This window comes from Artibeus jamaicensis, unplaced genomic scaffold (assembly GCF_021234435.1).
Source record: "Artibeus jamaicensis isolate MK-2021 breed Jamaican fruit bat unplaced genomic scaffold, CSHL_Jam_final contig_497, whole genome shotgun sequence".
Lineage (NCBI taxonomy): Eukaryota > Metazoa > Chordata > Mammalia > Chiroptera > Phyllostomidae > Artibeus > Artibeus jamaicensis.
Window position 1 is genome coordinate 202,088 of NW_026521863.1, and position 68,977 is coordinate 271,064.

General features: G+C 56.9%; 3 protein-coding genes across 4 annotated transcripts; 2 read left to right on the forward strand and 1 right to left on the reverse strand.

Moving 5' to 3' along the window:
• Nucleotides 1-3,383: 3,383 nt before the first annotated feature.
• Nucleotides 3,384-43,692, reverse strand: FAM120B (family with sequence similarity 120B). 2 transcript variants are annotated; one of them, XM_053668747.1, is made up of 11 exons: nucleotides 43,237-43,692; nucleotides 34,734-35,842; nucleotides 28,787-28,967; nucleotides 21,131-21,232; nucleotides 20,471-20,643; nucleotides 17,362-17,454; nucleotides 13,647-13,853; nucleotides 12,807-12,915; nucleotides 10,982-11,074; nucleotides 8,348-8,399; nucleotides 3,384-4,173 (listed from the first exon to the last, which is right to left on the reverse strand). In XM_053668747.1, exons 2-11 carry the CDS (start codon nucleotides 35,820-35,822, stop codon nucleotides 4,161-4,163), a joined length of 2,112 nt encoding a protein of 703 aa, XP_053524722.1. In that variant the 5' UTR covers nucleotides 35,823-35,842; nucleotides 43,237-43,692; the 3' UTR covers nucleotides 3,384-4,160. The 2 variants fall into 2 exon arrangements, with proteins under 2 accessions (XP_053524722.1, XP_036981978.2); XM_037126083.2 differs by lacking the exon at nucleotides 3,384-4,173 and adding an exon at nucleotides 5,245-7,247.
• Nucleotides 29,628-30,269, forward strand: LOC119034909 (60S ribosomal protein L23a-like). The gene has a single exon (XM_053668748.1). It carries the CDS (start codon nucleotides 29,781-29,783, stop codon nucleotides 30,267-30,269), a length of 489 nt encoding a protein of 162 aa, XP_053524723.1. The 5' UTR covers nucleotides 29,628-29,780.
• Nucleotides 43,693-55,581: 11,889 nt separating the features above from the next.
• DLL1 (delta like canonical Notch ligand 1) lies at nucleotides 55,582-63,836 on the forward strand. Its single transcript, XM_037126165.2, has 11 exons — nucleotides 55,582-56,516; nucleotides 56,640-56,936; nucleotides 57,482-57,542; nucleotides 57,769-58,026; nucleotides 59,757-59,817; nucleotides 60,264-60,394; nucleotides 60,506-60,675; nucleotides 60,786-61,002; nucleotides 61,990-62,791; nucleotides 63,027-63,141; nucleotides 63,231-63,836. The coding sequence occupies exons 1-11, from the start codon at nucleotides 56,463-56,465 to the stop codon at nucleotides 63,234-63,236; spliced, it is 2,172 nt and encodes a 723-aa protein (XP_036982060.2). The 5' UTR covers nucleotides 55,582-56,462; the 3' UTR covers nucleotides 63,237-63,836.
• Nucleotides 63,837-68,977: the final 5,141 nt, after the last annotated feature.

Here is a 68,977-nt window from a genome sequence, read left to right on the forward strand (position 1 = left end):
CTCAGTCACCCCAGGGGTGACGGGTCGGCCTCTGCCCGACCCTGCCCAGCCGGGGTCCCGCTCACCCTGCTGACGGCGTGGGGCCTGGTGCACTGTGGGGACACAGGACCCTGGCGTCTGCTGCTCCACCAGGGTGGGGGGGGGAACGTTTCAGGCTCGTTAGGCAGTAACCCAGGAAGGCAGGAAACGCCCCCGCCGCCCGTAGATGCTCCTGGTGGGCGCAGCGCGTTGGCTGCTGCTCAGAACTTGGCACCTTTGTGTGAGGACCTTTCCTTCCTAGACTCCGGGGCTCCTGGTAACAGTGGAGGCAGACGCCGTCACAGATCCAGGGGTGAGAGGAGCGCACTGCCCGGTGGACACGAGGTGCTCAGTGATCATGGACCCGACAGACGCCCTTGAACGTGAGGCGCACAGTAAGACTGAGTGGAGGTGGTGGGCCTGCACCTGGCTGCAAAGCACTGGTCCCCAGGTGACTTCTGGCCTAAGAGACTCAGCTCTGTGGCGCATCCTGACTCGGGCCTGGGCCTCCGTGTGTCCTGGACGCACCGTGCAGTGGGGGGCCGGGCACTGTCACTTCTGGTCACCCCAGCACTGAGCACACACAAGCTGTTTGACAAATGTGAATGAGCCCAAAGAGGACTGAAGAGGTTCCGGAAACCATGTAGTGGCTGAAGTTGTTTTCGCTTTAAAAACTGAGCTTTAGGCTGAGTTAAAAAACCGGGATTCGACTTGTGTGGACACATTAACAAATGACATTAAAATGAAATCAGGTGTGGCCTCAGCGGCGTTCAGAGAGCGGGCACGGGCAGCAGGCAGGCAGGCTGGCTCTGCCGGGCGCTCCTGTCAGAGCCACAGAGGCGCGTGGGTGCAGAAAGCCCTCCCTCCAAGTCTGCCGGGGGTTGTGAGGGGTCCCCACCAGGGGTCGGCCCGGAGGCAGCCCCATCTGCGCACGACCCCAGCAGCTCAGTGGCCGGTGCCACCAGAGGGGAGGCCTGGACAGGGCTGGGTCCGGGAACACAGACACTCCAGGCCTGATGACCTGGGTTCCCACTGTCCCCTTGAAGCTGAGCCCTGAGTGTCACAGACTCACTGACTCGGGGCTCTTTCCAAATTTCCACGGCTGGGCCGGGGCCTGTCCCCCTCAGGTGGTGTCTGAGGAGGGGCCCTTCGAGGAGGGGTGGGGATAGAAGGGGGTGGCCTTGCCACGGTGCCCCCGTCTGCCTTTAGGACGTGTGATGTTATCTGGCAGATGCTGGAGCTCCCAGCTGTGGTTTTGCCAGGCCAGCCAGCATGAGTGGGTGCTGACCCGGAGGATGCTACTGTGGGGTCAGACTGCGAGGACTCGGGGTACAGGGGGCACCCCAGCAGCGAGCTCCACACGGGCGGACAGGGAGGACCCTGGGCCCGGGCAAGGGGCTGCCAAGGGCGGCTTGGCCCGAGTGCCTTGCAGCCCGCACGCTTCCGGCCATCGGGTGCGCTGCCGCGGCTGGGAGGCCCTCAGGCCCAGCTCCGTCCCACGGCCAGATGGTTCAAGGTGGGCCCGCCGGTGCCCTCACTGCCTTTGGTGGGCCTGTGGGCCACACCCGAGGAGCCACACAGACCACGCCCCTCACGTGGTGGCTGGGGCGCCAGGCCCCAGGGGGTGTGGATTGGACAGGGAGGCACCCTGCTCCCCATGCGGCTCTGTCCCCACAGAATCAGGCCACATCCGGCCCCTCCGGCCCCCTCCGCACACATACCATGAGGCCCTGGGCCCATCTTCCCGTCCACACTGACCCAGGACAAGCTGTGGGTGGACAAGACCCGGGGCAGCATGGTCTTGAACACTGATGTCGAGTCACTGCACCGTGGCCGACAGGAGTGGCCCTCGTTCCCCTGCCTCCTCCACAGGACTGTGGGGCTCCGGGGCACCTCCATCCTGCCTTCTTCCACTCCCAGGGTTCTCCTGTGTCCAGTACTTGGGCCCCACAACTGCCTGGGAGGGTGGGGACACGTCTGCTGTTTACAGGGCGGGCTTGGGGCTGCTGGCTCCCCAGGTCCGGTCACTGCGCTCCCACTTGCAGGTGAAGAAGCAGAAAGGCCGACGTCAGGGCACAGGACACAGACCACGTGGCCGCAGACGTCACCAGACTGAAGGGATTTGGGTGAACGATGTCCAATTGTCTAGGAACCGTGAGTGGTCTGGCTCAGTGCAGGCCGCCCCAGCTCCTTCTTCACAAAGGGCCGCCAGAGCACGTGGGGGACACACGCCGAGGCAGAAAGGGCGAGCATCAGCTTCTGCTGGCGTAACAGGCGAGCAGCTGGCTTGTGGCAGGCCAGGCCGCGCCGCTCAGCAGGCAGCAAACGGGATCGCACACCCCAGGGCGAGGGGCCCTGCCACGGGGCTGCAGCTCACCCCGGCACTAAGTGCCCCGGTCCTGCCGAGGGACGGCCACGTGTTGACCTGACAATGTCACATTCAGCAGGGCCCACAGACAAGGGGACGGGGCAGGTGGACTTGGGCCCAGCTGTTCCCAGGACAGTGGGAGGGACCGCACGTGAGCTGTGCGGCACAACTATTTCAGCACACACACGACACAGGCTCACACACACAGGTTCCCACGAAGTCAAGCTCACACACTCACACACTCACACGCTCTCTTCCTCTTGCGTCTCAACGCTTCCGTGGCCAGGAAATGTGGCTGATGACTTACTTTCCTTCCGAAGTGCCAGGTGCTGAGGGAACTTGGAATTTCAAATGAAACGCAGTTCAGAGGATGAAGTCCAGTCTCTCGGGCACTGAGACCCACACCCCGTGTGAGGCACTGAATCCTGGTGACCAGCGCTTCAGAAGCACTCAACTCACATGAGACTCCAGAGCCGCCACAGGCCTGCAATGTCCCCTCCTCCTTCCCTTTCTGTGACACAGACCTGAGGTCACTCCTGCTGCAAAGGTCCAGGAGGCACAGGCCAGGCAGGGCCCCTGCTGAGCCCAGTCCCCAAGGAAGATGCTGGCCTGCGGTGGCAGCCTGCAGGGAGCAGGTGCTCTGATGGCTCGGGGCAGGGGGAACCCTCCCCAAGGGGGACGGAGACGGGGGGGGCTGGAAGCTGGACGGAGAAAGGCCCGGGCACAAGGGCTCCCCTGGGTGCCCCAGTGACAGCGGCACGCTGACAGGCAGCACCACGCACGGCCCTTCCAGGGCACACGCGGGCCTGCAGTCGGGAAGCCCTGCCCTGAGCAAACCCTACCCACTGATGGTGACACCAGAGGCGCCACTTGGGGGACCAGGGCCCACAGGCAGCCCGGCCAGACCCCGCCTGGCACCTAGGACCCCCTGGTGCTCTCCAGGTTTGCAACTTGAACGACAGGTCCAGACGAAAAGCAGCAGGAAGACAGCCATGTGTTCTCATCACTAACAACAAAGTGTTTATATTCGGTGACATGTCACAAACAGGCACTCAGACCACCACCTCTACTCGGAGGGGGCACCACACCCAGTCCGTGCAGAACAGAGCAGGGCGCCTGCCCAGGCGCCTCGCCACCCGGAGGTGGTGGGCTGCGCACCCGCAGGCAGAGAGGCAACTGCAGGCCTGCCGTCCCCATGGACCAGCGGGAGGGAGACCCAGACCTCCAGACCCAGCGGCACTTCTGACAATTTAGAGGAGGAAGCCGGCCATCCAAAGCTGTGTCTGCACCAGAAACCTTGACAAGAGCGCCTGGGGCTGCAGCCTGGGCGGCCACTGGGAGGAAGCAGGGGCTGTGACAGTCCAGGTGGGACAGGTTCAAGGGCAGCTCTCAAGGGGGCACTCCCGTCATGTCGGACGCCCCCACCTGGTGCAGGAGGGTGACTTCCTGCCTCCCTGAGGCCCACCCTGTGGGGTCTCCACACTTACAACCCCCTAACCAAAGGTGGGCCCTCTGAGGGGTGCTGGGGCGACGGCCACAGGGATGCTGGGGCGACGGCAGCGCATTCTCACGAGGGCCCGCCCGCTCCGGCTGCTGCCGTGGGAAGGAGGGGACACAAGCTGTGCAGCTTCCGTCATGGCTGTGCTGTGCCGATGACGGGGACACGGTGCGTCATCACATCAGTGCCAGCACAGGAGCGAGACATGCCGACTTCACATCCGTGTTCCAGATCAAAGGAATGCTCTCCCAGCCGTGAGAGGGCGCGGCAGAGGCGTCAGTTGGACCACCTAGAACACAAGCAACGGGCGGTGAGTCGGCCCGATACCTCTGACCAGCCTGGACCCGTCAGGGCCTCCCGCTCCTGCTGCCTGTTAAGGACTCGAGGGGCCTGTCGGCCACGGCTCCGACCGATGGGGTCCCACCAGGGCTGGGAGTGTGCGTGAAGGCATGAGGTGGGTGTCAGTCACAAAATGCCCAAAGGCGGCGGCCCATCTCCACTTCCTCTTCTTCCCCGTGTTTCCCTCCCCAGCCGACGGGAACGCCCAGAGGCGGGAACCTCAGCGACGCCCGTTAGAAGCTGGGGCTCATCCCGGGCTCTTCTCCAGCCTCCCGTGGTCCCATGGGGCTGCACCCCTCCATGTGGACGCTTCTCTGGGACACCGGCCCCTGGGGTGGAGGACAGGGTTCAGTGCCACGACTCCCCAGGGACCTGGCTCCACGCCCACCGGGCCACATGCTCAGCCACCCTTTTGAGGCCTCTTTGAAATGAGAAGACACTCAGAGTCACCAGGCACTTGAGAAAGTAGAAACACAGACCAGAAGACACACACACACAGAGAAAGAGAAACCGGGAGGAACTGTCTACAAAGGCGGGAGCCCAGATGCTACCTGTGGAATTAGCCTCTGCACCTGGAGAAAGTGCACGACAGAACCAGACGACTGCGCTGTAAACACAAACCTCCCAGGTGCTCGGAACGTGAAACAGAACTAAAGGACGGACAGAGAAGATGGAGGACACTTCGCGCAAAGTGGAGCGGAACGCCAGAGGGCGGGAGTGTCTGACGCCCAGACACACAGCAGAGCAGAGGAGGGAGAAAGGGAACTGCTGCGGAAGCCTCCCAGGCCGGGATGCTGTGCGTGAGCTCCGAGCCACCTCCCTGGGCAGACGTGCGCCTTGCAGGGCGCCAGGCTCTCCCGCGGGGCCTCTCCTGAAACTCTGGCTTGGCAGCCCCCTGGGATGGCAGCGTCCACCCACACGGGCTCCCCCCCCCCCCGCATGTCAGAGCCCAGACTCAGTCTGCAGATGTCGCTGAACAAGGGTTTCTGACACATAAGCAGCTAAAAGGCCTCAAGGGGCTCTGCCTTTAAGGAGCCACTTCCCTTGAGCGTCCTGAAGACCCCATCTCAGTCTCCAGTCCCCGAGGACTGGGTTGCAGTGTGTCCTGTGGGCTGAGCTCATCGTAGCTGGAGCTGGTTGAGCTTCCTGGATCTGTAGGTTCATGTCTTTAATCAAATTTGGGAAACTTGTCAGCCATTATTTCTTAAAACACTCTTTACCCTCCCTTCCCCCTTTGGGACGTCAGTGAGGCTGTGCGTTCTGCTGCGATGGCAGGCCCATCCTGCTGGAGTGTTTTCTTCTGGAAGGGTCTGCAGGCCGAAGTTTCCTGACTCCTGAAAACGTGTGACCTTTTCCTCCTGCACTGGAATGCTACTCTGGCTGGGGACTCTGGCCCCGAAAGAGTTTTCTGTGATGAAAGCAAAGAAGTGTGAGTGCTGAAGATCCACGCAGGCCTCAGAGGGCTCCGCGAGGGGCAAGTGACAACTGTCCAAGCGACAGGGTGGACGCCTCAGAGGGGGCTGTGCTGCAGCCGTGTTGCCCAGCAGGTGGCAGGACACACATCTTCCCGAGCACACACGGTGCCCCAAGACAGGGCGCGTGTGGGGCAGCACAGGAGCCTGGAAGAGTTAATAAGGCTTAAGTCATGTCAAGCGTATTTTCTGGTGACAGAGCTATGAAACTAGAGGAGAACTGGAGACCTCACAAATCTGTGGGGATAAAACAACATGATCTTAAAGAACTAATGGGTCAAGGAAGAAATAAAAAGGAAATTAGAAAGTATGTCTAGACAAAGAGAAATGGACACACAACACACAAAACCCCACAGGAGGCAGTTCTAAGAGGGACGTCTGTAGCGGTAAGCACCTACATTCAAAGAAAAGGATGATCTCAAACGCACAACCTAACTCTGCCCCTCAAAGACCTAGAGAAAGAACAGGCGAAGCCCAAAGACAGCAGAACGAAGGAAATAATAAAGGTGAGAGCAGGAATTAGTAATACACAGACAAGGACAATAAAAAAAGATCAAGAAAACTAAGTTAGTCTTTTGAAAAGATATGCAAAATTGACAAACTAACCAAGAGAAGAAGAGAGATGACTCAAATAAATAAAATTACGAACAGAAAAGGGGGCATCACAGCGAGTAGCAGAAATACAAAGGATCCTGAGGGAACAGTCACACACCAGCCACCGGGCACCTGGAAGACACGGGCGTGTCCCTAGAAACATACAACCTTTCAAGACTGAGTCACAAAGAAACAAAGTCTGAACAGACCAGTCTGTGAGACAGGAGCTTGACCAGTGATCAAAAACCTCCCAGAAAACAAAAGCTCAGGACCAGATTCTACCAAACATTAAAAAAAATGTCACGCCAAACCTTGAAGTAGTCCAAAAAACTCAAGGAGAAGGACGCTTCCAAACTCCTGCCACAAGGCCAGCATCACCCCGATACCTGAGCCAGACAAGGACTCTGAAAGGAAAGGACGGTGCAGGCCAAGACCCCGACAAACAGCCCTCACACACAAACCCCACAGCCCAGGAGAGGGTCACACGCCACGGTCACTGGTGCTCACGCCCTGGATGCAGGAGAGCTCAGCAAACCCAGGGCACGAGCTGCCACCAGAACGGAGGAGTGACATCACGTGAGCATCGCAGCAGGTGTGGGCAACACAGGGGACCACACTCCACACGGTTTTCTTCACAAAGATCCCAGCATACTGGGGGGTGATGTGCTGTCTAAGTGATCAAAGAACTGTGAAGTTATGTTTAATTTTGAGTGGTAAAGACACTGTTTTATTTTCACTTAAAAACTGATTTTTACAGGGACCTTCCATCAGAAGACTCGACTGCAGAGATGATTCATAAAACACGATTCCAGACAGCGCACCCCACTGGTCTCTCCAACGTGGAAAAGTGGTGCCCACTGAGCAGCACAGGAGAGCGTCCTGAACACAAAGGTCCACCAACCAGCTGGAACCGGGATGTCACGACGGGAAATGGTTATCATGGGGGTCGCCGGGTAGTCTAAGGGAGGAGACTCTTACTTAAAAGTTGTGCAAAGCAGCAGCAAAGAAATGAAACTTTTAGATGTAGCGGTGATTTAAAATCAGCAGAAATGAAAGGAACAGAATTTCAGGGTTTTGAGAGAAAACAAGAACCCTAAGAGGAATGAAAAGTCTTTCCAGAGCTGGGAAGCGAGGCTGCAGGCCCTACAAGACGAGTGTGAACAGCAGCTGAGTCTGTGGCGCCCAGCAGGAGGAGCCTGGAGAGTGTGAGGCTGCGCACTCGGAGGACACGCGGGTGAGTGGGCATGTGGGGGACGTGTGGTACCGGCCCCTCTCTGGGCAGCACCGACTGGGCCAGCACACTCACCAAGCGCACTCGCGGACGGAGGATGCACTTAGGGCCGTTTTGTTTGAAGGAGGGCTGCCCTGCACGGGCACCTCTGAGAGCTGGGGGTGCAGGCAGGGCGTCTGACCCCGAGGACGCTGGGCAGTCCCCACCCGCCCCCCAGACTTGGGGGTGACGGCTTCGAGGAAAGGCCTGACTTTCAGCTTCTGATCCTTATCAATACTCCGAAGGTTACTGAGCTCACAATTTCAATTCTTGGGTTACCTGGAGATTCTTGGACAAAAAAACCACCCCAAACCTGCCTTTGTTGGAAGTGTTTTAAGTGTTGGGGGGGGACAAGGGACGGGGGGCGGTAAGGCTGGGAGGAAAATGCTAGTGGTTGACTGTTGGCAACCACAGGGTCAGGCACAACGTCCAAAAATAAGTCGACAAAAGCTTTTAAAATAGGGCATGAGGGAGAAGTCACTGGAAAGGATGCTCTTCCTTCTATGGAAAGCTGGTCCAAGTCCCAAGGCTGCCTCCCCTTCCAAGGAGCTGGCAGGTGCCTGTTGTGCCACTGACGGAGGGAGACACGGGGTCCCAAGGCCAGACTCATCTGTCTCCTCTACACTTTTTCTGTAGAAAGCAGAGTCTTCCCCAAACCAAGCGAACTTGGGTGCGTGTCAGTCGGACCTCACAGCGGAACCCCTGTCCGTTTTGGCACTGGATATGGAGTGTGTGTCGTGCAGGCGCCACTCCTGCTGCGGGTGAGCTGCCTCCCTCTGAAGACTTACCCAGAGGACGGTGTGTGTCTTCTCCAGGGGTCAGTCTCGTGGTGTCTGCTTCCTGCACCAGACAGACAGGAAAACCAAAGCTAAGGATGAAATCGGCCACAACTCTGCAGCAGACAGCGCACCTCTCTGGCTGCACAGACGACCTGCCAAGCTGTGTGCCGGGTCCAGCCTCCCCCACCCCACGGCCGCCTGGCACTGGACTCCGTCCCACAATTGTTCCAGTGCGGCAGGAAGCAATTAATCGGGAGTTGGACTGGGAGTGGAAGGAGCCGAGTGAGAACTGCTCCTGCCTCTAGCCCCGCTGTCTGCCAAGGACACTTGGGAACGGAGGCTCACAGGCAGATGGCCCACGGGGGACATTGTGCCAAGTATGGGAAAAGCAGCACAGGGCTCCTTCTGCAGCTGGGCCCGGGGTTCCCTGCAGCCCAGTGCAGCTGGCTGCCCTCTGCCTCCCCTGGACAGGGCTGCCTTGCAAGTGGAAGAAGTGGTCAGTCTCTGTGTCCAACCGTAACACTGTCCCCACAGAATAATCCGTCTGCTTCTGCCGGGGGGAGCCGCCCCCCCTCTGGGCTGTGGGTCCCTGTTGCTCACACCTCTCCCAGGCCCTACTTGTTATCACAGGTGATCAGGGGCAGTTTTACAACAGCCCCGCTGACCCCAGCATCGCCCCAGAAGCAAAACCTGAAGAAATCACAGGCCAATTGGTGGCTGCTGACTGTGGAATTTCCCACCTCATCTTCCCAGTGCCCTCACTCCAGCTGCAGGGCAACTCAGAGCTGGGGGAGCTTTGATGCCCGCCCCTCCCCTCCAGTCCCAGACCATTGCTTCCCAGGAAGGAGGGTGGGCCCTGGGTCGCACAGCCCGGGGGCAGGGGTGGAGCGAACATTCTGAGGCACTTCCAGTGGTTCACAAACAGGGAATTTTGCTCGCTACCTCTGTCCTGAAAATAGTGACTTTTTATTAGAATACTTTACTATCTCCCAAAATACTAAAATGGGCATTCAAAGGTAGACAAAACCCAGCAAAAAATACGTTGGCCCAATAAAGATGACATAATTCAACTGCAGTAATGGAAAAAGTGGCTAATTTGACCTGAAAAACCGTTCCATTTGTAATACAAGGCTGGTGTCCACACACAGAGCATCTGAAGTCGGAAAACCCGTGGGAGCTGCCGGCACTTCTGTGAGCCGCTCCGAGGAGGCCAGGACCCCTGCAGACCTGGCACCCACATCTCCCCGACCGGATGCGAGGGACACGTGAGGAACGTGGGGGTGGCGTGTCCCTGGTGTGCTCTGTACAGGAGTGTGCTGGGCCCTTGGATGTGCGCATGCCGCCCGGCGCAGGCTGCGTGGAGACTGGGGTGTGGAGGAAGTGGCAAGGGGCACTGGGACGGAATGTGGACAAGTCCAAGCCAAGGTCCCTGTTGCCACCACACGCAGCCAGGTTCTCCTTTCTCCCAGAAACACCTGCACCCTGGTTCACCTGGGGGAGGTGTGTCACCCTCAGAGTTAGAAATCCAGCACTGTCCCCAAGCAATTCCACCGACAGCTGCGTGGCCAGGCCTGCAGATACACCACTAGACCCCAGAGGGCAGGTGCTTCCAGGGCCGCACAGTGATGACGAACGACCCCCATGGGACAGACAGACGTCCGCTCCCCAATGCGCGCAGCAGTGATGGCACCGGGAGAGTGCACTGCTCACCTCCTCGCTGAGAGCGTGCAGGAAGCAGCGGAAGAGGGTGCAGGCTCTTATCGCCGCTCTGTGCTGGAGTGTGGGAGTACGATGACTCGGGGCAAGGTGGAAGCCACCTCCTGTTGGCCATGCATGGGGCTTTTGAGAGGGTGGGCGGCACTGGACACCATTAGCGAGACCCTCTGGGAGCTCCCTGTTGCACTGGGAACAGCCGGTAGGTATTTCAAAAATATTCATTGAACTCCGGTCTACACCAAGCCACATGGTGGACTCCCAACATCAGCTACATGGCTGATTCTGTGGCAAGAGGAAGTGGCCAGACCCACCCCTGGTACCTGTAAATGTCCCCTACACCTGGACTGGGGGAGCAGCTGGAGCTGCGATGCTGCTCAGACGCAAAACCAGAAGCGCCCGTGAGTCACTGTGACTTCTGTGAGACCCTCGGCTTGTAGGGTTTGCAAAAGTGAATGAAATGATGAATCACATCAAGTGTTTTCACACTTGGAAGGGTAAAACGAGAACTGTCAGATCTCTGAAAAGCCTACACAACTTGGCCCTCCAAGGTGCACGGACTGCACCTTCAAGGAGTGAGGCCAGGCGCCTGTGCACACAAGAGACGAGGGCCGGGCCGTGTCCCTTCCTGGAAGGCACTCTGCCCAGGACCAGGTCAAGGGAAGCTCCACCGCACTCCTTCCTACAAGGACACCGCTTCTCGGGCTGTGGTTCTGTGAGAGGGAGCAGGTGGCCCTTACGAGGGCCGTGGGCTTTGAACAGATGGGTGACTGTCAGTGCACAGCAGCGAGGAGCAGGGAGACAGCTGGGTTCTGCCTCGCTGGCCAGACCTCGGTGCGCTGGCGGGTCGTTCACATGCAGACACACCGCGTGCTGCAGAGGCCAGCAGAGCTGCCGCGGTGATGACACTCGTGGGCAGCGCCCTCTTACCTGAGCCCTGGTCTCTCCAGTGCTGTCCTTGGCTGGACCGGCTATGCCCGGAGCTCATCCTGTGGGAGCTGGGTCCCTGTCTTCCCCATCTCCCTGTGGAGACAACAAAATCAACATGTCAGCAAGCCACCGACGCCTAACCCCAAGTTACATGCCATGTGTGAGACTGTCACAAGGGCTGGCAGTTCCAGAGTCCTGGTGTCTTTGACACCAAAGGGAAAGCCCACAATGATGCACACATGGGAGCCTTAGGGCCAGCGCTGGGCGGTGGGGCACAGAGGCCTGTGTGTGAACATGTGTCCTGGTGCTGTAACGGGCAGACTGAGGACACGGGGCATCCTGGCAGGTCCCTTCAAAGCAGGGCCCTGTGGTCAGTCTTGGTGGGCTTGCCCCCTGGGACAGGCCTTCTGACCAGTACACCTGACAGCGGGCAGGACTCTGAGCGCCAGACCTGATTCTACACAAATGTGCCTCAACGTACTTTTCCCTTTGAAAACTTCCCCTCAGCACTTACACCCTGACATCCCCATGACGTGTCTCTGCTAGAATCTCACAGGGGAGGTCTGTGTCCTACCGATGCGTGTCTTTTCCAGGATCTTTATGTCTCACCGTGACCCGCAAAGAGAGGAGGTGCGCGCTGCAGAGCGCCAGGCTCGACACACACAGGGAGGTTTCCCCTGGCGGCTTGTGCACTAATACGGGGCCGTGGACAGGGAGCTGCCTGCGGTGCGTGGTAGACAGGCCATAGGCACGTGGGGCTCAGTTCCCATGAGGAGGAGAAGATGGCAAGGCCTGGCCTGCTGGGTGCAGCTGTGCAGGGTGCAGAGTGCAGGTGTGCAGGGTGAATGTATGCAGGTATGTGGGTGTACCGAGGGCAGGAGTGCAGGTGTGTGACACCTGGTAGGACCTGGATGTGTCCCAGGTGGTGTCGTGCCCTTGCCACACAAAGGCTCCCAGAGCCCTGTTTCCGGGCTGGCACCAAGCAGAACTCTGAGGACAGCCCGGCAGTAAGAGGGTGCGGTGAGCTCACTCCGCCAAGAAAGAAAACAGGGCTGCGCAGCTGCAGACGTGGGGCCTAAGCACTGAGGCCGTGAAACGGTAACTGAAACAAGCTCATCGACAAGAAAGCTGATTGCCCACAGTCCCACTGGTACACGCAGGAGCAGTCAAAGGAGCAAATGGACTCTCAGGCCCATCACATCCATCGAAAACCAACGTCTCGGTGCGGTCCCAGACTCTGCATCACAGCCGGGGGCACATGACGTGACCAGAGCTTGTCAGAAAGCAAGCTGGCAGCACGCACCCCACCCTGGGTCACGGTCTGTTTTAAGGAAAGGAGGCACGTGGAAGCTGTGTGTGCACTGAGAAGAGAGAGGGCCACCTGGAGCTCGCGGTGGGGACCCTGAAGTTTCTGGAGCCAGCACGTGGGAGCTTTGTTCTGTGGCCCCGAGTGGGCTGTCACTTAAGTGCAACCCAGAGCCACACAAGGAGCAGCAACAGTGGGACCAGAGACAGAAAACCCTGCAAAATGCCTTATCTGTCCACGGCTATCTCACGGTACAGAATTAAAGGCTATTTATGTTTCCTCTTTCGTTATTTTCTCTGCATCCATGCTGTGTGAACACACACTCACTATGAGGAAAAGTGAGCCCAAACGTGTGGCAAGCACGCGTTGCCCGGCAGTGTCTGTGCTTCAGAGACCGGAGGGGCTCTGCCCCCGAGCAGCTCGCGGTCATGAGTTACTACCGGGCAGTGGCGGGGCATCTCCACAGTGTCTCCCCTCTGCCCTGGCCTCCCGGCCCCACCCCCGTGCCCTGCTGCCCACCTGCGTGGTGGGGCCTCCAGAGCTGCTGGCTGACAATGTGCCGGCCCTCCCCCAGGCAGGCCTTGCACACGGCGGACTTCAGCTGGTGGAACCTGGTGAGCCGAGACCTCTGCAAACAGACCAGGTCAGACGCTGAGAAATGACAGTGGCCACAGACACCCATCATCCCCTCTGACCTGGGGAGCTCAGAGCACGTCTCCCCAGCTGGCTGCATGCCTGCTGCTCACGTCTGGGTGACACGACCGTGCGTGTGGCCGAGATCTCGCTTGGGTGCCTCCCGGGGACCCCACAGGCACTGTGCTGAGGAAGCTGGGTAGCCACCCACGTCCCTAACCAAATGGCCAGCCTTCAGGGGACATTTTCAACTAAGGAGCCATGGATGTTCCCACTGAAACAGGTCCGACGTCTACAGAGGCACCTGGGCAGGAAGCATCTGCAATCAGTGCTGAAGTGGGAGGGAGGGAGGGAGGGAGGGAGGGAGGGAGCTGGGACAGCAACGTGTCGGACTCCATGGGGCGCTGCCGTGCCCGTCCCCCCGCCCGGACAGAAGCCTGGGGTCTGGAGTCTGGGGAGGTGTTGTGGCCGAGGCCGGAAGACACGCTGACCCTGCAGCCTGGGGCCATGACCCTGGGCTTCAGGCTTCTCGAGTAACAGTCCTTTCGGAATGTGAACAGCAGGCTCAGCGCCGTCTGAACTGTTTTCTACAGCAAAGTGACCATGAGGACACAGCACTTCTGGCCCATCTGACTTTCTGCCAAAAACCCTGAGCCTCCACAGTGCCTCTGAGCCACTGCTGCAAGCCCGCCCCTCACTCGGGACTCGAAGCAGCTGAGAACTCACGTTCTGCTCCACCAGGGCCTCCACGGAGAAACCTTTTCCAGACTGCAGGTACTTCTCGTGAAACAGCTTCCCATCAAACACGTTCCAGGGCATGAGCTCGCTTGTCCTCCAGGGGAAGCCGCAGGCACTGTTGACCAGCACCAGTGTGGTCAGGCCGCGGACCAGCAGGGAGCCCAGCTGCACGGCTCGGGGGTCGACATAATCAAGCTGCGGAGACCAGACACACAGCGGTCAGGAGGAGCCCACACCACGGGGACCAGAGCCCTGTGCTCTGTGCCAGCCGCCTCCGCCTAGAGCGGACACACCGCAGCCGCTGCAGGGACAGAGGCGACGTGTGGTTCCATGCGGGGCCTCCCCGGGCACTGCACGCCAGGGTGGCCCGGCCCCCACCAGGCTGGGCCCTCTGGGTCTCTGCGGCGTGTGCTGTTCCCAAAGCTCCCGGTGAAAGGGCACTGAGAGAGCAGCAGTTGCAGCGCTGACTGGCTTGCTGTGCTGTAAGGAACCCCAGTGAGCTGTTCCAGTTACTAAAAATACAACCGAAATGGACGCTTGTCGTTTAAGAGTGCAATGGCTTACCTTATGGAGTTAAGAGGCTAATGATGTTCAGATATCAAGACAGCCATTCCAATGTACAACATTTCTGTATGTCGTCGGATTGACCCAACGTGAAAGTCCTCCTGCTCTGAGATGGAGAAGCTGCCCTAACGTGCAACATTGGCCCTGCCTGGCGACACCCTTTCCCTCCAGTCACTGTGGACTGCACACCGCCCCTCACGCCCTGTGGCGCCCGCCTGCCAGGTGTGGCCCATGGAGACTGTTACTCCCACTGGTCAGCAGCTACTCAAAGTGTCATGGAGTATCTCATACAGTTCATAAAACCAAAACACATCATGTGCAGCGACATCTCGTCTCCTTCGCACCACGGGCTGGGACTTAACAGGGGACCCAGCAAGCCTGCATCTCGGGACCTTCTTTCTCATGGCGGGGTGGGGTTGAGGGGCCCACCAGAGCCCTGAGGGGCAGCAGAGGCTGCTCGGGTGACGCCCGAAGGGCCATGCGGGCACAGCAGGTGGCCCATGGGCCTCCCTGCAGCAAACGAGCTTCGTCCTAGGACACTCGTACCTGCACCCCTGTATCCCCACCCCCAGTCCAGGAACGGCGGACTAAGTGGGGATGCCGCCCTACAGTCAAAGGGCTGCTCGCAGAGAACAAAAGAGGCCGAGAGTGAAACAAAATGAGAAACTGGCCAGGATGGCCCACAGCTCAGCAGGGCCCCGTGCACAGGACCTGGGCCACTCCAGGCCCTGGTGTCGCCCCCCAAGTACCCGCAGCACCCAGTGCAAAGAGGCACACCCACGTCGAGTGCCCCTGCAAACCAACATGGTCTCCACATGGCCAGAGTCACAATGCTGTCTCAGGGCCCCGTGTGGCAGGCCTCAGTGTCTCCAGTGGGCTGCCTGCCTGCTGCCATGGCCCCACGGGGCCCCGAGGAGGCACCCCGAACACCTGTCACTTCCAATCTGATCCTGACCTACAGCTGAGGTTCAGAACAGATGACCACAGATGACACCCAGAAAAAAGCCTTCTGCCCGTTCTCGGACAGTTCACGGGAAGACCCCCGGGCAGCGGAGAGAGTACAGCCTGGTGCAGAGGCACTAGGTCCAGCCGTCTTGTTCGCAGGGTGGGCCTGTGCCCACGGGTGTCACCGCTGTCACCCTGGCTCCTCTCCAGGTCAGAGTCTGCTAAGCATCGACATGTCCCTAGGATGTCCCGTCACTGGACTTCCCACGTGGACTCAGGGTGACTCCCTGGGCTCACGGCAGCAGCCCGGCAGACTGCTGAGGGCCTGCAAGGCTGGGCCGCTTGAAAAAGTGAGAGTCTGAGCATGAGCATCTGCCTCTCCCAGCGAATGGGAGACCAGAGATGGAGCACAGTCTCACGTCCGGGTGGTGTGTTTGTGCCCTGGAGCACAGGGGCGCATCCGCGCATGAACCAGGAACAACAGGCTGTGTCAGCACAGAAGCGGCGGAGAGACTAAACCCGAGTGGAGAAACGGCTGTGGGTTCTGACGCTCAGTAGCCGTACAGACTGACCGGCACCCACATTGCACCAGCGGCCTGGGACACATGTCCAGGATAGCAGGCTGCCCTCCTGGCTCCATGGGCTGCAGTCTCTACGCAGCCCCTCGTTTGCCGCCGTGACCCGAAGGCGTGCAGAGGACATGCCATGCGCGAGCCTGGCAGGCAGGCCTCAGCTGCCCTCGCCCTGAGCCTACTTGGTGCGTGTGGCTGTGCGTGGGTGTGCCCCTGCTCTCTGCAAACCCATCTGTCCGCCGCCCTTGCGGCACCTGCCTGGGGAAAGCCAATGGCTCTGGACTGCGGGGATGGGGAGGTGGGCAGCCTGTGATCTCTCCTGAGAACTTCCCACAAGGGGTCCCCTACTGCCCGAGACCAGCCAGTCCTCCCCGAACAGCTGAGGGCAGCCGTGGCACCTGCCTGCTCCCCACCTCCTGCGAGCATCTCCTCCTCCAGGGTCTCCAGGCCCGGACGCACTCCGCACCAAGATGGAGGCTGGAGGTGGGAAGCAGGTGAGGACTGCAGTGAGGCGGGCACCTGGCAGCAGGGAGGGAGCAGGCAGCGGGCCGGTCCCCATCCCCACCTCTGCTCACCCGAGGAGCTCACACGCCCACCCCCACAAGCCCATCCAGCACGCAGCCTGGGCGGTCTTGGGGACCGCAGGGCTCCTCGCTCAGGGCTCCTCGCTGGCTTCCTCCTGGTCCCACCCCTAGGCTCCACCCACGAATGCCTGAGCGCCAGTCAGTGCTCCTGGGCGAAGAGCTGGGAGGACTGGGGGAAGCAGGCTCCTCCCCTCTGCTCCGCCATCCGTCTCACTTTCTGCTGGGGGTCAGTCACCTCTGTGCTCATGTGTCCATTTAAAAAGTCAGGGGAAACTCCCACCAGATTCTGTTCCGGCTGTACATCCACTCGTCAACTTTCAGCCTAACGAGGAGCGGCTTCTCTTTGAATAGCTAGGTACTTATTAGCCCCGTGTTTCTGTGGCTACTTTAGTGACTCAGTAAGTACCATTCTGAGGGCTTCTGCTGTATGGAAAAACGTGACTCAGTATGTTCTCAAAGTGTTCTGAGTTTACCCACAGGCCTCAGCATGTCCGATGGGAGTGAGCATTTGCTGCAAGAGCAGCAGGGTGTGATGATGTGCAGACGGAAGGTCCCTAGGTTTGCCGTCACGCAGGGCGCTCATTCATGCGTCCTGTCAGCGGTGCCTGGCCACTTGGAGATGACACAAAGCGATGAGAACACGCAGTGGAACTCGGAGCCCTGGCTTCCTAGCATGGCTCCAATGCCCAGGGACCCTTGGCTGGGTTGTCCCCAGCCTCCTGTTCCACAGACACGCCGTCACCCCCAGTGAGGCCCACGCAGCAGCTGGGGTCTGTATGACCTTGACATGTGACCTAAGGACATGTAGTAAATAAGCCACCACCCTGGACCCTCCCACCCAAGTCCAGCTTCAGCATGGCTGCTGCACCGTGTGGGGCTCCTCCTCCACAGGGCTGCTGGCCCCGCAGGACCCGGCCCTACTGCCTGAGAGTGAAGCCCTCCCACCATGCCACGAAGAGAACAACCCGGGACAGAACCAGGGCCGGCAGAGCACGGGCTCGTGGTCCCTAGAACCAGGTCAATGGATTGCGTCCGTACCTGCAAGTCTGCGAGCTGCCCAGCCGACTTTCCTTGGAGGCACAAGGCCTGAGCAATGAAAGCGTGCAGGTCCTCCAGGCACAGCGTGTCTACCTGCAGGGAGAGGGAGAGCTGGCCTTAGCCTCGCGGCCACGGGTCGCAACCACTGAAGACAGGTGCGCAGGGTGCGTCTCCAGCAGCAGAGGAGATGACGCGGGAGGTCAGAGACTGCTTACTTTCCAGCAGGGCAGACAGTTCTAGAATGCTGGGAAGAACTACAGTCTTAGAGAACAGTGGTTATTTTCGGCACAAACCTCAGAAGCTGACAACCCAGAGGTGTGCAGGCAAAGCACCCACAGTGGAGACCTGGGGCTGCAAGCAGCACCCAGCCTCCACAGCCCCCGTGGGACTTGTACCTGCACATCCCAACACGAAGAAAACCAGGGTCCCCAAAATAGGGGTCCCCGCAAATCCTCGGTGGAAAAGGTCTAACCAGGGTGTGGCAGAGACGTGGAGACGGGACGGGAGATGAGGAGGGGACCCAGGAGCCAGGGCATCACAGCCAATAAGCAGGGTGGACACAGGCCTCAGGCCTCCTCCTTGCAGGGCCCCAGATGGCAACGTGGCCACGTGGCCACTGATCTTCCTGTCCTCAGGGGGACCTGCAGTGTCTCCTTGTAGGGAAACACATCCAGTGGTGGGGACAGGCTCGGGGACACAATGTGTCTCAGCTCTGACGGTTCTGACCTACCCCACCACCATCCTTGTCCCTTTTTATTCCCAGGTAGTTGCTCTCTCTGCAAGAACAACAGGTACAGTTGTTTCGGGGAAAACCGCCACCTGCAGCTGTTCAGCCTCAGGGCCACGACCCAGAGCCCACTCTGCAGAGGCGGGTTCAAGCAGAGAAGGTCTTTTGCTAAATGCACACACCCCACCTCTGCATTTCGACTGAGGGTTGCTGACCTGCTAGTCACTTCCTGCCACCGGTGGCTCTGAGGAAGACTGGCTTCAAAACATGGACCCGTGGGGCAGAGCCACCGTGTTTTGTCTGGGTTTGTTGCAGTTTGTGGGCTTCTGGCCACCAACTTTGCTGCTCACAAATCTCGAATGCCAGACTCTTTGCCACGCCAGTTTTTTAGAATTCCACACAATAGGCATTGCTTTTTAAATACCTGCTCTGCTGTGAATTAGGTGAAACGTGCCCTTTCAGTGATGGGGACCGGCCCTTCCAGTCCCTCACAGATGCGGGGCGAGTTTCTGGGCATGTCTGCGCCCAAATGGGACATGCTTTCGTCCCACGTCAAACACGGAACCACACCACAAGCGCAGCAGCACACGGGCCATCGCTCCCAAGTGCCCCCCACAGCTTCATGGACCCCAAGGCAGTGACCACCATGGACACAGCCAGAACCTTCCTGGTAAAAGACACCACTGCTGAGCTCCTTGTTGCTTTTAGGTTTAAAGTCCCCATGCACATGTCCTTTAAAGTCAAACTGACACCAGTTCTACCTCACACTGATGTTCACTGAAGAGACTTTTACTTCGAAGGTAATTATGTCAAGAAGAGAGGTCCAAGCAGCAATCTTCCTCGGGCGCCCATCTTGCTGCCCTGGAACCGCACATGTGAGTGGAATGCCACCTCTCTGCACCGGGCCCGGCACTGCTGGGAGTGGACTCGGACACCAGGCCCCGCACAGCGGGCAGTGCAGGCTGAGCCGGGCCGCGTGCCTGCCGCAGGCCTTGGCCAGCAACCTCTGCCGCTGGAAAGATAAGTCCAAGTGCACGCCCTGCAAGTGCTGCCACCGGTACCCGCGGCACTGGCAGGAAACCCTTGTGTTTCTGGGTGAGGGAGTTCAGCCCCCAGCCCCGCGGCAGGTCCCAGTCGCCACCACACTGGCCTGACCGAGCCACCGCAGGTTCACACACAGCACCGTTAGCTTACACAGAGTACACACATGATGCACAGCATCAAAAACAGGTATTTTCACACTTAAACATGACCAAATCCTTCCACCTTGTATTAATTTGCACTTGACTTTGCTAAGTGTGGTGCGAATAAAGAAGTGTTCTACTTGAAACAGAAATGCAAAGACTCAAGTTCACACTGGCCCCATGTAACCAGGGACAGAGTGACACAGCCCCAGAGTGACAGTCCACAGCCCAGAGGGCACTGAGGGAGAACCGCCAGGCCCCCGAAATGTAACCTCAGCTATTGGGAAAGGGGCTCAGGTCCGAGGGCAGATCCCCACAGCTTTCTCCTCCAGGCAGAAGACAGGGAAGGTCGCGCCCCCAGGTCCAGGGTCAGGGCAGAAGATGCACAGCCAGGGGTGGAGGAGGCGTGTGAGTCTGCACTGGCTTCATGCTACTGGGCACTGACCACAGTGAGAGGGACATCGTTTTAAAGTTGGTGGTCGGGGAAAAGGCTGGGGACGCCAGGGTTCTCAGCTCTTCTTCTACTGGGTGTCCCAACCTTGTTGCGTGTGGTGTGTGTGAGTGTGCGCGCAAACTTCTACAAAGGCAATCTTCTCGTTGGCTTCAATACTCTCCACATGTAAACTAAGTGTAAAACGAGTAAAAAAGAAACCACCTTGCCTGGGGCTGGTTGAGGCAGCAGCCTCGCCCCAGTGCAGGACGCTGAGGAGGACGTTCACCACGACGGCCACGTCCGCCCTGCAGACCACTCCCACTTCCCCTGGGGCTGCCCATCAACCCTGGGAGTGGCCGCTGCCCGTTCTCAGACTGGAGACACCTGTCAGAGGAACGGACGCACATCGCTCAGCAAAGGGGAGTCCTCTGCTCAAGGGCAGTGCCAGACCCCTCACCTGCTCCCCACATCCCAGGAAGCGAGACCACCACCTGGCAGTGACACGACAGCTGGGAGGGGAACCCGTTGTCCTACAGCTTTGGAAGCAGAGCCGCCAGGCCCGCTCCCCTCACGTGTACTGCACACCAAAGTCGGTGGCAGATGGCGCCTCCCTCACATGATACACAGAGCTGTCCTTCAATTCACAAGCTCTGCAGAGAGCTGGTGCTCACAGCCAGGTGCTGGACAGAGGCGGTACAGCACCTTGTGCACGACAAGGGCAGGAGGCAGGAGCCCCTGAGCAGCAGCAGCTGGGGTCGCGGTTACCTGCACGAACAGGTAGATGAGGAGGCAGCACAGCATCCGGAAGGGGCTCTCCAAGGCTTGCAGCTCTTCCCTGGAGGAGGAGAGGTCGAGGCAGGCGAGGAGCACGTCCACGCGCCGCGCTTGGGTCCCAGGCTCCTGGCTCAGCCACAGCTGCTTCAGACTAGGTGTGCCCCCTGAAGAGGAAAGCCCACAAGGCCCACTGGCATTACTGTTTGCACCAGCAAGTTGTCATGTTCTTCTTCCAGAACAAAAGACACGAACCTCTGCCCCTGCTGACCTTGCTGGGCTTTAATGCTTAGAGGGACAGGAGGAAAACACCAGTGGAGCTTCCGGTGTGAGGGCCAGCACCCTCAGACCCTTCACCAAAATACTCTGCTTCCTGTGTCCTGCAGGGAGCAAGGGCTTTCTTCCTGCCTGCACCGTGCCCTGTGTTGTTGAGAACACTTTTTGGAGTGTGACCCCAGGTGCTGTCCTGGGGTGTGAGCCAGGTCCGGCCACTGTGGGGAGCTGGGCTGAGTGGCTGGCTCCCACCCCTACCTGCAGTCTCCCAACTCCAGGAGCAACAGGCCGACACGGACACCAGTGCACGTGCAGGTCTGGGAAGCCTGCCTCCACGGTGCATCCGTGACTGCGCTCGGTGCGCACGAGGACTGTCAGTACCTGGGATGCTCATCTGCAGAGGCCTGACCAGGTCCGGGTGTCTCAGGGAGTTCCCCGCGTAGACAAACCACTCCCGGACAGGGGGGCAGCTGCCAGCACCACCTGCACGGAGATAGGCCAAGTCAGCAGGTACGAGTGAGGGCCACCTGTCCCCAGGCTGATGGCATGGACCCAGCACCGTTGGGACCCCTCCAGCTGGCAACCCCGGCATCTTGCCCTCCCCTCCAGGCCTCGGAGGCAGACAGGAACACCAGGGCTCTGAGCCCGGGCAGCAGGGACCGGTGACTCAGACCTGTAACACGCCTGTCACAAAAGGGAGGAAAGACGGCACAGAGCACAGGAGTGGTGGCGTGGGTCCTAGCCTCACCTTGGCGGACAGTTGGACAGCCCCATTTCCACTCTCAGTCCAGGTGCCCTCCTGTGGACAGTGACAGCCACACCCTGCGCCCCAATCTGAGCTCCCCTGAAATAGCAGTCAACCTGTTTTCCTGGAAAACCCTAGAGTTCGGCCTGTTCTCTGGGTGCTGCTTCAGTTCACAGGCTTTAGTCTGTCCTCTCTGAAATAGCGCAGAAATGCTTGCAATAATTTGGTTTGTCTGAATTAAGATTAAATAATCTGAACACCTATATATCCAAAAAAAAAGAAGAAGAAGAAGAAGAAGAGGAGGAGGAAGAGGAGGAAGAGGAAGAGGAAGAAGAAGAGGAAGAGGAAATGCAGTCAGGCAGTTCCCAAAAGAAAAGGTTGACTTTTCTTCCAGCAGCTTCAGATTGGTGGGGCTCTGCGTTCGAAGAGCAAAGTGGAAACCCAAGGAGCGCCCCTGCCAGTCCTGCTCCCACACGCTGGGGTGCTGCCCACGCAGGTGGGAGAAGGGCCCAAACCTGCTCCTGTGATTCCAGCTCAGGTGACCACCAGCTCTCGGGTGCCGACCCTGCTCACGACCTGGGTCTGTGGGCACGTGGGTGTGGGGTGGGGGGTTAGGGTTAGCTGCAGGGGAAGGGGAAGAGGAGAAGCAACATGGGCTTGGACCTCTCAGTTGCTAGGATGTTCAAGTTTGCAACAACCCTCCAGGCTTTTTAAAAAATGCACTTGTCCTGCTGGTTCTGTCACGTTTTTGTGGTGCTGTTTAGTCCGCCAGTGGTGTGCTCACAGTTCTTTAAAGAACAGAAAAACTTCCCATTCTTTTCTGTGTATACTTGTTTAAAAAAGTCCCCTTCTGAGTCAGTATTGAGGATTTTAATGTGTGAACGGCCCGTAGGTGCTTTGCAAAGGTGCCGCACTGACCCGACACTGACCATTTGCTGGTGGGGCTGAGTCCCCACTGCAAGACCCGCAGCCTGCCCTGTACCTGGGCCACTGGCTGGCTGAGGAGAGGGTGGCCGGGAGCGTACGGCCAGCCCCACTGCCAGAGGCAGCTGTGTGCACAGAGCTCATCTCCAACACTGTGGACCTTGGAGGCGGGAAGGAGTTCCCCCGTCCCCTCACTCTCGCAAGGCTTCCCAGTGACTTAAACAAAGACCATTAGGTCAGAGGAGGTGTGAGGCCAGGGATGGGCTGAGTGATGTTCGGGTTTCTCCCCACTTTTGTCCACAACGCCATCCTGAGGTCCAAACACCCATATTCCACCATAAAATACCCGCAGGCGTGGTCTGAGTCAAACCCTAGAACCACTGGGGCAGCAGGCCTCGCCTGGACTCGGTGCCTGCAGGTCGGTCACCTACACCTTCCCCATAACAGGGGCTCTGAAGTACTAGGTACCTACCCAGTGCCTGAGGCTACAGCAGACACCCATGGCGGGCAGGGCTGTACAGGTCGAAGAACGTGGCTTACAGTGTCTGCACCTCGGAGCTCAAGGCCCCTCGATTCCAGATCCCACTTGACAGCAGCGAGCGCCCACCTGCCAGTCATGCTGGGCCCGGAGGATTCGAGCGGCTGCCACTCCTGCCGGCCCCGCAGTGCAGCCGTCAGAGCTCCCCTTGTCTGTGGGTGCCTCCCTCGACGCAGACACTCTTGAAAAGGCGGCATTTAGAGCACAGGCTCAGCAAACATGCCTGGTCATGGATCTGCAGTGCAACACCCCTCTGACCAGCACCTGCCAGCTCGCAGCAGCCCGATTCGAGGAGGGGCGGCAGACAGACACCCACCAGGCAGGTGCCCACCACCAGGGGCCTCAGACTGGAAGGCACGTGGTGATTTCAGAGAGGGACCTGCTCCTGACAAGGGGCAGGAGAGGAACTTGGAGGCGCTTACTTGCAAGGACTTCAGGGCGCACAGAAGAGATCAAAAGAACAACCTGAGCCAGAGAAACAAATGTCAAATGGTGTGTTTCTAACACGGTTTCCAAAGCAAGGCAGCTGAGGCCGGTGAGGCCAGCTGGGGGTGGGGGTGGTCACCACTGCTAGGTGCCAGCAGGAATCAGATCAGCAGGGAGGACACAGCAGAGGGGAGAGGTTGATGGAGGGAGCAAAGGGAGAGGGGAGCTTTTCCAGAGGATCTGAGAGTGGGGAGATGTCCCTGTCATTTGGGACACCGAGCCGGGACTTAGAAGATGAAGGAATACAGAATGCCGCCCCAGGAGGGCAGATGTCCATCTCTCTGCAGTTCCTTCCACACACAGACACTGGAGAGATGTGTGTGGACATACAGGATGGAGAGAATATTCTAAAACGCTTTAAGAGAAAAGAGCCACCAAGAAAGGAAAAGCTCAGCAACTGGAAGGAACCCCGGGGGACTGGGGGGGGGGGGCTGCGGGGCGTGGGAACGCTCACCACCCCTCCCACCACCATGGATTCTCGACCTAGACGAGGTGAAACCGCTGTGGCCTCACCCTGGTTTTCTGCCCCGAGGCATGGTGCAGACCACAGCCCTGGGAGAAAGAGCCCTGGCAGAGGAGGAGACAAGGGCAGGGGCCGAGGTAAGACTGTCGCGGCAGCTGGGCCTGCAGGGCAGAAGGCAGGGAGCAGGCACGTGCGGTGGGGCTTGGAAGTCTGCAGAGCTGTGCCCTTGGGCCAGAGTTGAGACTGCACTCTCCATGTCAGGGTGAGACTTGGGGACACCAGGCCAGACCTCCACTGGGGGACCTGCCCCCTGACCACAGGTGGCCTAGGGCTCCCACGTGCAGAGACCACAGTGAGCACCTTACACTCGGGAAGCCTCAGAGTGAATGTCCCCACTGACCCACCCTCAGAAGCCTTAGGTGGGCCCTAGAAGATTCGGATGTGAACAAAAGTCAACACTCTTCAGAGCACTCAAACCCTTCCAGTGCATGACTACAAAATACTGGACGTGAAAATCAGGAGACACACATGGATCCGTTACAAGGGGAAAAGTCAATAAGCAGACCCAGGCTCAGAGACGACAGGGACGATGGAATGTGCAGGGAAGGACTCGAAGAAGACAGTGTGAGTTTAGGGTCTAGAGGACACAGCAAAGACAGGGAAGGGGACAAGGGAAGACAGAAAATGCAGCTGAGCCCTGGCCGGGGGGTGCGGTTGGTGGCAGCGCTGTCCCTGTGCAACAAGCGGTGGGGGTCCGATTCCCAGCCGAGGCAAGAACCTGGGTGGCTGGTTTGCTCCAGGGTTGGGGTTCGTACAGGAGGCAGGTGATCAACGTTTCTCTCTCACATCCATGTTTCTCTCTCCCCACCCCCCGACTCTTCCTCTCTCCCTATAACCAGTAAACACATCCTCAGGTGAGGATAAAAAAGTTGCATGCCTTTAATAAAACCACTGAAAACCAAGCATCTGAGATGAGTTTCACTGGGTGGGCAGCAGCAGCCCAGCAGCCCAGCAGTGGTAGAGAGGTTGCCAGACTCGACCTCAGAACAGCAGTGATGACCCCGCTGAACGACAGACAGAAACAGGCGTGAGGGCTGGGCTGGGAAGGCACCTGAGGGACACTGAGCGGTAAACCATGCAGGAAAGTAGCAAGAGGCCCAGAGTGACAGGTGAGAAAGATGCAGACAGAAAATAGTACCTAACAAATAACGCTCGATTTTTCCAAAATTTGACAGAAAATGTAAATGCGCAGATCCAAGAGGCTCAGGCATCCCAACCACAACAGAGGAGCCACCCACAGCTCCGGGTGAACCTGCTGCTGCAGCAGAACAGCCTGGGAGACACCCCCGCTACAGGGGGGATGCATCACGAGGACCGTGCTGTCCCACGGGTGGTGACGTGAGCAGGCGCAGCACAATGGCTTGTTGGAGGTGCCAACAACAAATACCTGAAAGTCTGTTCCTAGCACAGTTATTCTTCTGAAATAAAGATATTTTCAGAGAAAAAACCCGAGGCAACAAAATGAGCAGCACGTGAAATGTACAAGCAAGCCCTCCAGAGGAGGAGGGATGGTGTCAAAGGCAACGTTGATCTGCACGAAGACGCTGAGGCCACCAGACACGGGGCACACACACGACCTTCCCCCGGCGCTGACTCCTTCAAGGACAAACGGCTGTTTGAGGGAAGAGAGGAACTACAGCCTATGGGCCAAACTTGGCCTGTTGGTTTCCATACAGTCTGAAAGTTCGTAATGCTTCTCACATTGTTTTAAATGACTGGAAAACCGCCAAGAGAATATTCTGCAACAATGGAAGATTATATAAAATTCAGATTTTGTGACACAGGAAAAGAAGAGGAAGCTTTACTGGCGCCCAGGCACAAGCCATCGCTGACAATGGCCACAGCTGCAGTCCGTGACCCTACATAGGACCACAGGGCTCGGTGCCGGTCACAGGCATGTGGGGGCCTCAAAGCCAGGAATACTCATATCGTGCCCCTCACAGAACAAGCCTGCTGACCCCTAGTTCAAAGCAAAAATAAGACCCTGTAGTAGGGGGATTAAAATATATGCACAATCTCATGAAGTGACATACTACATGTCTCCATGTACGTGAACACTTTCAGAATGACCGAAATAGAGATGGAGGTCAGACAAATGGTCGGCAGGGGATGGGGACAGAAGGCAGGGCTCAGAGAGACAGCCCACGGGAGCTCCGCTGCGGTGAGGGACCGGCTCCGGCTCCTGATGTGGGATGACAATGCCAGAGCTCAACACGGAGGAAAAACAGCAGGAAATCAGTAAGACCCACCCTGGCCAGGGCAGCTCTGTGGGTGTGGCATCGCCCCGCAGAGCTAAGGTCACCAGTCGGACTCCTGGTCAGGGCATGTGCCTGGGTGGCGGGTTCGGACCCCGGTCAGGGTGCCTTTGGAAGGCAGCCAACTGATGTTTCTCTCTCACACTGATGTTTCTTTTCCTTTCTTCCTCCCTTCCCCTCTCTCTAAAAGAACCTACAAAATAAAATACAATTTAAAAAATCTTAAAAAAAAAATGAACAATGAACCCTGGCTGGGGTAGCTCAGTGGATTGAGCGCGGGCCTGTGAACCAGAGTATCGCGGTTCGATTCCCAGTCAGGGCACATGCCTGGCTTGCAGGCCAGTTCCCATCAGGGGACGCATGAGAGGCAACCATACATTGATATTTCTCTCCCACTCTTTCTCCTTCCCTTCCCCTCTATTGAAAAATAAATAAAATATTTTTAAAAAATTTTAAAAAATGAACAATGTCTGCAGCCTAGTAAACAGCACACCGACATCAACGTCCTGCCTCACGCTGCACTTTATCACACAAGCACCATCGCTGGGAACTGGGCAGAGTCTGAAGGGAGGTCAGTGTACGATGTTTGCAACTCCTGAGAGTGGGTCATTATTGCAAAATAAAAGAGTTTTAGAAACACACCAAAGATATAAAGCAACACCAGTGAGACAGGGGCTTCCGCCTCACACGTGACACAGGCCAGCACTACGCCAAGGCAGACTGTGAAAATTTAAGGACGAATATCACAAACCCTGTAGCGACTACTACTAAAAACAACAGTCCCCAAGAAAATGTAAAACAGAACACTAAAAATTATTCAATGGATTCAAAATAAGTCAGGAGAGGACACAATAAGGAGAAGAAAAACCAAGCAGAGAATGACATGGAAGCCTCACAGGCAACCACGTTAGTGATCACACCGAAGGCAGTGACGGAACAGCCCAGTTAGAAGACAGAGCCTGTCAGGCAACACGCTGCTCCACGGAGGCCACTCCCACCACTGACGCCGCCTCAGAGGTCGAAGGGGACAGAAGGGTGTGCTGGCGAACATGAACCACAGAAGCCCGCAGTCCATACACTAGCATCAGACAGAGCGCTTAGAGACCAGGCATGTTACAGGCACCAAAAAAGGAAATCTCATAATGGTTTAAGATTCATTAAGAAACAACAATCCTCAATATATATGGACCTAACAACAGAACTTCAAAAATATCTGAAGCAAAAACCAACAAAACTGAACATATAAAAGAAAATCCATAATAATGTCTGAAGGTTTCAACACCCTTTTCTCAAGAACTAAGAACAAGTCAACAGAAAGTCCACACGAGACTTGAGCGTCTGTATTCACACCTGATACTTACGGAACGTGCAAGCACCTGTGGACTAATGAGCTATGCCAAGCAGAGAACAGGGAGTGCACTTCATTGTGTCACCATAAATAAACTGGCAACAGCAGCATTTCATGTCTGCACTCCAGTAATGTCAAACTAATAATGCAGAAAGCCAAGATGTTGAGAAAGAAAGGAGGAAAATAAAGGTCGATCATGAAGACTAAGTCAACCAGACTAACTTTTCCTGTTGTCACGGTCATCTAATGAAAGTTCACTGATGAAACGCTGAAGTTAGTGAGGTTTATGGATTTAACCTCGTTTAATAAAACATAGCTGGTCTTTGGACAACGGGAGTTTGAGCTGCAGAACCTGCACCACTCAGGTCTCGGCAGGGGGATGGGAGCAGCCCAAAGCTCTACCGTGCGAGGCTCGGAGCATGCCGGGGGCTGCGTGAGGGTGCATGTGGCTTTCAGACCCGGAGTGGGGGTGATGCCCCGACCCCTGCACTGTTTTGTTATTGGGTCAACTGCACTCTAGCACCAATTCCAGGCAAATATTATTCTATAATGTGAATATTTTTCATGATGAAAATATATTAGTCAATGTACAATCATGTTCAGAAAGAATATGGGCAGAGAACCATATGTGAAAGAAACTAAACAATATTTGGCCCCAAAGCTTATTACATGGGTTCTTTTATTTCTGTTTTTAAATCAGCTTCCTTCCCATCACCTGTCACATCAGACCAGGATGGTGGAGCCAGCCAGTCTTGGGGGAGAGAGGCCACACAGCTTACTGTGTGAAGGACCTGCCAGGTCACTGTTCTGGCCACTGGTGTCCTTCCTCTCCCTATACTTCTGGAGCAGGATGGACAGAGAGTGGGAAGCCCCGTGAGCCTAATTATAAATAGCCTAAAGAAAAATTTTGTTTACATTTTAAACATACGTACACTCCCACAGGAGGAAAGGGTTTTCTTACTTTTAAAACGCACAAGTCCTTTGAAGACATAAAATACAACATTTTATAGAAACAACACACTTTCTTTAACGACCGCGGACCAACCCCTGGCTGGTCACATGCAGATGCCCATGGCATTGACCCCAACGTCCCTCGAACACCGGTGGCATTCTCCACTACAGACTTCGAGGAGAACCACCTGCCTGAGCGGTGTCCACTTCCTTAGCTGGCCTGAGTCCCCGCACTCACCAGCCCCCTGCGCGGGCGCGAGGACTCACCTTGGCCATCCGCCAGCAGGAGGGAGTAGACGCGCTGCCGCACCGGGCGGTACACGAAGGCCTGGCTGGGCAGGGCCTGGTCCAGCGCATCCTCTAGGGTGTTGCTGCACTCGACCTCCCCGCTGGTCATGATGCTGTACACCAGGTAGCTCTCTGCCTGCACGTGATGGGCTCTGGCAACCTGTTCAGAATTTAGACACAGTGGGTTTCTCCTTGAGTGGAGGAACAACCTTTAAACAGAAAACGTGAGCGCCTGTGCCCTACATCAGTGCTATGAAGACTCAGCAGTGGAACGACTGTCCCCCAAACTCAAGCTGGCACCTGGGCTTCCAGGCTGGAGCTCTCCATGGCTCCCTGCCCTCCAGGCCCCGAGCACCCGCCAGACTCACTGACTCCACAGCACGGCCCTGTGTCCACCAAGGGGGAGGCTGCTAGACAAGCTCACCCCTCCATCCACAGACGGAGGTCTACCCACGGCCCGCATCTGTGCCTCTGCAGCCCAGGTCCCCGGATGAGGCCTCAACCCCATCCCCATACAGCCCTCTGGGCCTCCTGGAGCCCCCAGCAGGCACATGCACTCCTGCAGCTCCCGCCTCACCCACCCTTCTCCTTGGAGGGTCCCCTGGCTCACCCTCCTCATAAGCCCTCTGGTCCCCTCCGCATGGGACTTGACGAACAGCGAGCGACCCTGCAGAGGGTGGTTTTCTGATTTGATCCCTCCACCGAACCGCAACCTCTTTGGGAGGAGAAACTGTCCCACTCACGCCTTTGCTCACTAATTTCTTAGAGAGTGAAGAGCTGAGCCTGCGTCAATTCCTGCCTGCAACGCCTGGGCACGTGGTAGGTGAGCAGACGTGTGGTTCTCAAGTTCTCATTCAACGAGAACCGAACATCAGAAAGGCGACAAGAACCTACGTACAGATTTTACTCTCCCGTGAAGAATGTTCTTATCGCTGCAGGAATAAATTCACTGACACCACCATCCAAAATGTAAATGCAGCTCTTCACAAGGATGGTGCCCAAAGCGAAGAAGGAAGCCCCTGCCCCTCCTGAAGCTGAAGCCGAGGCAAAGGCTTTGAAGGCAAAGAAAGCAGTGTTAAAAGGAGTCCACAGCCCCCAAAAGAAGAACATCCACACGTCACCCACCTTCTGGAGTCCTGAGACACTGCGGCTGGGAAGGCAGCCTAAATACCCCTGGGAAAGCGCCCCCAGGAGAAACAGGCCTGACCACTATGCCATCATCAAGATCCCCCTGACTGCTGGGTCAGCCACGGAGAAGACTGAAGACAACAACACACTTGCGTTCACTGTGGACGTCAAGGCCAACAAGCACCAGATCAAACCGGCTGTGAAGAAGCTGCATGACACCGATGCGGCCAAGGTCAATACCCTGATCAGGCCTGATGGGGAGAAGAAGGCATCTGTTCAACTGGCTCCAGACTATGATGCTTTGGGTGTTGCCAACAAAATTGGGATCATTTAAAATAAGTCCACCTGGCTAATTCTAAATATAAAAACTTTATACTATATAAAAAAGTAAATCCAAACAGCCTGCAGCTAACAGCATTTTAAATGTGGTATGAGGATAACTTGGAATATCAAAAACTGTGAATCAGACCATCTCATTATTCATACACACAAGTTATGTTGAGTCAGCATTGCTGACTTGAGTCTTAGTCTCTTTATTCCTCACTTTCTTTGTAAATGAAATAGGGTTAACAAAAAGTGCCCACCTCACCAAGCTTCCGTGAGGACTGGACACAGCAACAAGGACACGTGCTTGGCCTGGCACTTTGCGCATGCTCACCAGAGCTGACTTACCGCACATACGGCGGGAGAGACCACTATGCCGTGTTTCTACAACATGGCGTTGCCAAAATCTCTTTAGATGAAGACGGCAGACAGGCTAGCAGCTTTCAGGTAAGTAAGGCTTAAAAAAAGATTTTAAAGAGCTATTACTGGATACTCCAACCAACTGAAGATTGTCAGAAGGGACCCATTTCTCCATGTGTTCCTTTTGACAGAGAATCTACCGGAAATGTTGGTTATGTAGCTCGTGATCCTTTAAGGCTACAGTTTCTAATTTGTTTTTCTACTCTTCCACCATTTCTGATTTTTAAAAATCCTAACAAACTGGTATTCTGACAAATTTTTCTAGGAAGTTATAAATCATATTTACCCTATCAAGAAATCTTAAATTTTAGCAACTATGCAGATTTCAAAATATCACATTCTCGTGTGGGTGTCTAAAGGGTTTTCAGTTATGCTCTCTGAACTACAACTTCAATCTATCCCCTAACTCGGTACCATCCAGTGAGTGGCTCTTATCTCTGCCCCTCACTGTGGACACAGAGCACTCTACTCTGGGAAGGCCCTCAGCACCTTCACGTAGTCCACAGTTCTAAAACTATTAACAGTTCAGTTTATCCAACATCACGTAACCACATGGCAAGCGCACATGGGGTGCCCGGGGTGATGAGTGTGGTTAAAATGCATGTGTGCTTAGACGCTGGTTGCCTATCTGATAGGCTGAGAGATGCAACTGAAAAAAACTTTAAGGTAAAATGTAAGAGGCACTTAAGAAACTTCCGTTTATTTTCAAAGACATAATTAAGTCCAGTAGGTGTGTCACTGTGTGCCCAACACACAGTCCACCGTCTAGGAGGGCACCGTGCTCTCTGCCCGGAGGCAGCAAACCGGGGACCTCCCAGCCCCACCCGCCGTCCTGCCTGCACACAGGCCCGGGTCCCTGTCCTCACCCCCTTGTTCCCTCCCAAACCGTTGTACTCTCACCTCCACCACGGCCCCGGGCAATCACAGTGTGCAGAGGCCACCTAAACCTCCCTGCTGCCTCTCTCAGTCCTGACCCAGCTTCCCCTCTGCAGCCTGGGACACCCTGGCCTTCTCTCCCCATGCCTCAAACCTGCCTCCTGGATCCCACGCTGTAGTCATTCTCTGCTCCCCCACCTCCACTGCCTCTCATCTCTCGGGGCCACACTTTCTCAGGCTCCACCCTGGTCTTCTACCAGGACGGCTTCTACCCCCTCGGATAATTCGCTGACACCTGTCTGCTGCCCAGAAGTGGACGTTGAGATCCCCATTTCTGGCTGTCACATGGCTGCCCATGGATCCTCCCCTTCTCCTGCCCCCACAGAAAGGCTGACTTTTTATCAGTTCCACTGCTGAGATATGTCTAGTCCCTCCACCCTCGGCCTGGGCTCTGCACCAGCCCCTGCAGTCCTGGCTCTGCACTGCAACCAGGGCTTCCAAAGACAGCATACGGTACATCGCACCCTGCTCAGATCTCCAGCACCCCCTCCGGTGAGCACAAAAATTGAGTCCTGAGTGTGCTCAGAAAACTCGGTTGCCCTTGGTGGTCTGACCTCGTCTGTAGGCACTGCACTGGCAGGAAACCAGCTGAGGGGCCAGGATGCCCACTACAGCGGCCAAGGCCACCGGTGGGTCCTGTCACGGGGGCAGCTGCTGCCCAAGCTCACAGAGAGGGCCAAGCCCAGGGAGGACACATGCGCGGCCACACACAGATGGGGACGGGAGTGTAAGAGAAGCGGCAGAAGCAGCAGAGAGGGCCCAGGCTGGCACTGCGAATGCTGGCAGGTGGCCAGGCTGCATGCCCCAGCGGCTCTGCTCGGCGGCTTCCTCTGCCTCCGTGCCTGTCCCCCCGTCCTTCAGGCTCCATGGGCCACCTCAGAGGCCACCTCTACTCTCATGCTCCCAGACTACTACCACAGCAGTCTCAGCTCGCTCTCCAGGGGCCAGTGAGCCTCCAGGCCAGCAAGTAAGGAGGGTGTGATCTTGCAGAGTCAAACTTGCAGTCAAAGGCCTGGGTTCACACAGGGGTAGTTTGTGACCACACACAACGCCTGTGTGCCCAGGTGAGAATGGAAACAAGTACACCAGCGGCAGAGCTGTGTGAGGATTGAAAGAGGTAACACGAGGGGTGACAGTCACAACCAACTGCCCATGCGGCACTGCTGGAGAGTCAGCTCTGCACGGGCCAGTTAACCCGGGCTCCTCCAACCCACCTGCAGGACGCGACTGAGAACACTCCAGCCAGGTGCAGACCTGGCTTTTCTCAGTGCGAACCAGATGCTCCTTTCCGTGTTCCCAACCCTGTGCGCTGAGCCAACAGCCAACCTCCCCGCCACGCTGATCTCGCTTCCTGTCTGTCGGCGCCAGCAAGTGGCAGTCCAGGACTCTATCCCTCCAGCTTCCAGCTCTCATTCTTTGTCCTTCATCGAACAACATAAGAAAGTGCCTCCGGGTAGAGTAATGGTCTGAACTCCTTAATACTTTTCCACCTGGAATTCTCCTAGAGCATGCATTCTATTCTATTTTTATTATTACTTTCTGTTAATAAGTTACTTGTCTGCTAAAATTGATATAACAGAGAAGGACAGAACCTAAAGCTAGAAGATGAAGGGAATAAACACCTTCATCTTCGAGGTGTGAGGAGCAGCTGCCCCCACAGACAGTGCACAGGCACAGGCACAGGGCCTGGGGTGAGAGAAACAAGACCCTGCCCAGCTGTCACCGCCACTGTCTAGCAGGACACGTGCCAGAGGTGCAATCCCAGTGGGCGTGGGCGGCACTGTCAGTTGTGGCACAGGCACCACAGGGGTTCCAGGTTGTTTCTGAGGTTGTGACAGAAGAGACCAAAAGACCAGTGACCGGTAAGAAGGCAGGATGGCTGGAGACAAGAGGATGATACAGCCCGAGCTGCCACAGGGGTGAGGGCTGGCAGGCCCCAGCCTCGCCCAGAGAGCAGTTACGAGTCACCGACCAGGGATCCACTCTGTTTGCAGTGTGACAAGTCGCACTGGCCGGGCAGGAGCCACCCTGGAAGAGCCTCGCAGCTGCTGCAACAGCCCCGCCAGGACAGCCTGGACTAGAGCACGGGGCTTGGGGGCACCGCATCTGAGAAGCCAGAGCTGAGTCCTAGGTTTGCGCTGTGCATGATGGGATGAGAGACGGCAGAGCGCACCATCCAGGACGAGGAAAGGTGTGTGTGTGACGTCAAGAGGCCAGTGCTGAACTCGAGGTGCCCGTGGGTGCTCCTGTGGGCATGCCCCTTATCCCTGACAGGCCTCGATGAGAGAGCGATGCCCTGACACAGAGCCTCACACACCGGTGCCTGACACACAGCGGTCCTCCCATCAAAAACCCGGAGGGCTCTGTACTGCTTTCCACCTTCAGTCCAAATCCCTGGTGTGGAATCCAGCAACTTTCACAATCTGGCTGCCGTCCACCTTTTCTGGATTGTTCTCCCTACTTCTGCACTGAAACCCCACCCTCTACCTGCTAGTACTACTGTCCCCAGGCAACCCGGGTTGCACACTCTGCACCTCTTTGCCCACCAACCTCTCAGTCTTTGCCTGTTCAAAGCACACGTCAGCCCCGTGAAGGTCTGGCTCCACCTCCACCTTCCTGGGACCTTCCCTCTGTGCCTTAACCCACAGTGACTGCTCGCCCCCAAAGCACCAGAGCTCCCTCTGTAACACTCCTGTGACAGCACCAGACACGGCCCATGGCCCTGGAACGGTGTAGCTCGGTTGGGTGGGCATTGTCCTGCAAACTGAAAGGTCACAGGTTCGATTCCCAGTCAGGGCACATGCTTGGGTTGCAGGTTTGGTCCCAGTCAGAGTGTGTGCAAGAGACAACCAACTGATGTTGCTCTTGTGCATCAGTGTTTGTCTCCCTTTCTCCCGCCCTTCCTGTCTAGAATCAATAGAAGAAAAACCATTTTTTTGCAGGACGTGGTTTATAATGGAGTTTTCACAACTCACATCACGCTCCCTAACTAAACTCCCCAGGTCCCACTCCGCGTCCCCACAGCGCCTTGACCACTGTAGGGAGTAAGTACTCATGAATCCACAGTGGGAATGTTTTCAATTGGACGTACTAGATCTGGGTGGGCACATCCACATACCTCTAAGATTTCAGTGTCTGAAACCATGGTTACTTGCTGCTTGATTTCGGACTCCAAATTCATTGGCACTTCTTGCTTGGAATCAGGGTCTGAACTCATGGGAACTTCTTGCTTGTCCAAAGTTGTTACAGATTTGGGTGTTTGGGAAATCCATGGAGATTTCTGTCCTGGCAACAGATATGATGCCATTGCTTTATAGAAAAGAGCTTTGTTTGGTCCCAAAGGTAACATCTCTTCTAGCTTTTTCTCACCTTGATGTAAGCGAAGAACTTTAGATATGTGGTCTGCCACAGCAAAGACAACACTGCCTTTTTTGTCACAGTTCTCTCTCACGGAGGTGTAGGAAGACAAGCACTTGTACCGGAAGGTCTCGAATGTGCCCTCTGGGACTATGTCATTGCCTAGCAGGCAGGCCAGGAGAGGGAGGTCCGGCAGGCCGAGGTCCAGGCTCGCACAGAGCTTCTGCCTGCAGAGCATGATGGTGGTGAGGCTGTCCAGGCAGAGCTCACTGATGGAGAAGTAGGGACAGGTGTCATAAACCAGGTAGTCGGTGTCTTCTCCGAGAATCCCCAGACAGTTATTCTGGAGACCGTAAGAGGCCACCTCGTAGTCAGCCTCCTGCAGGGAGCACATTGTGTCCTGACCCAGGGTCTTCAGAGCGAAGCGTGTGAATATGGCCAGCCCCGAGGGGATGAAGAACATGTTCCTGCCAGGCTGCTCCCCACGTGCCCTGATGTAGCGGAAGATCCTAGCTATCTCCCTGCTGTTCTTGAGTCTCCGCCGCACCCACTCGTCTCGCTTGTCCTGCTCCACCATGCCGTCGAAGAAGAACACCAGCTTGATGCCAGCAGAGGTAAATGTTCGCACAAAGTCTTCCAGGACAGAGAAGTATTCCTTCCACTGGCCGCCACAGACCCAGGACTCGGGAGTGTACCAGTACCTGAGGCAGCACATGGCGTCGACGACGATGGTGGGGATGCAGCCTGGGTGCTCACTGCGGTGCCGCTCAGCCAGCTCCCGGAAGTTCACCTCCGTGCACACATGCGGGCAGCTACTTCCCACAAACCCGTGCAAGCCTCTCACACCCATGGCCGGACTCCTGGCAGGATCTGAAAGGAAAGCAAGCAGCTGTTATGGCACTACCTGCAGATGCACAGCCCCTCACAGAGCACGACCAGTGATGTGCAGAGGCCACGCCCCCAAGGGGCCTGCAGGGAGCTCCCTGACCACCTGGGAGGAACCGGACCCAAGTGCAGGTCACCGGAGGTGGCCTTTCACAAGGACAACACAGTGCAGCATCTTTCAAGATTTTAACTGAGACTACTAGTCAAGAGATTTGTCAACTGGATTCAAAAGACGCTAACAGTTTTCAAAGAAGTGATATTCCCCACCTAGGAACCCCAAGAGAAATTAACTTTGAAAACCTAAAACATAAACTAATACTTCTCAAAATGATTTTTCTGACTGCAAGAAGCCAGATGAAAACCCAAAGTACACATGGCATGACTTCCATTTACATAAAATTCTCGTTCACTGAGAAGGAGAGTGGGACTTATGGAGGGGAGACTGTAGGGGTGGAGGACCCAACACTACTTTGGTCGTGGTAGGTTTACAGGTAAACACATGTTAAACCGTAAACTCTAAGCATATGCAGTTTTCTTATGTCAACTACACCTCAGTGAAGGGGCTAAAAAAGAAAACTAGCCCTGGCTGCTGGGGCTCAGTGGATTGAGCACAGGCCTGGGAACCAAAGGGTCACTGGTTCAATTCCCAGTCAGGGCACAGGCTTGGGTTGTGGGCCAGGACCCCAGTAGGGGGCATGTGAGAGGCAACCACACAGTGATGGTTCACTCTCTTTCTCCCTCCCTTCCCCTCTCTAAAAATAAAAAAATAAAACCTTAAAAGAAAAAAGACGACTAGTTGACCCTGAACAAGGCATGGTTCACAGGCGCTGACCCTCCACACAGTAGAACACCCACCTGTGACCAAAGCTGGCCTTCCGCACACACAGACCCCCAACCTCAGACCCAAAGCACAGTGCGAAAAAGTACACTGCCACTAAGTTTGTGTTTGCAGCATCTGAGATGGTCAACAACTCTGGATGGAAAACTGCCTTTTCTAAAATGTAGTTCAAAGTTAGAACTCAGAATCTGAAGCAAACCTAGGCAGAGCACTTTATAAGAGGTCCTTACATAATAAAAGCTGTAACAGAAGACATTACCAAGTAGGTAACATCATCCATCAAAGGTCAGAAATAATTCCAGGATGACATCTTTCACCTTAATGGCCTGTGCTTTTCACTTTGGTTTTCAACATTGTCGGGGCTTAGTGTCCTTTGATAAAACAGAACAAAAAACCCTTATTTTGCAAAAGGCGGCATGAGAACACGGAGCCTCTCCTCTCCTGGGCTTAGGACTGAGCACAGACTTGCTGCGCTCTGAGGACAAAGACCTGCGTTGCTCAGACGGCGTGGACAGGCAAACACCTAAAAGCTGTTTCACAAGTGAAGGAACTCTGAACATCGGGCCAGGTTAAGAACAGGAACTGGCACAGGGTCACCAGTGAAGCATCTACTGCCTTTTGGAGGACACTGGCCCCGGGAGAACTTGAAGTTCCCTGTGTGAGAGCCATTACGGGAAGAAAATACAGAAGTTGAGTGGACACAGGTCAACACTCATGTTGAAAGGGACACACACGCCCCAGCCCGACACAGAGCTCTTCCCAGTGTGGTGTTCGCCGAGGGAACGTCACAGGGTTTGCGGCTTCTGAGGCAGACGGGACTTCACTACACAACCATCTCAACTCTGAGGCTGTCACTTGGACCTGCAGGCACAGACCCTCCTGCATTTAGGAAGGCGACACCCTATTTCTGCTGAGAGTTGGGAGGGCTCTTGGGACTGTCCATCGTGGGCAGGTGCAGGTCTACAGAGGGCATCCAAGGACACAAGGTGGTCACAATGCCTCAGACTCCCCAAATCCCAGGCCATTATTCTATGATTCTCTTTGAAAACAGCAGGCTCTTGAGGTTTGTTGATGAGCAAAGCAAAAGCAGGAGCGTGACTCCGTGTCCAGTTTTCACTCCAGGAGGCTGGGTGCTGTGGGGACCTCCCAAGCTCACCAGCAGCAGTGGGAATGCAGTCAACTCTGCCTTCACTGCCTTGCCGCCCCCGCTCCCACGGCCAGGCCCGCTTCGCACAGCGGCCAGGCCACGTGCAGGTTGGCTGCCTTCCCTAGCCAACAAAAAGGGATTTGTGTTTCCAGCATTTTTCTACTGAAACTGCAAGTGACAACACTGAGTTTCCTGAAACACTCTCCTCTTTGTTGTACAGAGTAGGACTCGGCTCTGCTTTGATTTTGTTCACATGTCGTTCCTCCTTTCTCACCCCAGTCGTGAAAAGCTCACCATTTTAACTAAACACACTCCGGTGTTTCCTGCCCTTCACGCAGCCAGCCTCTCCCAGTTCAAATGACAAACTCTCTCAGCAATGTCACCTCACGATGTGCTCTCCCTTGGCACCTGCAGACAAACCCAGATGTGTGGAGGTCTGGGAACCTGACGTGAGAGGCCCTTCCATACTCTGGCTCGACACATCCCCACCCACCTGCCACCTGCCATCCGCCAACAGGGGCGGTGCGGTGGGGAGCAAAACACATCAAAATATAATTCTGTGGACATCACCTTTTTAACCAATTTTTTGGGTTTTTAAACCTTTGATTCTACCTGCAAATTATAAGGAAATTTTCATTGTTTAGAAGGAAAACAGGAGTTCTGTCTCATTCAGTAGTTTTATTGCCCAAAACACAGCCTGGGCATCAGCTCCACCACTGAGAGCTTTTCTGGGGCACACGTCCCACTGTGGAGTCCCTGATACCCAGCATGTTCGCCGGGCACAGACCCAGGGTGTGTGAGTGAACAGACCAATGGCAGTGTGTGAACAGAGATCAGGAATCACCAAGTTCATGGGCTCCAAATACAGGCAAAGGGAGAGTCAGAAGCAGAGCCACTTCCCTGGAGTGGCATCAGTGCAGGGGACTCACGGGGGCGGCCAGCAAGCGCACAGGGAGTGCTCCCACCCCCAGGTGGCCTCACTCCCCGGGATGGCTCTGTTATCCTCACAGCCACCCAATCCCAGGTACTGGGTCACCCATAAACAAGGAAGTGGACAGAAGACAGACAAGTCCAGAAGCTGCTTTATTAACAACCTGTCCACGGACAGACAGAGAAATGGAGCGCAGCATGCCTCTGCAACAACACACCAACACCACCTGCCGCTAACAGGAGGGGGCCGACTACGCATCCAGAGGGAGGGACAGTGGACAGCCATGGCGATGTGTCCCGTGTGCAGAGGGCATCTGAAGAGCTAGAGTTGGTTAAAATAAGCTCTTTTAAGTTGGAGACAGGCTGGCTAGTGTCTTACTGAGCAACAAAACCATAACCTTCACACTCCAAACAAAAACCTACAAATTAACAGGCAACAGCAGTGTATGGGCTCAGGTCAGGAGTAGAGAGGAAAGTCAAGGGCACACCTGTGGGAATTGAGCGGCTCTGGGTGACCAGGACACAGGTGTAGCCCTCTTTGCCCTGTGCACCTGAATCTCCAACAGTCCCACACTGGCTGCCCGCGGTCCTCAGTGGGGCCCTCCTGGCTCGTGTGGAACATCTGAAACCTGCTCTTCTTTCTCTCCTGTCCTCCTGCCTTACCCACTGAGAGCAATTTATGATGAGCCCTTCCACAGAGGGGTAGGATTAGGGGCTGTTGGTTCCAAGGGATCCGCCCCTGGTAGCCTCTTCTGGGCCCCTGAGGCCTCGACTCTGGGCTTCCACGCTCCTCCGTCCTTGCAGAGCCCAGTCTCCCTCAGAAGACACCTGCTGAATCAGTGTAGAGAGAATGCCCAGCTCAACATCCGATCAGACCCCTCACCCTGCCTGTGGGCTGTGAACTCCAAGTTACCCTTGCTGTGTGTGAGGTGAAGCCCCATCCCACTCCCCTATGGCAAGTCTTGAACAAAGTCTTCCTTCCTGTTCCACATGTCAGAAGTAGCTTATTCCAACGAGAAATGGAAGCCTGCAGCTATTGTGATGCACTTCACTGTGCCTAGGTAAACCTGCCCAGAGGCTGATGCCCTAGAGGACCGCCCCCAAGTCCTGGTGCAGACTGTCAGACACCCGGGTGCAGATGCTCAGTTGCTGGTGGCGCCCTCTGTGCTGTGTCCTAGGGCAAAGTGGCAAAGCCGGGCAGTACTGCTGGCAAAAAGGAAGGCTCTCGAACAAATCTGCAACGAGTCAAACTCTAATTGCCATTCCTCGCAGGGAAGTTCTGAGCAGCTTACCTTACTCTGTAAGCTTCATTTTTCTTATCTGTAAAGTGAGCTTTATAACAGCTACCTCATAAATTATTGTGATGCAATTTCATTTAATTATAAATTTATTCATCAGCTGCCTAAAGTTAAGTAAAATCTGCCCAGCCAGCACCAGTCCAAAATTCTTAAATTATCTCAAAATTTAAAACGAAGCCATTTAATATTAGTGAGGGTATACTATACTTACAATTTTTATAATGGTTATTTTTTAATATAGGGAGTATGTTTATAAAAATTTTGTAAAAAAGTAGCCATGTTCTTAGCAGAGCATCACAAAGAAAAACTACTTATAACCTCATCTTCCAGAGACAAGGGCTGTATCAAACACATTAGAGGGTCTATTCCTAGTGCTTTTCTATAATCTACTGTGTGTCTGCACTTGCTGTGAACACATCCCCAAACCAGCGCGTTCGTCTCTCGCAGTGCCATTTTCAATGGGCACGCGACGTGTGTGTGAACTGCGCATCCCTATTGCGGAGTGTGCAGGCTAGTGCCAGTGCTGTGAGTAAGGTCATGAATCAGGCCCACATATACAAATCTGTGGGCACGCGTCGGTCACTTCCTTGGGGTGAAATCTTAGACGTGAAACTGCTGAGGCAAACAAAGTAAAGGCATCTCCTGGCCATTCTTCTCCGACAGGCTGTCCATATGGAGCAACAACGCATCAGCTTTCAGCTCTCACCACCACCAGCGTAGTTTCATTTGAACAGAAACCTGGTTAACTCGGTCAGCCGGCAGCTTTGCAACAGACACAGAGCCACGAACGAGAGACAGACCTTCAGCCCTGCCCTCCGGCAGAAACCTGTCCAACAGGCAACAAGCACTGGGGCATAACTGCAGGACACAGAAGGGCAGAGACTGTGAACGTGGGGAACACACGTGCCCCGTCTGGAAGACCCAGCCCAGATCTGGGATCCATGATGGCCGTCCTGAGTAGCCAGATGGAGAAGGGAGGCAAGGCAAACGGGAGGCCTGATGCAAGAATGAAGAGGCATAAATTTAAGTCCGTGGAGATCAAGTCCATAATCCATTTTATTATTAAGTGGATGTTTCTAAGGTGCTTGACATGTCCATTTTATCTTGTTTGACCTGCAACTTCAAGTATAAGTCTGTGCCTCAAGCAAAAAAATGGGAAAAAAAATAGCCCCTCTGCTTTGGGAAAAGGAGAGCTGAGACTGCTGCCACAGAGCCAGCCGGCAAAGGGACCTGAAAACCACACGTGCGTTTACACTTCATCTGAAGGCAAGTCAGGGCACAGTGAAGGCTCCCGAACACGAGCATTTCAACAACACTGCCCTACCGCTGTCATGGAGGAGGGTGAAGGCGGCAAGACTAGAGATGAAGGGGGCGTCTGTGGACAATGGCTATTCTGGCTGCCCAAGGGCCTGCACCCTCCCTCTGGGGCTACAGAACCCCATCTCCTACTGCAGATGACTGAGGACGGTACAGAGACCACATCCTGGTCCCCCAGATAGACCAAAGGTCCAAGGGTTACATCCCCACCTGATCTCAGCTAAGGTTCGTGTGGAGCTGACCGCACTCCAGGCCCTGAGCTGACAGCTGTGGACACAGCAGTGGACAAGACCAAGTCCCTGTCTAAGATCTGGATCTTTGAAGAGGGAGGCAAAGGCCCAGGTTGGTCAGGAAAAAACCTGGCGTGCATATAGGTCAAAACATGTAAAGTTGTACACTTAAACATTTCTTTGTTCTACCCATTTTCTGCAAAGACCATGGCTATGTTTTTAATCAGAGAGCAAACGTCCCTCTAGTCCAGCTGGCACCGGTCAGTTTTGCTCAGGCTCTAGTGCAACAGGCGCACGCTGGCAGAGGCAGGAAGAGCTGGGCAGTGCCAGGAGTGTGAGGTCCCAGGTGGCTGCTGAGAAGCAGAGACTGGAAAAGCATTCGGCCCTTTCACTGGGACACAGCCCACCCAGCACTCTGCCCTTCAGTCCCAGGTCTGTCCTTCTGGAAGGTTCTCCCAGTCCCAGGGGCCCTAACAGAATGACCAGGACCCCAGGGGCAACCCAGCTGCAGGGCCCTGGGCCTCTCCCGCCCCCTGCAGTCGGTCAGCCCCTCAGGGGCCAATGGAACACAATCACTGTCACCCCACAGAAGAAAATTGTGTGCAGAACTGTAAAACTTGAGGCCTCATTTATTCAGAACTCAGAATAAGAATCAAGCACAAATTTTTTTAAATTCATGAGGTAAAGCTAAAACGAACTTTTATCAGAGACTTCCTCCAGCTCCGACTTACCATCTACGAACTATTTTTCTATTTAATTATAACTACTGGCTCCTAAGCAGAAAAGAGTATGGAAAGGGCACTGGAGGCAGGCACACCAGCGGTAGGAATGCAGGACGCTGACCTGGGGAAAGCAAAAGGATAGAAAGACTAAAAAAAAAAAAAAAAAAAAAAAAAAAAAAAAATAAGTAAGTAAATAAACAAGAAAGAGACAAAAGCTGAAAGACAAAAAACTCCAACCAAACAACAGGGCTACAACTGTGTCAGTCTCTGCGGTCCTGGAGTCGCGGGCAGCAGCGGTGCGTCTTCCCCGCCGGGTCTCTCCATGACATACACCCGACTGCCGTCCTCCCCGCCCCCCCCCCGCAGGTGACCATAGTTTTTTTCCCCCCATCGTGTCCCGCCGCCACACACCTAGACCCCCTTCTCGGCAGGGAGGAGTGGCTCTTCCCTGCTCCCTCCCCATGACACTATCCAAATTCGGCTCAAAGCCGTCGGTGAAGTTCTGGGACTGAGGGGAGCCCGTATCAACCTTCTGTCCCCGAGGGCCAGGGGCTAGAGTGGCGGTTCAGGATCAGAGCCGAGGTGACGGCGGCGCGGGGTGGAGGGCGCGGCAGGCTCGGGGGATGACCGCAACAGCCGGACCCCTAAGGACAACTGGGCTGCCCAGAACCCGCCTGAGGGAGGAGGCGGGGGCACCGGGGCAGGTGCGCAGGTGACTAGACAAGCGAACGCGGGAGAGGAACTGCAGGGTCGAGGAAAGGCAGGGGACCGCGGACCGCCCCTCAGCTCACAGCTCGGGCGGCCACGACGCAGACCCACGAGCGCAGCCAGCGGGGCCGAGGCCGTCAGGCGGAGACCGGCGCCAGGACAGCGCAGGCCCCGCAGACCCAGCCCTACCTAGAGATGCGCCAGCAGGGCCAGAGAAACGCCCGCTCAGACTTCAGTCCCGCAGCAGCTGCTCGCCCACTTCCGCTTCCGCTCAGGGAGCTTCCGCTCTAGGGACCGCCAGCGCGTGGGCGGGGCCGAGGTGCTGGAGGAGCTAGGTGCGCAGGCTTCGGGAAAGCGGCCAGCAATGCTGGCGGCACAAGAGCGATGTGCGCAGGCGCCGCGCCCGTTGTCTGGGGAACGGCGCCTAGCTGCTGAGGTGATGACCGACGTCCCAGTTTTCCACAGGCGCTGGTGGGACGTTCCACTTCCCTGCTCTGTGCGCAGACAGTGCTCCTGTGTGGAACGGCGGGCAGTCGAGTCCCCAACGCTGTTTCTGCCGGAGCGTGGCCCGGCGCTGGCCTCCGGCGCGAGTCCGCGCTACGACAGCTCCCGCGGAGGAAGGGGTTCAGTGAGGAGCGCGCACCGAGGTCCTGCCGCGCGTTGTCTCGCGGGACGGAGCGTGGACTCTGAGCCAAATCTCGGCCTTTTTGCGTCTCGGGGTCGAGATCCCGCGCGGTCGGAGATCGGGCAGCCCTAGTGCTCTGCACGGCGCACCTCCTCTGCCTGTGACACCGCCCTGTTCTCTAGGGCCAGGAGGACATGCAGGTAGCAGGCATGATGGCAGAAAAAATAGCCTTGAAACCAATCTCATTTATTTAAAAAAAATTACTGACAAAGTTATGAACAATGTCAGGTTAGGGTGCGTCTCGTTCCCACGCTACCGCACAGCGTGTCTGAGGAGCGTGAGCCCCGGGAGCGGAGGCTGCAGGGCTGCAGGAGCCATGGAAGGTGCCTCCTGCAAGGACCAAAGCATTTGGAGATAAAGTGCTCAAAAGAATAACCAAATGGAAAGGACACCATATGCACGCATTAAACAATTTGGGAAGGACTTTTCATTTGGCATGCAAGGGTTTAATTCCCTGTTGATACAAATATTTTTCTTTTCTTCTGAGTAAAAGCACCTGTTCCTGGTTGGGTGCCTAGGGTTACATGGAGAAGTGTGTGAGATGGTCTCTATTGCTAAGGAGTGCACTTTGTGGTTGGGGAAGCAAACATACATCATGTTTGGAAAACAAGTGAAGCCTGGGGTAAGGTTTATCATGTGCAATGGCAGGTCGGTGTGGTGTGAGCTGAGCCTGGACAGAAGGGTGAGATCTGAGATGGGATCGGAAGAGAAGGACTTCTAGGCAGGCAGCAAACCTAGGAAAGGGGTGGAAGTGGGGATTTAGTGGTGTGAGGCGGGAACCAGGAAGACCAGACTTCAGGAGCAGGGGCCTCGTGCTTGCAGACAGCCTCTGCTGCCCAAAGCAACCCGCCCCTGCCCCCCCCCCCATTGCTTACATGAGTCCGACCACTGAGCAATCCTCATCTACCCCGCAGAGCTTCCAGAAAGCCTACCGCCTCCTTCCTAAATATACACGGATGACCAAGGATCAACCTATTTAAGGAAGACAGGAAAATAGTGAAAAATACAACAGCCCAGGACCTAGGAGAAGAAAAGAGTGTTATAAAAACTTAATTATTGACAGTTCTGAGGATAATATTACATCCACAACAAAAAGGCATATAAAATAGCAATCAGAAATAAGGTAGAGCTCTTGAAAATTCAGAAAGTAATAAATGTAAAAATTGATAAAAGACAATAAATTTGATATCTGTCAGATAATAAAACAAAGAAAAAGACATGGAAAAAGAAAATTAGAAGATTAAGAAGTTCAACATCTGAAAATAATTATAGGAAAGAGAACAGAGAAAATGAAGAGGAAAAAAATTACTCAAGAAATAATTCAAAAAACTTCCCAAATCTAAAGACATGCTCTCATATTGAAAGGGCATAACAAATCTGAAAAGATCCACACCAAGGCACATCATTACAAAATTTCAGTGGTAAGGCCTGGCTGACATGGTTCAGTGAATTAAGCACCAGCCTGTAAACCAAAGGGTCACCGGTTTGATTCCCAGTCAGGGTACACGCGTGGGTTGCAGGCTGGGTCCCCAGTGGGGGGCACATGAGAGACAACCACACACGTTTCTCTCCCTCTCTCCTTCCCTCCCCCCTCTCTAAAAATATATAAATAAATTCTTTAAAAATCAACATGTGGCCAACAAGGAGGAAGCTAGCAAAGTGTGCTGCTCTAACTGCCCTCCGTTCGCCATTGTTTCTGGTGACCCCGAAAGGATTTGTGTATGGCACGCTTGCTCTTCCTCCTCTACCCGTGAATCACCTGCATTCCTCTGAAATTCCAGATCCCTGCCTCCTCCTCTGTCCAAACTAAATGCATCCTCCGGTCTCATCCTAAGGGGGTATTCATCCTAAGAAGTGTATTCTTAGGGTACTCCCTCATGTCATCCATGATAAATTTTGGACACTTTTTTTCTGCTAACCTGTCTCATGTTGATTAGGCTATTAGCCCAACTAGAAGAACTTAGGTGGGAGAAAAGTCATTTTCCTTTGACTCCCACAGTATCTAGGAAAATGGGGCGGGGGGCGGGGAAGTGGAGAGTTAAATCCGCACCTTCTAGGTTAGGAAGTCCACAGAAAACACACACGACTGAGGAAGAAAGACACCACATCAGAAACAAGAGTTAAAGGGAAGGGAAGGAATTGGCAGTGGGAATGTGTGGTCTGGGAAACTGCTGTTTCTCCTTATAAATCTAGAAATTCCATTTGAGTTTTAAAATCTGTAAGTTACTCTGATAAAAGGTTTCAAATTTAAGTTTTAAAAACTGCTTGAGTAACTAGTACAAGTGTTTTAAGTGGAACAATTGTTGCTGAAACTTAAATCCATTGAAATTTCAAAGACTTTTAAGTTATTTTTAATGGCTACAATACACTACAGTGAAGGAAGGGGAAAGCTAAAGATTACTTACAGATCTCTTTCCTGGGAGACTAAAAGTTGTATGTAAAGATTAGTGTAAAAGGAGAGAAAAAACTGTGTGACTGTTCACATCTTACACCAAGGCACTTTGCTGTGCCTGTTACACACAACAGCTTGACCAGCTGGAGGGGAGAGTCTGCAGACAGAATGGAGAATTTATATAAAAAGGAAAATAGGGGACATAGGAAAGGGGGAAAAAAAGAAAATTGTAGGTCAAAATTAGGGAGAAGCTGGGAACTCGGGGACAGTAAAATACTGGAGAGACATAGAAAAGAGATTTGGAGAATGGAGCGAACTGGGGAAAGGGAGGAACGCAGTACTGGTTCTCTAGGTGACAAGTAGCCTTCAGGGTTCATTTGGAAATAAAAAGTAATTTTATTTGAATGCTGAAGTTCTTTGAATACAAAAACCATTATTTAGGTTTTATTTAAATACAGTGTAACAGTTCACCATCCAAAAAATGGGAAAAAAAGCCACAATGATAAAAAAAAAACCATACTGACTTATACATCATTGACCCAAACTAAATATGCCTGAAGGGTTTTACTGTTGATGAAGAGCATCCTGTGAAAGGACACGTCTCTCTTCCCTGGCACGTCGTCCGGTGTCTGCCTGTGGCTTCCGGGCCCTGCAGGCATTGTGAGTGTGAGTGAGCAAGGTCTGAACCCAGAGGCCACCGAAGAGGGCAGAGCACGCTCCCGGAGGACACGCTGGGCTCTGAGGGTGTGCAGGAACCAGGGGAGGCCAAGACCACCCTACCTCCTCATTCCACGAATTCTAGGAGATGATGTCTCTTCATTATTGTACTTGAATGCCCAACTTAATTTCTTTATAGTTAAGAGTATTCAATTAGGGTTTTCTGTTACTTGCAGCTTCCATCCATGAGGACATAATTACTACAGAACTTGTTCTTCCACTTTAACAACCAGAGCCCTGGCTGGTGTGGCTCAGTGGATTGAGCGCCGGCCTGCGAAGCAAAGGGTCACAGGTTTGATTCTCAATCAGGGCACATGCCTGGGTTGTGGGCTAGGTCCCCAGTGTGGAAGTGGGGGGGTGGGGCACGAGGGGAAACCACGCACTGATGTTTCTCTCCCTCTCTGTGTCTCTCCCTTCCCTTCTCTAAAAATAAATAAATAAAGTCTTAAAAAAAATCAAACAAACAACCAGAAAACTAGACACAGTGTGTGGTTCTAGTATTTTCAGACAGTAGGCAGTGGGAAGTGACGGAGAGTCTTAAAAGAAGGGAAATGACGGGTAAACCCGCAGCTACAGTGACCATAGTGAAAATGCAGGGGATGCCGACCACCCACACTGACCCCGGAAACTGGTATCATGCTTTTACTTACCGTAAGGGTTACAAGGGGACTATTTGACCAACTTGAGATGAAGACATTCCTTGGCCAAATGACCAAACTGGACCAAAGAATAAGTTTAAAAATCTGAGTAACCCTTTATGTATTTATTATATCAAATTTGCAAGCAAACAGTTTTCAAGAAAGAAAACTCCAGACACAGTTGGACTCACCGGTGAATTCTCTCGAGCGTTTGAGAAAAGGCACATTAATCCTAAGCAAACTCTTTCCCAAAATCAAAGACGGGGGACCTCCTCTCCTCACTGTGTGACTAACACAGTGGCTGAAACTGACCCAGCAAGGCTGCTGCGCACAGAGGCCGGTGTCGTGAAAGGTGAAGGCTCTGCTTGCCGGTGGACTGGCCAGGAGGCCGGAGGCGGGAGGCCAGGCTCAGATCTGACTCCTGCATCCAGAGTTGGAGGCCAGACTTCGGGTTTTCAGCACCGGATCTTCCTGGACAGCGGGCCTGGCTTTGGAGGGGTCCCGGCGGTCAGGGTCCCGCCTGCTGTCACTAGGTTCTGTGGGCGGGAGTAGTGAAGGCCTCACAGGCGTTGCTTGCGAGTGGGGTGAACGCCATTTCCGCGTGTCCTCGGGCAGGCCCTGTCTGAGCTGATGCTGCTGTCACAAAAGGGGCTCTAATTTCTTGTTGGACTCCCAGCCGGGGTGACCAGCCGGAGAGCAGATGAATGGTCAAACGAGTGCACAAGGTGGCCTCCTCACTGAGGTGCCCTGCGGGCAGCTGGGTCCGGCTCCAGCCCCAGCTGTGACCGGGCAGCGCCATGAGCCAATCCAGGCTTTCCCACTTGCTGGACTGAGGCCTGGGACTCAGTTCTAGCTACCGAGAAGCACTTTTGCAGGGCCCTTAAGAACCTGAAGACAGCTGCACTTCTTGCCTTCATTAACCTACTCCTGGTAATAGGAGTGGTTCCAAGGGCCACAGAGACTAACGATGGTTTGAGATTGTTCCTAAAAAACCCAGACTCACCAGCCATGGCCCTGTTTGTTTACCTAGCTACAGCCCAATGTGTCCATTTTGAAAGGACATCACAATTAGTTATCAGTGGTGAGGACTAAGAAAGAGCCCCCCAACCTGTTCCCATTTTTCTAAAAGATAATAGCATTTGGAAAACACATCTTGATGGTGAGCCAGTGGTGTCTCCACTCTAGGTCCCCTGGGGGGCGCGTAGAAGGGAGAGGTAAGACTTAAAATACCGAGAAGGAGGCTGTGGACGGCCAGGAATGCAGCGCCAGAAAGTAGGTTCTGCATTTTGAGACTGAGAAACTGTGTGGATCAGAAGGTGGAAAACACTTGCCCAACTAAATATGTCCCCTCTTTTTTTCTCCAATACTGAGGCTGTTTATTGGGGTCCCTTTCTCTCCAGCCCATTTACTGGAGCAGGGCTTTGCAAAGCCGGTCTCCTAGCAGCAAATGCAGAAGGCCCATTCATATTACAATGGACGCAGAGGAAAGAAAGAGCATGGCTTGTTTAAACTGCCCCTGTCTTCATTCACAGCCTGCATTGTGACGCCCACAATGGCACTAAAGGACTCATTGTGGCTGAAAACAAATCAAAACAGAATACGGGCGCTAAGATAAAGGAGTCAAGCAACAAAATTGCTGAAAAAATCTTAGCCTTACATCTGAGATTTATGTTACCTTTTTGCTGTGTGGCCTATTGACCGGTGTTTGTAAAAACCTCCAGAGTTTAATAAACACAAAGATAAATGGGAACTTTGTGTACATTTTTAATGGCGCTTACACAGAGCGGATGAGTCTGCTGGTTGCTTTGGAAGCTGTTTAATAATTATCGTTTTTTGTTTGCACAACATTTGGGGAGCCACACTCTGGCACTTTGTGCGTATTTTGCCGATCAACATGCCCAGGCGCTGTCCCTGTGGCCCAACAGCGTCCCTCACACAGTCGCCCCCGCCCCCACCCGGCCCCCAGCAACATCAGACGTGGCAGGAACCCACGCCCAGTTCAGCCGGCAACAGGTGGACGGTTGAATAGCTTCACACGTTTTTCGGGAGAGGGGGTGGGGAGGGAGAGAGAAAGAGAAGGGCGGGAGGGCAGGCTTTTGGGAGCCGATTTAAGGATTAGATCAGATGTTATTGCTAGTGAAAAATTAAACAGCCCGGTGCTCTGGGGAGCGCAGATTAATATATTTAGTGGCCGCGGACAAAGGCCGCTCATTGTGGCCGCGTCTGAATGCCTGTGAATAGGACGGAGCATATGCGGCCCGTCACCGCAGGTGCCCACATCTGTTCTCCCCGGGCAGATGCTCACAGAGCAGGGGAGGGGGAGGCCAGGGGAGGACAGCGTGGTCGGAAGCTCCGCCTCGCCCCTGGCTCCTGGGGTCCAGAGGGGACACTCCGCGGGGAGGGCGGATCCGAGCGACGCACTCGGGGTTAGGAATGGGGGCGCGCCGTCTCCGGGGCGACTGCGTTTCAGAGCCCGGGGCGCCGGGCCTGCTGATTGACGGGCCGCCCGGGGACCCCGCGACAGGTGCCCGCGACCTCTCGAGTGGGGCGCGTCTCATAGAGCCAGGCCTCAGGGAAGGCCGGCTGCGCCTCGCCCTTCGACGCCCTTTTTCTCCTTCCTCCACTGTCTTACAAAGTCACAGGTCTACGATTTCCAGGTCTAAGCACTGAGGCAGGTGACCCGCAGTGCGTCCCGAAGTCGGGGTCTGGGGCCTCGGGTCGCATCCTTGCGGAGTGCACAAAGGTCCCGACGCGCACTCTCAGACCACGCGGATAGTGCGCGCAGCCGGGCCCTCAAGTCACCGGGGACGGGCCCCTCCCTAGCCCAGCACAGGCGCCCCTCCGAGGGAAACCTCAGGCCCGGCGCTGCCACCGCCTCCAGGAAGCCCTCCGCAGCGCTGCAGTCCACGGTCCGGGGGCACCGCAGCCTCCACCTAAAGGCCCCCGCCGGCCCGGCGCGTTCTGCCTCGGAAAAGTCCCAGGGGCCGCTGGGGGGTGGGGTGGGGAGCGCGCGGCGGAGCAGCTGCTTGGTCATCTGATCCCGGACAAAGGCGCGCCCGCCGGGGCCGGGGCCAGGTAAACACGTGCTTTGTCATGGAGATGGGCGCGCGGCCCCGAGCAGATGATCCGCGGTTTCGGGGAGAGGCAGCCGCAGCGGAGGAGATGGCGGGGGGTGGGGGCCGTGGCCCGGGGAGGGAAGGACACAGGCTGAGTGGGTGCTGGAGAGGTGGCGCTGGGAGCGGTGGGGGCGCGGGAGGAGGGGCCGAGCGGCCCTCCGTCCCCGCAGCGCCAGAGCCACGCGACCCGCTCTTTCTCATGCAAATCCGCGCATGCCTTTGCAAGGACCTGCAGTCCTGCGGCCTCCTCCGCGGCCTCCGCCTCCGCGCAGCGCCAAGGTGGCCGCCTCCGATGCCCCGCGCCCTAAACAGCGAAGCAAACCACGTGGGGTTGGGGCATTCCTTCCTTCCTCTCGCAACCGCGGCTGATCCCTGGGAAAAGTGAGAGATTATGAAACACGCCGTGACCCTCCCCCGCAGGGAAGCCAGAGCCACCGCCTCATTCGCGGGGTCTCCAGCGGCGCGGCCAGCGGTTAGAGGGGAAAGGCCCTGGAGAAGGCGTCAGGGACCACTGTGCTCGCCGGGGTTTCGGTCCTGCCATCCCTCCCCCAACCCCGCACAGACCTGCGGGCCGGGGTCGCTGTCTTGGGCGTCTGCGGGGCCAGACCTCTGTCCGGGATCTTCCGCCAGGAGGGCAGAGAGAGCTGACCCCCTCCCGCGCTGCGTGGCGGACCCTCCCGCGAGAGGGAAGCCTCAGCCAAAGACGAACGACACCTGCCCCCCCCCCATCTCTCTCCGGTTGCGTGTGAATGAATGGCTTACTTAGGTCAGCGATTTTCAACCTTTTTCGCCTGGCGGTACTCAAACTATTGAAATTCTGCACCACACCAAAAAACGACACATTTTTGCCAGTAGGGCCACAAAAGGTGTAATTTTGATTCATTCACACCGGAAGGCAGTTGTTCCCCCCCCCCCCATACTTGACAATCTCAAGGAAAAGAGGTCAGTGTCCCCGACTCAACAGTCAGGTGTTGCGTGGCGCAGCGGGGAGCCTCGCTGGCTGAGGTGAGCGGGCATCGTCGGCCACGAGACTCAGACACGAACCCAGTGCACACCTAACCGCGTCCACGCTCCGGCCGCGTGTCTAGTCCATGTGCCCGCGTCTGGGGGACTGGCTCCTCCACACAGCCTGGAGAAGACGGAGGAGGTATCCCTGCTCCCTGCAGGGCACAGGGGAAGGGTTCACCCCCGCACATCTGCAGGAGCGCCCTGCCTTCCTGTGGTCAGAGTGCGCAGGTGGAGGCCCCGCCGCTCCAGCCGCCGGGGCTGCGGGCAGAGGGTGAGCTGGTGGGAGATGCGGTGCCCATGCTAATTACCAGCCACGCTTCAGGGGCTCCCTCCTTCTCCTCCTCCTCCTTTTTTAAGTAAGCTGGCATGTTGGGTCAACACCAGATTTGCTTCCTGGAAGTTTTTTATTTTGTTGTTCCGAACAAGGACCCTAATTCTTCTTGGGAATAAGAGAACCTCTCTGTTGGGTATACAGTGTTCGGTTGGTCTATAAAAACACAAACCCCACTCAAGTCTCCAGACTTGTTTACACAGAAAACGGAACCTATGGCTGGCTTGGAGTCTGGAGCGGATTCTGGGCATTGTTGATTGCAGTCTGCCCAGAGCCCCCATCCAACAACCCGCCCCCGCCCCTGCCTTGAGAAAAGGACCAGGCTTCTTCGGGTGAAAGCCGGTTTGACACAAGCCTGAGTGACTGTGTGAGTCGGTCACACTCACTGCTGAGCACGGGCACATTTAATTTGGTTAAGGGGCCTGATAGGGTGGCTGGCGAGGTAATCGGGGGCTCCAGCAACAGAGAGTTCCACAGTGGCTGCCGCGCTCGGTTCTGCCTTGGCTGCTGGGGCCATCCAGGTCCCCTGCTCTGAGTGCCAGGCGGTCCGTGCCCCTCCACTCCTGCGTCTGATGTAGGGCCCTCTCAGCCCTAATGAGCCTCACTTTGTACAGCGAATTTGCTGAGACATCAAAAAGTATTTAAAAGAAAGTTTCCTGCTTCTTCCTAATGAGCAAGGTGAGGATTTATGGTGTGTGGGGAGGGGCATGTGGCTGCGAGGGCCAAGGAGGAGAACGTCCATTGAACATACTGTGGCTCACGCCTCCTCTGCTTTTAGGGGGCTCAGAGCACTGAGAGCAGGAGTATAGAGACACGCAGCGAGGGAGTGAAAAAACGCCATTTGGTTCGGAGCAGATGGCTGGCTGGGGGGCTGATGGCCTGTCGTCCCCTTCAGCCTGAATCCCTAAGGGCTCCCCTTGTCTTCCCAATCAATGAAAATTAAAGTGCAAAGAAAGGGTGAATAGTTGGACCTCGAGTCTCTCCTTTGTTCGTCTCAGCTACTGGTGTGCAGGAGTTAAACTACAACAGGCTCCCATAGAAACACTGAAGTTAAACAGTCCCCCCTCAGCTTGGCTTGGAAAGGGAGGGGGCCCACGTGGAGTGGGAGAGAGGAGGAGGAGGAGGAGAAAGGAGGAAAGGAGAACAGGGGAGGAGGGAGGAGAAGAAAGACTCGTTCTGCTTGATTTCCCCAATACAGAATCGCGTGGCATAAATTAAGTTGGGAAAGAATGAACGCTTTGGGCAGGATTCTGATGGATTTTACGACGCCTTTCAGTTCCGCTTTGCCGCTGTAATGGAGAAATCTGTGCCACGTCAATTTAACAAATACTTGGTGCCGAGGGGGGTTTGTTAAAGATCCGGGGCAATGCTTCCCCCCCCCCCCCAGGTTTAAGCCCTTGCGCGTGGAACTTTTAATTTCCAGTTTTCTAAACAGGCATTCACACGAGCCGTTTCCCACTTCCATTTTCTAATTGAAAGGTTCCTGATACTTGGTTTCCCACTGAACCTACTCCTGGTCTTGGGCACAGAGCACTGGAGTCCACATCCTTTTCTCCCGCCGGTCTCTCCAGCTCCTGGAAGCCTCTCACTCCCTTCCCCGCCAACACCCACCCACCCACCACGCGTGCGCGTGCACGCACCAGTTCCCGGGCTGCGGGGGAACGAGAGTTCTCAGGAACCAGCTTTCAGGGGAAACATGGATGTGATGAAAAAAGGATGCTGACACTAGGTGGCAAGATTAAATTAGGATTGGCCGGCCCGCCAGGGTAGTGCGTCCTCGCACAGTCCGCCCGCAGCCCGCTGGGAGTGCCGGCGCCCGGGCGCGGCAGCTTGGGAAGCTTCCGTTGGTTCGGAACCGAACAGCAGGAAATTCTGCTGAGTCCAAGCCTCCCTCTCTCACCTCAGCCTCACACGTTACTGCTCAGGCAGCAGTGGGGAACCTGGAGGGTCTGTATCTGGGAATCCTGAAACTCTCAGGGTGTTTGGGAGTCGCAGAACCAGGGGTCCGGTGGCCTAACTGGAGGGACTTCCGTGGAACGACGGCAGGTGATCCTCAGATTGCTGTTAACAGTGGTTTGGGTGTTTATGCTACGTTGTGGTCTTGACGTCTGTCGCAGCGAAAGCCCCATTTTGCCAGGATGGTGCCCGTTACCACCAGGAAGGCGGCCGCAGCACCTACAGCGAGGCTACTGCCGCCGGGCTGTGCTGCTGTCCAGGGGACACCTCCAACACTCACACCTTCCTGCCCAGGGAGCTGTGGAGGGGTGTGTGCGCGTGTGTGCGTCCGCGGGGTGGGGGTGGAATGAAGGCGGAGCAGCGACGGAAAGAGACCTCGAGTGCGCCCAGCACAAAGCTGGATGCCGGAGTCTGAGTCCACGCCCCACCTTGATTCTGCCTTGCGCCCGCGAGCATGAGAGCAATTTCGAGAATTCATTGTGTGATATGTGTGTTCTTGGCCCTCCCAATAAACTCATTCCCCTTAAAAAAAAATGAAAACAAAAGTTCTAGTGTCTGATGGACGTGTAAAAACCTAATAAGGTGATGGCTGTGTAAAGGTTGCGGCTGGGGGGGCGGGCGAGGTCTTCGGAGCATGTGCCGGACATTGTTGCAGAGGCCGCGGCGCGCGCGGAGGGGAGCTCTTTCTCTCCGCATTGTGCGGGGAGCAGGTGCGGTCTGCATTACCATACAGCTGAGCGCACAAAGAGCCACTGATTCGGGCTCGCACAATAACAGACTGCCTTAATGACGGCCACGCGAACGACACACACCAAACTCACTTCTTACTAAGCGGAGGGAGGCCGAGGGGGGAATGGCCAGGAGAGAGGGGCCGGAGACCCAGGAAAGGTGGCGGTGGACGAGAATCGCGCTGGGAAGGGCGAGCGTGTGTGCGGGGGGGGGGAGGAGGAGCTGTGGGTTCGGGCGTCAGGATCTCCCGGCTGGGGGGCGGGGGAACGCACTACCCGGACCCCGCCCCCCCAGGGGCCGCGGGGACACCGGGTCCCCGGGGGCGCCGTGCTCGTCCCCGGCCCCGCCCTGCGCGCGGGCTCTGAGTTCCCAGACGCAGAGCCGCCATCCTCGGCCGGGAGGTGGGTGGGTGTCAGACCTTCCCAAACTTCTCGAAACTGCCGCTACGATCTCGCCACCCTCTGCCCGCCGCCCTTGCCCGGGTCCTACCGCGCCCCGGGCCCCCGCTCCCGGAGACTCCTGTTTCGGAAGAGGCCGCCCCGGAGAAGGCGGGCCGCCGAGAATCCGGCCTCTAACTTCATCCGCCTCCCGTCCCCGAAGCCCCGGGACGCGGCCGCGCGAGGAGACAGCGGGAGGGCGTCGCAGCCGGGACAGTCGCCGGGGCCGTGTCCGGCGCACCAGTCCGGCTGCGATCGGTGGGCGGGAGGTGCGGCGCCGCCTCGCGAGTCCCCGTGGGCCTCCGAAAGCCTGTGGCCGGGGAGGCAGCCGAGGAGGCCGGGGGTGGCGGCACCAGTGTGGGGATCGGAGGGGATTCTTGCGGGGAACATTTTGCAGGAATGTAAATGAGTGCATTTTGTGCCGAGAGGGGGAAGGGGGGCTGGGGGCGGGCGCAGAGGAGGGCCGGAGGCGGGGAGCGGTGGGGGCGGGGAGGAGGGTTGCACATTTTACAGCTCACTGACCATTTGGCGATCCATTGAGAGGAGGGTTTGGAAAAGTGGCTTCTTTGTGACAGCTCTCGCCAGATTGGGGGGCTGCTCATTTGCATCTCATTAGCCATGCGGGCGGCCTGCGGAATATAAGGGCGCGGCGCTGGCGAGAGCCAGACCCTCGGCGCGCACCCGCGGGACCCGGCGGCCAGGGCGGATCGTCGCGGAGGACGGGCCGCGGCGCGCAGAGCCTCCTCCCACGACTCGCCTCGGCTCCGCGCGTGTTTACTCGGATGGCACTGGCTGAGCTCCTCAGAACGACGCGAATCTCTGTGGCGGCACAGGAGGTACCAGGGGCCCAGGCTGCTTCCGGAGCGCCCGTCGCCGCCGCGCAGTGACCCGGCCCGGCCTGGCCCGAGCTCCGCCGTTCCCGGATGATCGCCACTCCCGTGGATTTCCAGACTGCGCCTCTAACCGGACTCGGAGGGGCCTCTGCAGCTCCTTGGGAACTATCTGGACGCTTTCTCTATCCCTCCCTCCCTCTCTCTCTCTTTTCTTCCTGAGAAGACGCGTAAGAAAAGAACCAGGAAGCAGACGACCCTGACCCACTCGTGGATTGAGAGAAAAGAGGGGGAAACCGAAAGTTGCCGCTCCAGGAGCGGTCTCTCCGAGCGAGCCCTGCTCCTCGCACATCCCCAGCTGCCTCGTTCGCCGAGCGCGATCCAAGAAGCCTCGGCCTGGACCGAGCCGGGCCGGACCCCAGGAGAAGGGAGACCTGGTCGTCCCGGCCCGGCAGAGCCGGACTCGCTGCCCACGCTGCTGGGAGCGCACTCTGCCCTTCGCAATCCCCCGGCAGCTGCTTTTCCTAGAGGAGAACCGCTGGGCCGCCGGAGAGCGAGCGTGTCCGGAGGTGCACCATGGGCCGCCGGTGCGCCCTGGCCCTCGCCCTGGTCTCGGCCCTGCTGTGCCAGGTGAGTTGTCAGGAGCCCTGTGGGGTCAGATGGCAGGACGCGAGGTGCAGACTGTGGAGCGAAAGTGAACCCGGCGGCGACGACTTCGCGCCGCCGCGCGCTCACGCCGCGTCCTCCCCGCAGGTCTGGAGCTCGGGGGTGTTCGAGCTGAAGTTGCAGGAGTTCGTCAACAAGAAGGGGCTGCTGGGCAACAGCAACTGCTGCCGCGGGGGCGCGGGGCCCCCGCCGTGCGCCTGCAGGACCTTCTTCCGCGTCTGCCTCAAGCACTACCAGGCCAGCGTGTCCCCCGAGCCGCCCTGCACCTACGGCAGCGCCGTCACGCCGGTGCTGGGCGTCGACTCCTTCAGCCTGCCCGAGGGCGCGGGCGCGGACCCCGCCTTCAGCAACCCCATCCGCTTCCCGTTGGGCTTCACCTGGCCGGTGAGCGCCGCACCTGCGCGCGGGGCGGGGCGCGCGGGGGCCGGGCCGGCGGCGGGGTGACAGCCCGGGCAGGCAGAGGCAAAGAGGCGGGGACCGGGACGTTTCCGCGTCCAGACTGTGCCCAGCGCCCAGGCCCTGAAGGAGCCCGTTCTGCGGGAAGGTCCGAGGCCCCCTGCTCTCGGACAGGTTGGTCGCCTTGGTCAGCCTCGCAGCGTGGCAGCCCCAGGGCCCCTCTGCGTGGGCCCATCCCCTGGAGTGCGGGGCACAGTCTCCAGCCTGGCCTGCTCCTGAGCAGTCTTTTTTTTTTTTTTTTTTTTAACATGATATCCTGTACTAACAGGCTGAAAATACACACCAGGAAACCACTCTTTAAAAAGTTCTCCCATTTCCTTGAGGAAAGTGAAAACAGGCGGCAGATGTAGAGAGACCCTCCCCAGGACACACTGTGTGTGCTGGGCTTCCCCGCCAGGCCACCCCTGACTTGTCCCCAAGGCTCAGTGTCTGAGAGCCGGTGCCAGTTTTCCTTGTCTCCTCCCTGTCCCCAGGGCACCTTCTCTCTGATCATCGAAGCCCTACACACAGATTCTCCCGACGACCTTGCAACAGGTAAACAGCCCCAGAAGCTCCCAAACTCAGGCATCCGCCTCCCTGGTACCACTGAGCACTTGAGTCCTGGCTTCCCCGTCGCCAGCGCCTGCATCCTCACTCTGCCTGTGGCTCCGGTAGCTTAGGGAGAGGCCTGTGGCCCCCTCCCCTTGCAGCGGGCCTGGTCCCCCAGCCCCCCGCCTCTAGGCTCCAAGTCCGAACCCACAGGAGCCTCCTCTGCCCACAGAAAACCCCGAGAGGCTCATCAGCCGCCTGGCCACGCAGAGGCACCTGACGGTGGGTGAACAGTGGTCCCAGGACCTGCACAGCAGCGGCCGCACGGACCTCAAGTACTCCTACCGCTTTGTGTGTGACGAGCACTACTACGGGGAGGGCTGCTCCGTCTTCTGCCGCCCCCGGGACGATGCCTTCGGCCACTTCACCTGCGGGGAGAGAGGGGAAAAAGCCTGTAACCCGGGCTGGAAAGGCCAGTACTGCACAGAAGGTGTGTTCCGGCAGGCAGGAAGCCTCTTTCCCCCTCAGTGGATGGGTTGTGGGGGGGCGGGGAGCATTCTGTGATCTGGGCCCCAGGCTGTTAGCACTAGAGAGGCGTTCTGGAGGGGAAACCGAGGCTGGGGAGCCACAGAGACTTGCCAAGACTTCAGTCAGCCAGTGGAGGCGTTGGGGCAACTCAGACATTCTAACTTCCGCTATGGGAAGCTGCCCTTCTTAATCACGGCGGATTTTGGAGACAGGGCCAGGGTCAGGAAGTCAGCGAGGGAGAGGGAGGGGAGGAAGGAAGGGAGGAACAGAGGGCAGCGTTTGTGTGTGGGGCTGCATTACACCAAGTTCTCTGCTGGGGCAGCATGTCACTGGAAGTGCTGAGTTCTCTCTCTGGAGTTGGTGGCCTTGGCCTCTTCCCAGAGCCCCCTTGTTGCAGACGCCCTGTGTGATGGGCACACACTTCAGGATGTTGTCACTCATGGGGTCTGGGGACACGGAGGGAGTCTGTGCAGCCTGGGTGTGCGTGGGGGTGGGCCCACAGCACCTCGTGTGCAAGAGAAGCACCTTCACGAGTGACCTAGGCCCCCTGCCTGCCATCCAGTGCTGCCCTGGCAGCTGACACACAGGCAGCTGCTCTGTGGTAGCAGAGAACCAGAGCAGGGCAGTGGGGGCTGCTGAGGACCTCGTTGGCTCCCGTGCCCAGTCAGCTGGACCCCAGCTGGCCTCTCCCCAGCCTGCCAGGTCTCCACTGCCGTCCGCACGCCCAGGGCCCAGATGTCCCTGCAGTCGGGGTGGGTCCTGGATCTCCCCAGTGCCCACCGCACTTCTCTGGCCCGGACCACCGCCGCTCCCTGGAGGTGCCCTCTTTTGGGGGGCCCGGGGGTCTGTGGGGGTCTGTGCCTGGGATGAGAGGGGCTCCTCACACCCAGCCTCGCACTAGCTCAGTGAGCACTTGGAGCTGTACCTCGGCTGGTCGGCTCTGTTGTCTTAAAAACTTGTGGAGCGGCTTGTTAATGAGTTTTATAACCAGGCGGGAAGCCGGCCAGCCCAGCCCCGGCCAGGCCCCTGGGGCCAGGCCTGCTGCGCCTGCCCTCCACCCTCACCCCGCTCCTCTGCACGGTGGGGTGGCCGGGCAGCCGGTGAACTCAAACTTTTTTCTTCTTATTCAAACACTGGAGTCTCTCCCCGCCCCCAGTGCGCGCGTGCCGTCCATTAGATCTCCGCGGGGATAGGCGCAGGGACGCACGCCCGTGCCCATTGGCGGAAAGGGCGCGCGTGCATGTGTGTGTGTGGTGTGTACACGCCGGGGTGTGTGCGGGGTGGGGGCCGGGGTGAGGGGCCCGTATTGTTGCACGGGGCAGCTGCTGGGAGAGAGCAGACAATAGAGCAGCTGTCTTGCCCTGGTGCTGTGCAGACCAGCTGTCCACCCTTATCTGCACACACACTTTCTGGGTATTAAGAGGTGGAGCTTTGTGCATAGAATTGGGAAGTGGGGGAGGAGGAGGGGGAAGGACTTCTGACCCTCTCTCAGAAGAAAAGGGGATGGGGTGGGGGTGGGGGCTTCCGCGGTCTTTTGTCCCGGAGCGTCTGTGTTAAGAAGAATGCTCGCCCTGACTGAGTAAAGTCCACAGTTACTAGGCAGGACAGAGATTAGCTCAGCTGGGCTCGGAGGGAGCCGGGCCGGTTGCGGGGAGGCCCCGGGCTTGACCCCGAGCTTTCTCTTTGCCGCAGCAATCTGCTTGCCCGGATGCGACGAGCAGCATGGGTATTGTGAGAAGCCCGGGGAGTGCAAGTAAGTCTGCAGAAGTCACTTTCCTGCTTCTCAGTGTCCTCTCCCAGCGGGCGTGTCTGGGAAGCATCTGTGGGTGACCACGCGCTGGCGGGGGCTGCTCCTGGCTGTTCCCACTGAGTAGTGCGTGGGACTGTGCCAGGTCGTAGGCCGTCGGCCACCTCAGCTCACTGGTGGCAGCACTGACGGACAGAGGTTTGCACAGGACAGGGTTCAGCTCTGTGGCTGTCACACTTGGGGTGCATCCCAGTTTACCTGGGGAGCCTCAAGAGCTGCTGCCTGGCAGCCCCCCAGGAGTCTAGCCCTCGGGGCCCTGAGGAGACAACTGTCCGGCCTGAGTGGGAGCCAGAGGTGTTGGTGCTGCTGGGAGACAGCATTCAGTGGGTGGGAAATGCTGTGCCGTCACCCAGGGGTGCCAGCGACCTCTGACCCTGTGTTCGCTCCCTCAGGTGCAGAGTGGGCTGGCAGGGCCGGTACTGCGACCAGTGCATTCGGTACCCAGGCTGTCTCCACGGCACCTGCCAGCAGCCCTGGCAGTGCACCTGTCAGGAAGGCTGGGGGGGCCTTTTCTGCAACCAGGGTAAGCCCCCGCCCCCTGCAGGAAGCCCGGCTTCCCTTGGGGGAGGTACGGGCTTCCCCAGTCTGACTCGGGTCTTCCCTCCGCTCCTCTTCCTGCGCCTGCTTCTCCTAGACCTCAACTACTGCACACACCACCGGCCCTGCAAGAACGGGGCCACCTGCACCAACACGGGCCAGGGAAGCTACACCTGCTCCTGTCGGCCCGGGTACACGGGAGCCACCTGTGAGGCGGAGGTGGATGAGTGCGGCGCCAGCCCCTGCCGGAACGGGGGCAGCTGCACGGTGAGTGCGGGCACATCGGGCTCCGCGGCCTCCCAGGCCCCGGCTGGACCCGGAGCCCATGGGTCTCTCAGAGCCACTCTGGACACCTTGTCACCCTCCCCATCATGCAGGATCTGGAGAACAGCTACTCCTGCACCTGCCCGCCCGGCTTCTACGGCAGGGTGTGCGAGCTGAGTGCCATGGCGTGTGCAGACGGCCCGTGCTTCAACGGAGGCCGGTGCTCCGACAACCCTGAGGGAGGCTACACCTGCCACTGCCCCGCGGGCTTCTCCGGCTTCAACTGCGAGAAGAAGATGGACTCTTGCAGTTCCTCGCCTTGTTCGAACGGTAAGGGGCAGCCCTGTGGAGGCTATGCCGCGTGTCGGTGCCAATGATGACTTGTCAGGAACACGGGTGTCAGGAACACAGGCCCAGGTCTGTGGCTTTGCCAGCTGCCTTGAGTTTATCAAGTCCTTTAACCTGAACACAGAAACGCTTTGTGGGGATTTTGTCCTCGAGTCTGGGAAATGCCGAAGGAGCAAGAAGGGCAGGCTGCTCATTTGGCTCAGGTTCTACAGGGAAAGCCAGCAGCGGAGGGGCTGCCGGTTTGCTCCAGGGCACACAGCCCACCAGTGCCGGACGGTGGTGCTCCAGCCGCCATCCAGCCTGACAGCGGTCCTGCGTGTCTGTGTGCAGATGTGTGGCGAGGACCCCCTGAACAAACTCACAGAGAGCACAGTAGGGCCCCAGATAGGCCGAATCTTCTGGAAGCTTCTGGAGCTTCACCATTAGACAGGGTTGTCAAGGGAAGCTTCCCCTGGACGAGGGTCATTTCAGCCTCACCCTTCTTGCGGGACAGAGGGTGTGGCCGTCCCGTGAACCCACAGAGGCACTGCTGCCTCATTTTTAGCGAGGCAGATAGCTGGGGGCTCGGCAGGTGGGCTCCATGAGGGCAGGCCCCCTTCTTTCTCTGTCTCGCCCCTGCCCTTGTCTCGGGCTCTCTGAACCGGGCCCCTCCATGGCGAGTTGTGAGGACACGAGGCAGCGGCCAGGTGCTGCGCGCCAGCCCGGAAGGCGTGGCTGCTCAGGGGACGGGAGCGGCGCCAATGACGCGCGTGGACCTCGGCTGGGCGCCCCGCGTGCACGGGAGGCGGTAGATGGGGTGGAGTGAGGACACGGGTGCTGTTTCACCCTGCCTGGAGCAGGGGTGTCCTCCGGCCGCAGGCTGTCTGGGCTTTCCTGGACTATCTCGCAGGCAGCGCGGTGGCGGACACACAGCAAACGCGTCGGAACCTTTGCTGGGTGACGAGCGACTGCTGCTGTCCCGTGTTCCAGGTGCACAGTGTGTGGACCTGGGCGACGCCTACCTGTGCCGCTGCCGGGCTGGCTTCTCAGGGCGGCGCTGCGAGGACAATGTGGACGACTGTGCCTCCTCCCCGTGCGCCAACGGGGGCACCTGCCGGGACGGCGTGGACTCCTTCTCCTGCACCTGCCCGCCCGGGTACACGGGCAGGAACTGCAGCGCCCCGGTCAGCAGGTGCGAGCAGGCGCCCTGCCACAACGGGGCCACCTGCCACGAGAGGGCCCGCCGCTACCTGTGCGAGTGTGCCCCGGGCTATGGGGGCCCCAACTGCCAGTTCCTGCTGCCCGAGCCGCCCCGCGTGCCCCTGCTGGACTTTTCCGAGAAGTATGTGGAGGGCCAGCCCGGGCCGTTCCCCTGGGTGGCGGTCTGTGCGGGCGTGGTCCTCGTCCTCGTGCTGCTGCTGGGCTGCGCCGCGGGGGTGGTCTGCGTGCGGCTGAGGCTGCAGAAGGGCCGGCCCCCCGCCGACCCCTGCCGCGGGGAGACGGAGACCATGAACAACCTGGCCAACTGCCAACGCGAGAAGGACATCTCCGTCAGCGTCATTGGGGCCACACAGATCAAGAACACCAACAAGAAGGTAGACTTCCACGGGGACCGAGGTGCCGACAAGAACGGCAAGAATGGCCTCAAGGCCCGCTACCCTGGCGTGGATGCGAACCTGGTGCAGGAGCTCCAGGGTGACGACGCTGCCGCCAGGGACTCCCACAGCCAGCGTGACACCAAGTGCCAGCCGCAGGGCTCTGCAGGGGAGAAGGGTGTCCCGACACTCAGGGGGTGCGTGCTGTGGGTTAGGAGGGAGTCTGAGGGAAGCGGGCTGGGGAGGGCGTCCCGGAGCTCAGGGGGTGTTGGGGGCCGGGCCGGGCAGGAGGGCCAGCTGGGGAGGGCGCCCCGAAGCTCAGGGGGTGCTCCGAGCCAGGCCCAGCAGGGCAGGACTGTGTCCTCCGAGCCCTGGTCGTTTTCTTCGACGTTTGCGCGCGTTCACCGTGGTTCTGCTTTTGCTGCCCCTCAGTGGAGACCCTTCTGAACGGAAGAGGCGGGACTCGGTGTACTCCACTTCGAAAGACACGAAGTACCAGTCGGTGTACGTCATATCGGAGAAGGACGAGTGCGTCATCGCCACCGAGGTGGGCCGGGGCCAGCCCCGCGGGCGGCGGTCACCAGACCGGCTGTGCCGTCCAGCTAACTTCCTGTCCTGTCTCGTTGGCCCCTGCAGGTGTGAAAGTGGGGGGACGAGGCAAAGCCCCCGTTTCTCTTAAACTGAACAGAATTCCAAGGATCTGTGCCCCAACGGATGCTGCTGCGAGGGGAGAAGAGACCTCCACGGCCGCCGGCCGCCGGACTCGCTTCCCGGAGGCCGGCTGGCGGCGCCGCGGGCGGGCGAGGGCTCGGGCTGTCCCGGGACGCCCACTGCACCCCGCCTCTCCACGGCGTCAACATTGCACTATGGACAGTTGCTTTTAAAGATATATATTTAAGGGAATGGGCGGAACCACGACGTGAGACGCACGCACTGCCTCAAGTGCGTGTTTTGGAATCTTATGAGCCAGTCTTTCTTGAATTAGAATCACAAACACTGCCTTTATCATCCTTTTTGATACTAAAATGCGGTCTTTTCTAGGTGGAAAAAGATGTGTGTTATTTTTTGGACTTGTAAAAATATTTTTCATGATATCTGTAAAGCTTGAGTATTTTGCGATGTTCATTTTTTATAATTTAAATTTTTGGTAAATATGTACAAAGGCACTTCGGGTCTATGTGACTATATTTTTTTGTATATAAATGTATTTATGGAATATTGTGCAAATGTTATTTGAGTTTTTTACTGTTTTGTTAATGAAGAAATTCCTTTTTAAAATATTTTTCCAAAATAAATATTATGAATGACAGCCAGAGGTGTGCTGCCTTGCCCCTGAGTGCCTGTGCTCGGGCCCCCGTGGACAGACCCGACGCAGCCCCCGATTATCTTCCTTTCACTGGGTTGATGAAAAGCAACGTTCCTGGCTCCCGTGTGGGTCAGGCAGCTTTGCGACGGTCCCTCTCAGACAGCTTCTGGAGCGGGCCCTGGGCACTGGGGCCCCCACCCCCCGACCCTGCCTTGTTTGAAGGGCTGGAACTGAGAAGCCTCATTTGGACGGAGCGTCCACAAGGAGCTTTTCCATCACCTCGGCAGAGACCTCCCCCCCCCCCCAGGGTAACACCGAGGCATTGATTGCTCTATGGTTCCACAGACGCCCACACACCAGGCCCATGGGAGCTGCCCCCAGGGCCCCCCCTTCGTCCTGCTGGTGCCGGGAGTGTGTCCCTCCCACGTCACAGCACAGGGAATGGGCTCAGAGGGTGGAGTTGGTGGCTCAGGGTCTGTAAGTGGCAGAGTCAACATTCAGCCGGGGTGGTGTGGCTCCGGACCTCAGATTTCTCGCTGCCTAGCGGCCACTCAGCCTCAGAGAACAAGACCCCACCCCAGTGCGGGCATCGGCTCCCCAAGGACAGGTTTCTTCCCGGGGTGGGAGGCGCATACCAGCAGGAGGTCGTCGCACTTGGTCCTGACCGTACAGTCAGCAACTTTGGAGTCTTCCTGGGGAGGAGAAGCAGGGTGTGCGTGTGTTAACTGGGGCACATGCCCACTCTCACATGTGTGAATGAGGGAGACAGACAGACACCAACAAACCCACGTCCCGTCAGGCTCAGGGGCCACATGCCTGCTGGATCTTCTGTGCCTGAAACACAGGCCCGCCTGTCCTGACCCCTCTGCCACACAGGCTGTCACTTTGAATCAGCTCCTGAAGGCCAGGCCCCGGCGGAGCGAGGAGCCACGGGCAGGGAGAGGCAGTGGCAGGGCTCCTGGGCCCCCTCCACCCCCAGCCTGCCCTCTGCTGACTTGGCGTCACAGCACATTCCAGAATATTCCAGAATAACCATGGGAGTCACTACTGTGTCTCTCAATAGTCCACAGGCTCTGGCGAAGGGGTGGGGTGGGCTTGTGCCCACTTAGACTCATTCACCTGGAGCAGGTGTGAGATGCTTCCTTCACTCTCAGAGGTGACCTGACTTGGGTCACACGTGAAATGGCTCATCTAGTTTCAAGACCATGGAAGATGCAGGGATTCTCGTCTGGTGCATTCCGTGGAAGAGGAAGAACCTCGAAGTTCTGACAGGTGACCTCCACTTCCTCCTTCCACGGCTCCTGAAAACCAGGGAACAATGTCCGTCTTTCTGGGGCGAGCAGGCGACCCGCTCGGGCAGAGGCAGACCCACGTCAGCAGCTCCCACGTTCTCTCTGCCGGCCAAGTGCCTTCCGGCAAAGGAGACTGGACTCGACTCTGCCCAGATGTGTCAGTCTAGTTACAGACATACAGGGGGCGACGGACACGGTCAGGATGCCACTGGGTCCTTCAGCTGAACCCCAGGAGCCCAGAGGGAGGAAAAGGGAGGGAGCCCAGAGGGAGGAAAAGGGAGGGCGCGGGGTGTGTCGGTTGGAGGAGACTCGGCTGTGGGACACAGGTGAACACATTTCTTTGAGTCAGTGGAGGAACGTAAGTGCTGATGTAAATTCCAATGGCATGGAAGTGTACAATAACCTCTTAGACACGAGAGGTTATTACTGTCGAGTTTTAGAAAAAAACTCCTCAGCTTTTAGAGAATATTTCTGAAACAACACCAGGTCTGGGAGTTGCTTCGGAATAACCTGGGATGGGGTTTGGGGGCTGGCTGGCCGCTGGTGAGGCAGGGCGCTCAGGGCCAGAGTTAAAGCCACTCCTGCCCCTCTGACACCTGCTACCAGCAGAAGCATTGAGAGAATTACACCCTGGACAGACACGCAGGCAGACAGGTGTCTGTCAGGTGGTATCTACAAGCAGTGATTTGGGGAGTTTTCCGTCCTTGCACGTGTAGACTCAGATCAGAAATCTGCAGAGACCTGAACCCAACAAATCCAATGGGCTGAGGTGCCGCATGGTTCAGATCCAGGTTTTCTGCCCGCGCTGGCCAGGCACCTGGTTGGTGATAGTGGGCTGTGCCGAGCCCACGGAAGGAGGATCGCAGTGGTCTCTCAGGTACAGTGTCGCGAGGGTCCCATTGTCCTCACTGCCACCAAGGCCTTCCAAAGCACAAACCCGAGGGAGCCACCCCGATCCAATCAGCTAACAGCTTCTGACCAACTTTAGCGTCAAGTTCAAAATGCTTACTTAGCTCAGTCTGTCGGGCCTGTGCATGGTCTGGCTCCTGGCTGTCTCTCTGCTTCCACTGTCTCTCCGGCTGCCAGCTGCGGCCACACAGCGGCTGGCACGTGGTCCCCCTCCCGATTCTGAGACTCCCCACGTGACTCTCCATCTGCTGGATGCTCTGTCATCTGCGAGCTCCTCAGAAATGCAGCTGGCGGGGCAGCCCCGCTGGGCCTCCCGGACTGGGGTCCCTGCCCTGCGTGCCGATGGCCTCGTGGCGGATTAGCTTGTGTTCCCCATGGAGGCAGCAGTGGTCCAGAGGGCGGAGCCAGCCAGCTTTTGTCCTTGCTGCATCCAGTCCCAGCTCTGTGCCCGAGCTGGAGAGGGTCTTAACAAACGTGAGCCTGTGCACACACACACACACACAGGAGTGTGTGAAAGTGAGCAAGGGCACTGGTGGAGAGAGGTTTCTGCTGGTCGTCTGGACTGTGACTCGAGCTGCTGGTCGGTGTTTTCTGCGTGCACAGCCGCACTCTTCCGACCTCACTCTAGTTGATGAGTGGCTGGTCGCCTGCTCAGAGCGTGCCGCGAGCATGTGCCTTCTGGGCATCCTGTCCACAAAGCAGGTAGTGTTTTCTCGGCTTGTGAATTTTCTGGAAAAGCTATAAGGAGCCTAAATGGTTTTTCTACAGAGTGGCCGAGTGTCTGCAGAAGGTCAAGGTGAAGACCTGCGTTTTGATGGACTTGAGCAGGAGGGTGGCGGAGGTGCAGACTGCGCCTCTGTGGATGGAACATCCCGTGTCGTGAGTGCGGGCACCAGGAACACTGGGAGGGTCCCAGACACTGGTCGCTTGGAAGTGGCTCAGAGATAATCCTTTTAAAGATGACGTGCGTTCATGCACAGTATAAACTTTCCCCCCCTAAACCAGCGGGAACTCCATTCATTTGCACAAGCGAAGGACTAGTTCCACGTTAGAGAAACCTAGAAAGCAGGCGTGGTGGGGCGTGAGCTGCGAGGCGGTTTGGCTGCTCTCGCCCACCCTGGGCAGGAGGTGGGTTTCGGTCCCGCAGGTCTGTCTCCAGCAGGGGGTCTCAGTGCTCAGACCCGACGGCAGACGTCCCCTCACTGATGGCACAGGCCAGCCTCCTGTGTCTGGGGCAGCTGAGGACCCTGCCAACACGCTCACGGCTCTTCCAAGGCACTAGTCTGGTGCCGGGCCCAGGACACTTCCTCCTGAAGGGCTGGCACCCCCTCAGGAGTATTTGCAGCCATCACCTCCACTGCACTGGGCTTTCTTCCTGGACAGGTGTGCTTTTGTCCTCACTTTTTACACGACCTTGTCCGCAGTGCCGTGCACAGAGGGGAGAGCGCACGCCCGTAGAGCAGTAGCTGGGTGAGCGTTGAGTATGTGGACAATCATGGGACCGACCCCACAGTAAGATGGACGCTCCCCGTCTCCAGGGCACCTAGGGACCCTCTGCACAGTCCTGTCACCCTGGCTGGGTGGCTGCCCAGGCCCTCGGAGCCTTCTCGCTGTGTTCTCCGCCTGACCTCTGCCCTCACAGGTGTCGGGCCTGCTCTTTTGCCTGGCTTAGCAATCTGGCACGAATTGCTCAGTGCAGGGCATCAGGGTGGGGAGGGCAGGTGAGGGACAGCATCCTTTATCCTGAAGGCTGCACCTGGCTGGGTTCGGGGAGACTGGCCCTGCGGGCGCCCTGGCTCCGTGGGCTTCCCGCTCCTCCTGCCCCCACGTGCTCGGCTTCTGCTGGGGGTCGGGGCTCGGTGGACGTACGGGCTCTGGTCCCTTTGGGGGAACAAGGTCAGGGCTGCTGAGCAGCGGCCTATCCCGAGGGAAGGCCTTTATGGAGCGATCCCGGAGGCAGCTGTCCCCTGCTGTCCTGCTGTCCCTGGCGCCACCCTGACCCCTGGGACAGGGTCTGGTGTGGTTGGTTAGGGAGGGAAGGGTGCCAGGGCAGCAGCGTGGGAGGCTTTTTTGGTGGAATAAGTGAGATCCTCGCCATTACGGACGCACAGGGCCGAGTCCTCCCTACCTGCTCTGCCACTGCCTGCCTGCTCCTCCCAGAAATAGGCTCGGGGCAGAAGTACAGGAGCAGGTGGTTCTGGGTAAGAATTCTCTAATTTTCCTCCTTGTGACGCTGCCCCGTTTGGCCTGGCCTGCTCCTGGCTGGCTCTCCACACCCGTGCGGCTTGGAGAAAGCGTTTTTGAGGCATAAATGACGCCTGTTTAGAAAGACCGCCTGCCGGAAAGAGTGTTCATGTTCACCTTAATTCAATCGAAGGTGGAGCCCCGTGCCCCCCACCTGTAGGTCCCTCCTCCTATGGTGGCAGTCCTCTACCAGCAGGGGAGGTGACACTGCTCTGCTGTCCTCACAGCAGCCCCCACGACAGTGCCGACTGTCCCCCAGCCACCGGACGGAAGTGGATGTGGAGTTGCCCATGGGGCTGGAAGGGGGGTTGAGGCGGGTGTGGGTGCCCAGGCAGACCTGGGCACAGGGGACCAGGGGCATCCAGCTCACCTCTGCGTGAGGAGCCCTGGCCATCGTCGCCAGAGGCCGGCTTGAGCTGGGGGAGCTGGTCTGTGTGGCCTCACCCCAAATGATCAAGCCACTTCCACCTGGCCATGGTGAGATGAAGCTGGAGCAATGAGCCAGCGGATCAGAACTATTTCAAAGTAATTCAGAACTTAAACTCAATATTGTGGCTCACACGATTAGAGGGCATTGATTAAGTTGACCTGTTACAGAAACTACCTTTGATGTTGTGAGGTCGGCATCCAAA

Bases quoted from the DNA above. Each gene is read 5' to 3' on its own strand.
- DLL1 (XM_037126165.2), top strand. From the start codon at position 56,463: ATGGGCCGCCGGTGCGCCCTGGCCCTCGCCCTGGTCTCGGCCCTGCTG. The intron at 57,543-57,768 runs GTAAACAGCCCC...CTCTGCCCACAG, and splicing joins TCCCGACGACCTTGCAACAG to AAAACCCCGAGAGGCTCATC. The intron at 60,676-60,785 runs GTGAGTGCGGGC...CCCATCATGCAG, and splicing joins GGAACGGGGGCAGCTGCACG to GATCTGGAGAACAGCTACTC.
- FAM120B (XM_037126083.2), bottom strand. From the start codon at position 35,822: ATGGGTGTGAGAGGCTTGCACGGGTTTGTGGGAAGTAGCTGCCCGCAT. The intron at 8,400-10,981 runs GTAAGAGGGCGC...TGTCTGGTGCAG, and splicing joins CTGGAGAGACCAGGGCTCAG to GAAGCAGACACCACGAGACT. The intron at 7,248-8,347 runs GTAAGTCTTCAG...CTCCTCCCTTAG, and splicing joins AGACACACACCGTCCTCTGG to ACTACCCGGCGACCCCCATG.
- LOC119034909 (XM_053668748.1), top strand. From the start codon at position 29,781: ATGCAGCTCTTCACAAGGATGGTGCCCAAAGCGAAGAAGGAAGCCCCT.